Genomic DNA, 69765 nt, shown 5'->3' on the forward strand with positions numbered 1-69765 from the left:
TAAGCTCACTCGGGAAGTACAAGTGCCAGAGTTCCTTTCGGGGGCACCATCAAATGATCAAATTCGTAGCATGCGGGTACTGCTTTCCTCCTAAGCTGTGCATTCGCAGCCAGCTTGAAGGTGTTCATTTTTTGGATGGAGTCTCGTGGGGATGCCGGCAAAGTTAACTTGGGAAGTACAAGTGCCAGAGTTCCTTTCCGGGGCACCATCAAGGGATCAAATTCGTACCATGCGGGTAAAGCTTTCCTCCTATGCTGTGCATTCGCAGGCAGCTTCAAGTTGTTGTTTTGTGGTTACACTCTCGTGGAGAGGCCGGCTAAGCTCACTTGAGAAGTACAAGTGCCAGAGTTCCTTTCCGGGGCACCATCAAGAGATCAAATTCGTAGCATGCGGGTACTGCTTTCCTCCTAAGCTGTGCCTTTGCAGCCAGCTTGAAGGTGTTTATTTTTTGGATAGAGTCTCGTGGGGATGCCGGCTAAGTTAACTTGGGAAGTTCAAGTGCCAGAGTTCCTTTCCGGGGCACCATCAAGAGATCAAATTCGTAGCATGCGGGTAAAGCTTTCCTCCTAAGCTGTGCATTCGCAGGTAGCTTCAAGGTGTTGTTTTGTGGTTACACTCTCGTGGAGAGTCCGGCGAAGCTCACTTGAGAAGTTCAAGTGCCAGAGATCATTTCCGGGGCACCTTCAAGACATCAAATTCGTAGCATGCGGGTAAAGCTTTCCTCCTACACTGTGCATTCGCAGGCAGGTTGAAGGTGATCATTTTGTGGATAGAGTCTCGTGGGAATGCCGGCTAAGCTCACTTGGGAAGAACAAGTGCCACAGTTCCTTTCCGGGGCACCACCAAGAGATCAAATTCGTAGCATGCGGGTAAAGCTTTCCTCCTAACCTGTGCATTCGCAGGCAGCTTCAAGGTGTTGTTTTGTGGTTACACTCCCGTGGAGAGGCCCGCTAAGCTCACTTGAGAAGTACAAGTGCCAGAGTTACTTTCCGGGGCACCTTGAAGACATCAAATTCGTAGCAGGCGTGTAAGGTTTCCTCCTAAACTGTGCATTCACAGGCAGGTTCAAGGTGTTCCTTTTGTGGTTAGACTCTCGTGGAAATGCCAGCTAAGCTCACTTGAGAAGTACAAGTGCCAGAGTTCCTTTCCGGGGCACCATCAAGAGATCAAATTCGTAGCATGCGGGTACTGCTTTCCTCCTAAGCTGTGCATTCGCAGCCAGCTTGAAGGTGTTCATTTTTTGGATGGATTCTCGTGGGGATGCCGGCTAAGTTAACTTGGGAACTACAAGTGCCAGAGTTCCTTTCCGGGGCACCATCAAGAGATCAAATTCGTACCATGCGGGTAAAGCTTTCCTCCTAAGCTGTGCATTCGCAGGCAGCTTCAAGGTGTTGTTTTGTGGTTACACTCTCGTGGAGAGGCCGGCAAAGCTCACTTGAGAAGTACAAGTGCCAGAGTTCCTTTCCGGGGCACCATCAGGAGATCAAATTCGTAGCATGCGGGTACTGCTTTCCTCCTAAGCTGTGCCTTTGCAGCCAGCTTGAAGGTGTTTATTTTTTGGATAGAGTCTCGTGGGGATCCCGGCTAAGTTAACGTGGGAAGTTCAAGTGCCAGAGTTCCTTTCAGGGGCAGCATAAAGAGATCAAATTTGTAGCATGCGGGTACTGCTTTCCTCCTAAGCTTTGCATTCACAAGCAGCTTGAATGTGTTCATTTTGTGGATAGAGACTCGTGGGGATGCCGGCTAAGCTCACTCGGGAAGTACAAGTGCCAGAGTTCCTTTCCGGGGCACCATCAAGAGATCAAATTCGTAGCATGCGGGTAAAGCTTTCCTCCTAAGCTGTGCATTCGCAGGGAGCTTCAAGTTGTTGTTTTGTGGTTACACACTCGTGCAGAGGCCGGCTAAGCTCACTTGAGAAGTTCAAGTGCCAGAGTTCCTTTCCGGGGCACCATCAAGACATCAAATTCGTAGCAGGCGGGTAAGGTTTCCTCCTAAACTGTGCATTCGCAGGCAGGTTCAAGGTGTTCCTTTTGTGGTTAGACTCTCGTGGAAATGCCAGGTAAGCTCACTTGAGAAGTACAAGTGCCAGAGTTCCTTTCCAGGACACCATAAAGAGATCAAATTCGTAGCATGCGGGTACTGCTTTCCTCCTAAGCTGTGCATTCACAGGCAGCTTGAAGGTGTTCATTTTGTGCATAGAGTCTCGTGGGGATGCCGGCTAAGCTCACTCGGGAAGTACAAGTGCCAGAGTTCCTTTCGGGGGCACTATCAAATGATCAAATTCGTAGCATGCGGGTACTGCTTTCCTCCTAAGCTGTGCATTCGCAGCCAGCTTGAAGGTGTTCATTTTTTGGATGGAGTCTCTTGGGGATGCCGGCAAAGTTAACTTGGGAAGTACAAGTGCCTGAGTTCCTTTCCGGGGCACCATCAAGAGATCAAATTCGTACCATGCGGGTAAAGCTTTCCTCCTATGCTGTGCATTCGCAGGCAGCTTCAAGTTGTTGTTTTGTGGTTACACTCTCGTGGAGAGGCCGGCTAAGCTCACTTGAGAAGTACAAGTGCCAGAGTTCCTTTCCGGGGCACCATCAAGAGATCAAATTCGTAGCATGCGGGTACTGCTTTCCTCCTAAGCTGTGCCTTTGCAGCCAGCTTGAAGGTGTTTATTTTTTGGATAGAGTCTCGTGGGGATGCCGGCTAAGTTAACTTGGGAAGTTCAAGTGCCAGAGTTCCTTTCCGGGGCACCATCAAGAGATCAAATTCGTAGCATGCGGGTAAAGCTTTCCTCCTAAGCTGTGCATTCGCAGGTAGCTTCAAGGTGTTGTTTTGTGGTTACACTCTCGTGGAGAGTCCGGCGAAGCTCACTTGAGAAGTTCAAGTGCCAGAGATCATTTCCGGGACACCTTCAAGACATCAAATTCGTAGCATGCGGGTAAAGCTTTCCTCCTACACTGTGCATTCGCAGGCAGGTTGAAGGTGATCATTTTGTGGATAGAGTCTCGTGGGAATGCCGGCTAAGATCACTTGGGAAGAACAAGTGCCACAGTTCCTTTCCGGGGCACCACCAAGAGATCAAATTCGTAGCATGCGGGTAAAGCTTTCCTCCTAACCTGTGCATTCGCAGGCAGCTTCAAGGTGTTGTTTTGTGGTTACACTCCCGTGGAGAGGCCCGCTAAGCTCACTTGAGAAGTACAAGTGCCAGAGTTACTTTCCGGGGCACCTTCAAGACATCAAATTCGTAGCAGGCGGGTAAGGTTTCCTCCTAAACTGTGCATTCGCAGGCAGGTTCAAGGTGTTCCTTTTGTGGTTAGACTCTCGTGGAAATGCCAGCTAAGCTCACTTGAGAAGTACAAGTGCCAGAGTTCCTTTCCGGGGCACCATCAAGAGATCAAATTCGTAGCATGCGGGTACTGCTTTCCTCCTAAGCTGTGCATTCACAAGCAGCTTGAATGTGTTCATTTTGTGGATAGAGACTCGTGGGGATGCCGGCTAAGCTCACTCGGGAAGTACAAGTGCCAGAGTTCCTTTCCGGGGCACCATTAAGGGATCAAATTCGTACCATGCGGGTAAAGCTTTCCTCCGAAGCTGTGCATTCGCAGGCAGCTTCAAGTTGTTGTTTTGTGGTTACACTCTCGTGGAGAGGCCCGCTAAGCTCACTTGAGAAGTACAAGTGCCAGAGTTACTTTCCGGGGCACCTTCAAGACATCAAATTCGTAGCAGGCGGGTAAGGTTTCCTTCTAAACTGTGCATTCGCATGCAGGTTCAAGGTGTTCCTTTTGTGGTTAGACTCTCGTGGAAATGCCAGCTAAGCTCACTTGAGAAGTACAAGTGCCAGAGTTCCTTTCCAGGACACCATCAAGAGATCAAATTCGTAGCATGCGGGTACTGCTTTCCTCCTAAGCTGTGCATTCACAGGCAGCTTGAAGGTGATCATTTTGTGCATAGAGTCTCGTGGGGATGCCGGCTAAGCTCACTCGGGAAGTACAAGTGCCAGAGTTCCTTTCGGGGGCACCATCAAATGATCAAATTCGTAGCATGAGGGTACTGCTTTCCTCCTAAGCTGTGCATTCGCAGCCAGCTTGAAGGTGTTCATTTTTTGGATGGAGTCTCGTGGGGATGCCGGCTAAGTTAACTTGGGAAGTACAAGTGCCAGATTTTCTTTCCGGGGCACCATCAAGAGATCAAATTCGTACCATGCGGGTAAAGCTTTCCTCCTATGCTGTGCATTCGCAGGAAGCTTCAAGTTGTTGTTTTGTGGTTACACTCTCGTGGAGAGGCCGGCTAAGCTCACTTGAGAAGTACAAGTGCCAGAGTTACTTTCCGGGGCACCTTCAAGAGATCAAATTCCTAGCATGCGGGTACTGCTTTCCTCCTAAGCTGTGCCTTTGCAGCCAGCTTGAAGGTGTTTATTTTGTGGATAGAGTCTCGTGGGGATGCTGGATAAGTTAACTTGGGAAGTTCAAGTGCCAGAGTTCCTTTCCGGGGCACCATCAAGAGATCAAATTCGTAGCATGCGGGTAAAGCTTTCCTCCTAAGCTGTGCATTCGCAGGTAGCTTCAAGGTGTTGTTTTGTGGTTACACTCTCGTGGAGAGTCCGGCGAAGCTCACTTGAGAAGTTCAAGTGCCAGAGATCATTTCCGGGGCACCTTCAAGACATCAAATTCGTAGCATGCGGGTAAAGCTTTCCTCCTACACTGTGCATTCGCAGGCAGGTTGAAGGTGATCATTTTGTGGATAGAGTCTCGTGGGAATGCCGGCTAAGCTCACTTGGGAAGAACAAGTGCCACAGTTCCTTTCCGGGGCACCACCAAGAGATCAAATTCGTAGCATGCGGGTAAAGCTTTCCTCCTAACCTGTGCATTCGCAGGAAGCTTCAAGGTGTTGTTTTGTGGTTACACTCCCGTGGAGAGGCCCGCTAAGCTCACTTGAGAAGTACAAGTGCCAGAGTTACTTTCCGGGGCACCTTGAAGACATCAAATTCGTAGCAGGCGGGTAAGGTTTCCTCCTAAACTGTGCATTCACAGGCAGGTTCAAGGTGTTCCTTTTGTGGTTAGACTCTCGTGGAAATGCCAGCTAAGCTCACTTGAGAAGTACAAGTGCCAGAGTTCCTTTCCGGGGCACCATCAAGAGATCAAATTCGTAGCATGCGGGTACTGCTTTCCTCCTAAGCTGTGCATTCGCAGCCAGCTTGAAGGTGTTCATTTTTTGGATGGATTCTCGTGGGGATGCCGGCTAAGTTAACTTGGGAACTACAAGTGCCAGAGTTCCTTTCCGGGGCACCATCAAGAGATCAAATTCGTACCATGCGGGTAAAGCTTTCCTCCTAAGCTGTGCATTCGCAGGCAGCTTCAAGGTGTTGTTTTGTGGTTACACTCTCGTGGAGAGGCCGGCAAAGCTCACTTGAGAAGTACAAGTGCCAGAGTTCCTTTCCGGGGCACCATCAGGAGATCAAATTCGTAGCATGCGGGTACTGCTTTCCTCCTAAGCTGTGCCTTTGCAGCCAGCTTGAAGGTGTTTATTTTTTGCATAGAGTCTCGTGGGGATGCCGGCTAAGTTAACGTGGGAAGTTCAAGTGCCAGAGTTCCTTTCCGGGGCAGCATAAAGAGATCAAATTTGTAGCATGCGGGTACTGCTTTCCTCCTAAGCTTTGCATTCACAAGCAGCTTGAATGTGTTCATTTTGTGGATAGAGACTCGTCGGGATGCCGGCTAAGCTCACTCGGGAAGTACAAGTGCCAGAGTTCCTTTCCGGGGCACCATCAAGAGATCAAATTCGTAGCATGCGGGTAAAGCTTTCCTCCTAAGCTGTGCATTCGCAGGGAGCTTCAAGTTGTTGTTTTGTGGTTACACTCTCGTGGAGAGGCCGGCTAAGCTCACTTGAGAAGTTCAAGTGCCAGAGTTCCTTTCCGGGGCACCATCAAGACATCAATTTCGTAGCAGGCGGGTAAGGTTTCCTCCTAAACTGTGCATTCGCAGGCAGGTTCAAGGTGTTCCTTTTGTGGTTAGACTCTCGTGGAAATGCCAGGTAAGCTCACTTGAGAAGTACAAGTGCCAGAGTTCCTTTCCAGGACACCATAAAGAGATCAAATTCGTAGCATGCGGGTACTGCTTTCCTCCTAAGCTGTGCATTCACAGGAAGCTTGAAGGTGTTCATTTTGTGCATAGAGTCTCGTGGGGATGCCGGCTAAGCTCACTCGGGAAGTACAAGTGCCAGAGTTCCTTTCGGGGGCACCATCAAATGATCAAATTCGTAGCATGCGGGTACTGCTTTCCTCCTAAGCTGTGCATTCGCAGCCAGCTTGAAGGTGTTCATTTTTTGGATGGAGTCTCTTGGGGATGCCGGCAAAGTTAACTTGGGAAGTACAAGTGCCAGAGTTCCTTTCCGGGGCACCATCAAGAGATCAAATTCGTACCATGCGGGTAAAGCTTTCCTCCTATGCTGTGCATTCGCAGGCAGCTTCAAGTTGTTGTTTTGTGGTTACACTCTCGTGGAGAGGCCGGCTAAGCTCACTTGAGAAGTACAAGTGCCAGAGTTCCTTTCCGGGGCACCATCAAGAGATCAAATTCGTAGCATGCGGGTACTGCTTTCCTCCTAAGCTGTGCCTTTGCAGCCAGCTTGAAGGTGTTTATTTTTTGGATAGAATCTCGTGGGGATGCCGGCTAAGTTAACTTGTGAAGTTCAAGTGCCAGAGTTCCTTTCCGGGGCACCATCAAGAGATCAAATTCGTAGCATGCGGGTAAAGCTTTCCTCCTAAGCTGTGCATTCGCAGGTAGCTTCAAGGTGTTGTTTTGTGGTTACACTCTCGTGGAGAGTCCGGCGAAGCTCACTTGAGAAGTTCAAGTGCCAGAGATCATTTCCGGGACACCTTCAAGACATCAAATTCGTAGCATGCGGGTAAAGCTTTCCTCCTACACTGTGCATTCGCAGGCAGGTTGAAGGTGATCATTTTGTGGATAGAGTCTCGTGGGAATGCCGGCTAAGATCACTTGGGAAGAACAAGTGCCACAGTTCCTTTCCGGGGCACCACCAAGAGATCAAATTCGTAGCATGGGGGTAAAGCTTTCCTCCTAACCTGTGCATTCGCAGGCAGCTTCAAGGTGTTGTTTTGTGGTTACACTCCCGTGGAGAGGCCCGCTAAGCTCACTTGAGAAGTACAAGTGCCAGAGTTACTTTCCGGGGCACCTTCAAGACATCAAATTCGTAGCAGGCGGGTAAGGTTTCCTCCTAAACTGTGCATTCGCAGGCAGGTTCAAGGTGTTCCTTTTGTGGTTAGACTCTCGTGGAAATGCCAGCTAAGCTCACTTGAGAAGTACAAGTGCCAGAGTTCCTTTCCGGGGCACCATCAAGAGATCAAATTCGTAGCATGCGGGTACTGCTTTCCTCCTAAGCTGTGCATTCACAAGCAGCTTGAATGTGTTCATTTTGTGGATAGAGACTCGTGGGGATGCCGGCTAAGCTCACTCGGGAAGTACAAGTGCCAGAGTTCCTTTCCGGGGCACCATTAAGGGATCAAATTCGTACCATGCGGGTAAAGCTTTCCTCCGAAGCTGTGCATTCGCAGGCAGCTTCAAGTTGTTGTTTTGTGGTTACACTCTCGTGGAGAGGCCCGCTAAGCTCACTTGAGAAGTACAAGTGCCAGAGTTACTTTCCGGGGCACCTTCAAGACATCAAATTCGTAGCAGGCGGGTAAGGTTTCCTTCTAAACTGTGCATTCGCATGCAGGTTCAAGGTGTTCCTTTTGTGGTTAGACTCTCGTGGAAATGCCAGCTAAGCTCACTTGAGAAGTACAAGTGCCAGAGTTCCTTTCCAGGACACCATCAAGAGATCAAATTCGTAGCATGCGGGTACTGCTTTCCTCCTAAGCTGTGCATTCACAGGCAGCTTGAAGGTGATCATTTTGTGCATAGAGTCTCGTGGGGATGCCGGCTAAGCTCACTCGGGAAGTACAAGTGCCAGAGTTCCTTTCGGGGGCACCATCAAATGATCAAATTCGTAGCATGAGGGTACTGCTTTCCTCCTAAGCTGTGCATTCGCAGCCAGCTTGAAGGTGTTCATTTTTTGGATGGAGTCTCGTGGGGATGCCGGCTAAGTTAACTTGGGAAGTACAAGTGCCAGATTTTCTTTCCGGGGCACCATCAAGAGATCAAATTCGTACCATGCGGGTAAAGCTTTCCTCCTATGCTGTGCATTCGCAGGAAGCTTCAAGTTGTTGTTTTGTGGTTACACTCTCGTGGAGAGGCCGGCTAAGCTCACTTGAGAAGTACAAGTGCCAGAGTTACTTTCCGGGGCACCTTCAAGAGATCAAATTCGTAGCATGCAGGTACTGCTTTCCTCCTAAGCTGTGCCTTTGCAGCCAGCTTGAAGGTGTTTATTTTTTGGATAGAGTCTCGTGGGGATGCTGGATAAGTTAACTTGGGATGTTCAAGTGCCAGAGTTCCTTTCCGGGGCACCATCAAGAGATCAAATTCGTAGCATGCGGGTAATGCTTTCCTCCTATGCTGTGCATTCGCAGGTAGCTTCAAGGTGTTGTTTTGTGGTTACACTCTCGTGGAGAGTCCGGCGAAGCTCACTTGAGAAGTTCAAGTGCCAGAGATCATTTCCGGGGCACCTTCAAGACATCAAATTCGTAGCATGCGGGTAAAGCTTTCCTCCTAACTTGTGCATTCGCAGGAAGCTTCAAGGTGTTGTTTTGTGGTTACACTCCCGTGGAGAGGCCCGCTAAGCTCACTTGAGAAGTACAAGTGCCAGAGTTACTTTCCGGGGCACCTTCAAGACATCAAATTCGTAGCATGCGGGTAAAGCTTGCCTCCTAACCTGTGCATTCGCAGGCAGCTTCAAGGTGTTGTTTTGTGGTTACACTCCCGTGGAGAGGCCCGCTAATCTCACTTGAGAAGTACAAGTGCCAGAGTTACTTTCCGGGGCACCTTCAAGACATCAAATTCGTAGAAGGCGGGTAAGGTTTCCTCCTAAACTGTGCATTCGCAGGCAGGTTCAAGGTGTTCCTTTTGTGGTTAGACTCTCGTGGAAATGCCAGCTAAGCTCACTTGAGAAGTACAAGTGCCAGAGTTCCTTTCCGGGGCACCATCAAGAGATCAAATTCGTAGCATGCGGGTACTGCTTTCCTCCTAAGCTGTGCATTCGCAGCCAGCTTGAAGGTGTTCATTTTTTGGATGGATTCTCGTGGGGATGCCGGCTAAGTTAACTTGGGAACTACAAGTGCCAGAGTTTCTTTCCGGGGCACCATCAAGAGATCAAATTCGTACCATGCGGGTAAAGCTTTCCTCCTAAGCTGTGCATTCGCAGGCAGCTTCAAAGTGTTGTTTTGTGGTTACACTCTCGTGGAGAGGCCGGCAAAGCTCACTTGAGAAGTACAAGTGCCAGAGTTCCTTTCCGGGGCACCATCAGGAGATCAAATTCGTAGCATGCGGGTACTGCTTTCCTCCTAAGCTGTGCCTTTGCAGCCACCCTGAAGGTGTTTATTTTTTGGATAGTCTCGTGGGCATGCCGGCTAAGTTAACGTGGGAAGTTCAAGTGCCAGAGTTCCTTTCCGGGGCAGCATAAAGAGATCAAATTCGTAGCATGCGGGTACTGCTTTCCTCCTAAGCTTTGCATTCACAAGCAGCTTGAATGTGTTCATTTTGTGGATAGAGACTCGTGGGGATGCCGGCTAAGCTCACTCGGGAAGTACAAGTGCCAGAGTTCCTTTCCGGGGCACCATCAAGAGATCAAATTCGTAGCATGCGGGTAAAGCTTTCCTCCTAAGCTGTGCATTCGCAGGGAGCTTCAAGTTGTTGTTTTGTGGTTACACTCTCGTGGAGAGGCCGGCTAAGCTCACTTGAGAAGTTCAAGTGCCAGAGTTCCTTTCCGGGGCACCATCAAGACATCAAATTCGTAGCAGGCGGGTAAGGTTTCCTCCTAAACTGTGCATTCGCAGGCAGGTTCAAGGTGTTCCTTTTGTGGTTAGACTCTCGTGGAAATGCCAGCTAAGCTCACTTGAGAAGTACAAGTGCCAGAGTTCCTTTCCAGGACACCATAAAGAGATCAAATTCGTAGCATGCGGGTACTGCTTTCCTCCTAAGCTGTGCATTCACAGGCAGCTTGAAGGTGTTCATTTTGTGCATAGAGTCTCGTGGGGATGCCGGCTAAGCTCACTCGGGAAGTACAAGTGCCAGAGTTCCTTTCGGGGGCACCATCAAATGATCAAATTCGTAGCATGCGGGTACAGCTTTCCTCCTATGCTGTGCATTCGCAGGCAGCTTCAAGTTGTTGTTTTGTGGTTACACTCTCGTGGAGAGGCCGGCTAAGCTCACTTGAGAAGTACAAGTGCCAGAGTTCCTTTCCGGGGCACCATGAAGAGATCAAATTCGTAGCATGCGGGTACTGCTTTCCTCCTAAGCTGTGCCTTTGCAGCCAGCTTGAAGGTGTTTATTTTTTGGATAGAGTCTCGTGGGGATGCCGGCTAAGTTAACTTGGGAAGTTCAAGTGCCAGAGTTCCTTTCCGGGGCACCATCAAGAGATCAAATTCGTAGCATGCGGGTAAAGCTTTCCTCCTAAGCTGTGCATTCGCAGGTAGCTTCAAGGTGTTGTTTTGTGGTTACACTCTCGTGGAGAGTCCGGCGAAGCTCACTTGAGAAGTTCAAGTGCCAGAGATCATTTCCGGGGCACCTTCAAGACATCAAATTCGTAGCATGCGGATAAAGCTTTCCTCCTAACCTGTGCATTCGCAGGCAGCTTCAAGGTGTTGTTTTGTGGTTACACTCCCGTGGAGAGGCCCGCTAAGCTCACTTGAGAAGTACAAGTGCCAGAGTTACTTTCCGGGGCACCTTCAAGACATCAAATTCGTAGCATGCGGGTAAAGATTTCCTCCTAACCTGTGCATTCGCAGGCAGCTTCAAGGTGTTGTTTTGTGGTTACACTCCCGTGGAGAGGCCCGCTAAGCTCACTTGAGACATACAAGTGCCAGAGTTACTTTCCGGGGCACCTTCAACACATCAAATTCGTAGCAGGCGGGTAAGGTTTCCTCCTAAACTGTGCATTCGCAGGCAGTTTCAAGGTGTTCCTTTTGTGGTTAGACTCTCGTGGAAATGCCAGCTAAGCTCACTTGAGAAGTACAAGTGCCAGAGTTCCTTTCCAGGACACCATAAAGAGATCAAATTCGTAGCATGCGGGTACTGCTTTCCTCCTAAGTTGTGCATTCACAGGCAGCTTGAAGGTGTTCATTTTGTGCATAGAGTCTCGTGGGGATGCCGGCTAAGCTCACTCGGGAAGTACAAGTGCCAGAGTTCCTTTCAGAGGCACCATCAATTGATCAAATTCGTAGCATGCGGGTACTGCTTTCCTCCTAAGCTGTGCATTCGCAGCCAGCTTGAAGGTGTTCATTTTTTCGATGGAGTCTCGTGGGGATGCCGGCTAAGTTAACTTGGGAAGTACAAGTGCCAGAGTTCCTTTCCAGGGCACCATCAAGAGATCAAATTCGTAGCATGCGGGTAAAGCTTTCCTCCTAACCTGTGCATTCGCAGGCAGCTTCAAGGTGTTGTTTTGTGGTTACACTCCCGTGGAGAGGCCCGCTAAGCTCACTTGAGAAGTACAAGTGCCAGAGTTACTTTCCGGGGCACCTTCAAGACATCAAATTCGTAGCAGGCGGGTAAGGTTTCCTCCTAAACTGTGCATTCGCAGGCAAGTTCAAGGTGTTCCTTTTGTGGTTAGATTCTCGTGGACATGCCAGCTAAGCTCACTTGAGAAGTACAAGTGCCAGATTTCCTTTCCGGGGCACCATCAAATGATCAAATTCGTAGCATGCGGGTACTGCTTTCCTCCTAAGCTGTGCATTCACAGGCAGCTTGAATGTGTTCATTTTGTGGATAGAGACTCGTGGGGATGCCGGCTAAACTCACTCAGGAAGTACAAGTGCCAGAGTTCCTTTCCGGGGCACCATCAAGAGATCAAATTCGTAGCATGCGGGTAAAGATTTCCTCCTAAGCTGTGCATTCGCAGGGAGCTTCAAGTTGTTGTTTTGTGGTTACACTCTCGTGGAGAGGCTGGCTAAGCTCACTTGAGAAGTACAAGTGCCAGAGTTCCTTTCCGGGGCACCATCAAGACATCAAATTCGTTGCAGGCGGGTAAGGTTTCCTCCTAAGCTGTGCATTCACAGGCAGCTTTAAGGTGTTCATTTTGTGGATAGCGTCTCGTGGGGATGCCGGCTAAGCTCACTCGGGAAGTACAAGTGCCAGAGTTCCTTTCGGGGGCACCATCAAGTGATCAAATTCGTAGCATGCGGGTACTGCTTTCCTCATAAGCTGTGCATTCGCAGCCAGCTTGAAGGTGTTCATTTTTTGTATAGAGTCTCGTGGGGATGCCGGCTAAGTTAACTTGGTAAGTACAAGTGCCAGAGTTCCTTTCCGGGGCACCATCAAGAGATCAAATTCGTACCATGCGGGTAAAGCTTTCCTCCTAAGCTGTGCATTCGCAGGCAGCTTCAAGGTGTTGTTTTGTGGTTACACTCTCGTGGAGAGGCCGGCTAAGCTCACTTGAGAAGTACAAGTGCCAGAGTTCCTTTCCGGGGCACCATCAAGAGATAAAATTCGTAGCATGCGGGTACTGCTTTCCTCCTAAGCTGTGCATTCGCAGCCAGCTTGAAGGTGTTCATTTTTTGTATAGAGTCTCGTGGGGATGCCGGCTAAGTTAACTTGGTAAGTACAAGTGCCAGAGTTCCTTTCCGGGGCACCATCAAGAGATCAAATTCGTACCATGCGGGTAAAGCTTTCCTCCTAAGCTGTGCATTCGCAGGCAGCTTCAAGTTGTTATTTTGTGGTTACACTCTTGTGGAGAGGCCGGCTAAGCTCACTTCAGAAGTACAAGTGCCAGAGTTCCTTTCCGGGGCACCATCAAGAGATAAAATTCGTAGCATGCGGGTACTGCTTTCCTCCTAAGCTGTGCATTTGCAGCCAGCTTGAAGGTGTTTATTTTTTGGAGAGAGTCTCGTGGGGATGCCGGCTAAGTTAACTTGGTAAGTACAAGTGCCAGAGTTCCTTTCCGGGGCACCATCAAGAGATCAAATTCGTACCATGCGGGTAAAGCTTTCCTCCTAAGCTGTGCATTCGCAGGTAGCTTCAAGGTGTTGTTTTGTGGTTACACTCTCGTTGAGAGTCCGGCGAAGCTCACTTGAGAAGTTCAACTGCCAGAGATCATTTCCGGGGCACCTTCAAGACATCAAATTCGTAGCATGCGGGTAAAGCTTTCCTCCTACACTGTGCATTCGCAGGCATGTTGAAGGTGATCATTTTGTGGATAGAGTCTCGTGGGGATGCCGGCTAAGCTCACTTGGGAAGTACAAGTGCCAGAGTTCCTTTCCAGGGCACCACCAAGAGATCAAATTCGTAGCATGCGGGTAAAGATTTCCTTCTAACCTGTGCATTCGCAGGCAGCTTCAAGGTGTTGTTTTGTGGTTACACACTCGTGGAGAGGCCAGCTAAGCTCACTTGAGAAGTACAAGTGCCAGAGTTACTTTCCGGGGCACCTTCAAGACATTAAATTCGTAGCAGGCGGGTAAGGTTTCCTCCTAAACTGTGCATTCGCAGGCAGGTTCAAGGTGTTCCTTTTGTGGTTAGACTCTCGTGGAAATGCCAGCTAAGCTCACTTGAGAAGTACAAGTGCCAGAGTTCCTTTTCGGGGCAGCATAAAGAGATCAAATTGGTAGCATCCAGGTACTGCTTTCCTCCTAAGCTGTGCATTCACAGGCAGCTTGAATGTGTTCATTTTGTGGATACAGACTCGTGGGGATGCCGGCTAAGCTCACTCGGGAAGTACAAGTGCAAGAGTTCCTTTCCAGGGCACCATCAAGATATCAAATTCGTAGCATGCGGGTAAAGCTTTCCTCCTAACCTGTACATTCGCATGGAGCTTCAAGCTGTTGTTTTGTGGTTACACTCTCGTGGAGAGGCCGGCTAAGCTCACTTGAGTAGTACAAGTGCTAGAGTTCCTTTCTGGGGCACCATGAAGACATGAAATTCGTTGCAGGCGGGTAAGGTTTCCTCCTAAACTGTGCATTCGCAGGCAGGTTCAAGGTGTTCCTTTTGTGGATAGACTCTCATGGAAATGCCAGCTAAGCTCACTTGAGAAGTACAAGTGCCAGAGTTCCTTTCCGGGGCACCATCAAGAGATCAAATTCGTACCATGCGGGTAAAGCTTTCCTCCTATGCTGTGCATTCGCAGGCAGCTTCAAGGTGTTGTTTTGTGGTTACACTCTCGTGGAGAGGCCGGCTAAGCTCACTTGAGAAGTACAAATACCAGAGTTCCTTTCCGGGGCACCATCAAGAGATCAAATTCGTACCATGCGGGTAAAGCTTTCCTCCTATGCTGTGCATTCGCAGGTAGCTTCAAGGTGTTGTTTTGTGGTTACACTCTCGTGGAGAGTCCGGAGAAGCTCACTTGAGAAGTTCAAGTTCCAGAGATCATTTCCGGGGCACCTTCAAGACATCAAATTCGTAGCATGCGGGTAAAGCTTTGCTACTAACCTGTGCATTCGCAGGCAGCTTCAAGGTGTTGTTTTGTGGTTACACTCCCGTGGAGAGGCCCGCTAAGCTCACTTGAGACATACAAGTGCCAGAGTTACTTTCCGGGGCACCTTCAACACATCAAATTCGTAGCAGGCGGGTAAGGTTTCCTCCTAAACTGTGCATTCGCAGGCAGGTTCAAGGTGTTCCTTTTGTGGTTAGACTCTCGTGGAAATGCCAGCTAAGCTCACTTGAGAAGTACAAGTGCCAGAGTTCCTTTCCAGGGCAGCATAAAGAGACCAAATTCGTAGCATGCGGGTACTGCTTTCCTCCTAAGCTGTGCATTCACAGGCAGCTTGAATGTGTTCATTTTGTGGATACAGACTCGTGGGGATGCCGGCTAAGCTCACTCGGGAAGTACAAGTGCCAGAGTTCCTTTCCGGGGCACCATCAAGAGATCAAATTCGTAGCATGCGGGTAAAGCTTTCCTCCTAACCTGTGCATTCGCAGGGAGCTTCAAGTTGTTGTTTTGTGGTTACACTCTCGTGGAGAGGCCGGCTAAGCTCACTTGAGTAGTACAAGTGCTGGAGTTCCTTTCTGGGGCACCATCAAGACATCAAATTCTTTGCAGGAGGGTAAGGTTTCCTCCTAAACTGTGCATTCGCAGGCAGGTTCAAGGTGTTCCTTTTGTGGATAGACTCTCGTGGAAATGCCAGCTAAGCTCACTTGAGAAGTACAAGTGCCACAGTTCCTTTCCAGGACACCATAAAGAGATCAAATTCGTAGCATGCGGGTACTGCTTTCCTCCTAAGCTGTGCATTCACAGGCAGTTTGAAGGTGTTCATTTTGTGGATAGAGTCTCGTGGGGATGCCGGCTAAGCTCACTCGGGAAGTACAAGTGCCAGAGTTCCTTTCGGGGGCACCATCAAGTGATCAAATTCGTAGCATGCGGGTACTGCTTTCCTCCTAAGCTGTGCATTCGCAGCCAGGTTGAAGGTGTTCATTTTTTGGATGGAATCTCGTGGGGATGCCGGCTAAGTTAACTTGGGAAGTACAAGTGCCAGAGTTCCTTTCCGGGGCACCATCAAGAGATCAAATTCGTAGCATGCGGGTAAAGCTTTCCTCCTAAGCTGTGCATTCGCAGGCAGCTTCAAGTTGTTGTTTTGTGGTTACACTCTCTTGGAGAGGCCGGCTAAGCTCACTTGAGAAGTACAAGTGCCAGAGTTCCTTTCCGGGGCACCATCAGGTGATCAAATTCGTAGCATGCGGGTACTGCTTTCCTCCTAAGCTGTGCATTCGCAGGTAGCTTCAAGGTGTTGTTTTGTCGTTACACTCTCGTGGAGAGTCCGGCGAAGCTCACTTGAGTAGTTCAAGTGCCAGAGATCATTTCCGGGGCACCTTCAAGACATCAAATTCGTAGCATGCGGGTAAAGGTTTCCTCCTACACTGTGCATTCGCAGGCAGGTTGAAGGTGATCATTTTGTGGATAGAGTCTCGTGGGGATGCCGGCTAAGCTCACTTGGGAAGAACAAGTGCCAGAGTTCCTTTCCGGGGCACCACCAAGAGATCAAATTCGTAGCATGCGGGTAAAGCTTTCCTCCTAACCTGTGCATTCGCAGGCAGCTTCAAGGTGTTGTTTTGTGGTTACACTCTCGTGGAGAGGCCCGCTAAGCTCACTTGAGAAGTACAAGTGCCAGAGTTACTTTCCGGGGCACCTTCAAGACCTCAAATTCGTAGCAGGCGGGTAAGGTTTCCTCCTAAACTGTGCATTCACAGGCAGGTTCAAGGTGTTCCTTTTGTGGTTAGACTCTCGTGGAAATGCCAGCTAAGCTCACTTGAGAAGTACAAGTGCCAGAGTTCCTTTCCGGGGCACCATCAAGAGATCAAATTCGTAGCATGCGGGTACTGCTTTCCTCCTAAGCTGTGCATTCGCAGCCAGCTTGAAGGTGTTCATTTTTTGGATGGATTCTCGTGGGGATGCCAGCTAAGTTAACTTGGGAAGTACAAGTGCCAGAGTTCCTTTCCGGGGCACCATCAAGAGATCAAATTCGTACCATGCGGGTAAAGCTTTCCTCCTAAGCTGTGCATTCGCAGGCAGCTTCAAGGTGTTGTTTTGTGGTTACACTCTCGGGGAGAGGCCGGCTGAGCTCACTTGAGAAGTACAAGTGCCAGAGTTCCTTTCCGGGGCACCATCAGGAGATCAAATTCGTAGCATGCGGGTACTGCTTTCCTCCTAAGCTGTGCCTTTGCAGCCAGCTTGAAGGTGTTTATTTTTTGGATAGAGTCTCGTGGGGATGCCAGCTAAGTTAACTTGGGAAGTTCAAGTGCCAGAGTTCCTTTCCGGGGCACCATCAAGAGATCAAATTCGTAGCATGCGGGTAAAGTTTTCCTCCTATGCTGTGCATTTGCAGGTAGCTTCAAGGTGTTGTTTTGTGGTTACACTCTCGTGGAGAGTCCGGCGAAGCTCACTTGAGAAGTTCAAGTGCCAGAGATCATTTCCGGGGCACCTTCAAGACATCAAATTCGTAGCATGCGGGTAAAGCTTTCCTCCTAACCTGTGCATTCGCAGGCAGCTTCAAGGTGTTGTTTTGTGGTTACACTCCCGTGGAGAGGCCCGCTAAGCTCACTTGAGAAGTACAAGTGCCAGAGTTACTTTCCGGGGCACCTTCAACACATCAAATTCGTAGCAGGCGGGTAAGGTTTCCTCCTAAACTGTGCATTCGCAGGCAGGTTCAAGGTGTTCCTTTTGTGGATAGACTCTCGTGGAAATGCCAGCTAAGCTCACTTGAGAAGTAGAAGTGCCAGAGTTCCTTTCCAGGACACCATAAAGAGATCAAATTCGTAGCATCCGGGTACTGCTTTCCTCCTAAGCTGTGCATTCACAGGCAGCTTGAAGCTGTTCATTTTGTGGATAGAGTCTCGTGGGGATGCCGGCTAAGCTCACTCGGGAAGTACAAGTGCCAGAGTTCCTTTCGGGGGCACCATCAAGTGATCAAATTCGTAGCATGCGGGTACTGCTTTCCTCCTAAGCTGTGCATTCGCAGCCAGCTTGAAGGTGTTCATTTTTTGGACGGATTCTCGTGGGGATGCCGGCTAAGTTAACTTCGGAAGTACAAGTGCCATAGTTCCTTTCCGGGGCACCATCAAGAGATCAAATTCGTACCATGCGGGTAAAGCTTTCCTCCTAAGCTGTGCATTCGCAGGCAGTTTCAAGTTGTTGTTTTTTGGTTAAGATCTCGGGGAGAGGCCGGCTAAGCTCAATTGAGAAGTACAAGTGCCAGAGTTCCTTTCCGGGGCACCATCAGGAGATCAAATTCGTAGCATGCGGGTACTGCTTTCCTCCTAAGCTGTGCCTTTGCAGGCAGCTTGAAGGTGTTTATTTTTTGGATAGAGTCTCGTGGGGATGCCGGCTAAGTTAACTTGGGAAGTTCAAGTGCCAGAGTTCCTTTGCGGGGCAGCATAAAGAGATCAAATTCGTAGCATGCGGGTACTGCTTTCCTCCTAAGCTGTGCATTCACAAGCAGCTTGAATGTGTTCATTTTGTGGATAGAGACTCGTGGGGATGCCGGCTAAGCTCACTCGGGAAGTACAAGTGCCAGAGTTCCTTTCCGGGGCACCATCAAGAGATCAAATTCGTAGCATGCGGGTAAAGCTTTCCTCCTAAGCTGTGCATTCGCAGGCAGCTTCAAGTTGTTGTTTTGTGGTTACACTCTCGTGGAGAGGCCGGCTAAGCTCACTTGAGAAGTACAAGTGCCAGAGTTCCTTTCCGGGGCACCATCAAGGCATCAAATTCGTAGCAGGCGGGTAAGGTTTCCTCCTAAACTGTGCATTCGCAGGCAGGTTCAAGGTGTTCCTTTTGTGGTTAGACTCTCGTGGAAATGCCAGCTAAGCTCACTTGAGAAGTACAAGTGCCAGAGTTCCTTTCCAGGACACCATAAAGAGATCAAATTCGTAGCATGCGGGTACTGCTTTCCTCCTAAGCTGTGCATTCACAGGCAGCTTGAAGGTGTTCATTTTGTGCATAGAGTCTCGTGGGGATGCCGGCTAAGCTCACTCGGGACGTACAAGTGCCAGAGTTCCTTTCGGGGGCACCATCAAATGATCAAATTCGTAGCATGCGGGTACTGCTTTCCTCCTAAGCTGTGCATTCGCAGCCAGCTTGAAGGTGTTCATTTTTTGGATGGAGTCTCGTCGGATGCCGGCTAAGTTAACTTGGGAAGTTCAAGTGCCAGAGTTCCTTTCCGGGGCACCACCAAGAGATCAAATTCGTAGCATGCGGGTAAAGTTTTCCTCCTAAGCTGTGCATTCGCAGGTAGCTTCAAGGTGTTGTTTTGTGGTTACACTCTCGTGGAGAGTCCGGCGAAGCTCACTTGAGAAGTTCAAGTGCCAGAGATCATTTCCGGGGCACCTTCAAGACATCAAATTCGTAGCATGCGGGTAAAGCTTTCCTCCTAACCTGTGCATTCGCAGGCAGCTTCAAGGTGTTGTTTTGTGGTTACACTCCCGTGGAGAGGCCCGCTAAGCTCACTTGAGAAGTACAAGTGCCAGAGTTACTTTCCGGGGCACCTTCACAAACATCAAATTCGTAGCAGGCGGGTAAGGTTTCCTCCTAAACTGTGCATTCGCAGGCAGGTTCAAGGTGTTCCTTTTGTGGTTAGACTCTCGTGGAAATGCCAGCTAAGCTCACTTGAGAAGTACAAGTGCCAGAGTTCCTTTCCAGGGCAGCATAAAGAGATCAAATTCGTAGCATGCGCGTATTGCTTTCCTCCTAAGCTGTGCATTCACAGGCAGCTTGAATGTGTTCATTTTGTGGATACAGACTCGTGGGAATGCCGGATAAGCTCACTCGGGAAGTACAAGTGCCAGAGTTCCTTTCCGGGGCACCATCAAGAGATCAAATTCGTAGCCTGCGGGTAAAGCTTTCCTCATAAGCTGTGCACTCGCAGGGAGCTTCAAGTTGTTGGTTTGTGGTTCCACTCTCGTGGAGAGCCCGGCTAAGCTCACTTGAGAAGTACAAGTGCCAGAGTTCCTTTCCGGGGCACCTTCAAGACATCAAATTCGTAGCATGTGGGTACTGATTTCCTCCTAAGCTGTGCCTTTGCAGCCAGCTTGAAGGTGTTTATTTTTTGGATAGAGTCTCGTGGGAATGCCGGATAAGTTAACTTGGGAAGTTCAAGTGCCAGAGTTCCTTTCCGGGGCACCATCAAGAGATCAAATTCGTACCATGCGGGTAAAGCTTTCCTCCTATGCTGTGCATTCGCAGGCAGCTTCAAGTTGTTGTTTTGTGGTTACACTCTCGTGGAGAGGCCGGCTAAGCTCACTTGAGAAGTACAAGTGCCAGAGTTCCTTTCCGGGGCACCATCAAGAGATCAAATTCGTAGCATGCGGGTACTGCTTTCCTCCTAAGCTGTGCCTTTGCAGCCAGCTTGAAGGTGTTTATTTTTTGGATAGAGTCTCGTGGGGATGCCGGATAATTTAACTTGGGAAGTTCAAGTGCCAGAGTTCCTTTCCGGGGCACCATCAAAAAATCAAATTCGTAGCATGCGGGTAAAGCTTTCCTCCTATGCTGTGCATTCGCAGGTAGCTTCAAGGTGTTGTTTTGTGGTTACACTCTCGTGGAGAGTCCGGCGAAGCTAACTTGAGAAGTTCAAGTGCCAGAGATCATTTCCGGGGCACCTTCAAGACATCAAATTCGTAGCATGCGGATAAAGATTTCCTCCTACACTGTGCATTCGCAGGCAGGTTGAAGGTGATCATTTTGTGGATAGAGTCTCGTGGGGATGCCGGCTAAGCTCACTTGGGAAGAACAAGTGCCAGAGTTCCTTTCCGGGGCACCATCAATAGATCAAATTCGTACCATGCGGGTAAAGCTTTCCTCCTAAGCTGTGCATTCGCAGGCAGCTTCAAGTTGTTGTTTTGTGGTTACACTCTCGTGGAGAGGCCGGCTAAGCTCACTTGAGAAGTACAAGTGCCAGAGTTCCTTTCCGGGGCACCATCAGGAGATCAAATTCGTAGCATGCGGGTACTGCTTTCCTCCTAAGCTGTGCATTCACAAGCAGCTTGAATGTGTTCATTTTGTGGATAGAGACTCGTGGGGATGCCGGCTAAGCTCACTCGGGAAGTACAAGTGCCAGAGTTCCTTTCCGGGGCACCATCAAGAGATCAAATTCGTAGCATGCGGGTAAAGCTTTCCTCCTAACCTGTGCATTCGCAGGCAGCTTCAAGGTGTTGTTTTGTGGTTACACTCCCGTGGAGAGCCCCGCTAAGCTCACTTGAGAAGTACAAGTGCCAGAGTTACTTTCCGGGGCACCTTCAAGACATCAAATTCGTAGCAGGCGGGTAAGGTTTCCTCCTAAACTGTGCATTCGCAGGCAGGTTCAAGGTGTTCCTTTTGTGGTTAGACTCTCGTGGAAATGCCAGCTAAGCTCACTTGAGAAGTACAAGTGCCAGAGTTCCTTTCCGGGGCACCATCAAGAGATCAAATTCGTAGCATGCGGGTACTGCTTTCCTCCTAAGCTGTGCATTCACAAGCAGCTTGAATGTGTTCATTTTGTGGATAGAGACTCGTGGGGATGCCGGCTAAGCTCACTCGGGAAGTACAAGTGCCAGAGTTCCTTTCCGGGGCACCATTAAGGGATCAAATTCGTACCATGCGGGTAAAGCTTTCCTCCGAAGCTGTGCATTCGCAGGCAGCTTCAAGTTGTTGTTTTGTGGTTACACTCTCGTGGAGAGGCCCGCTAAGCTCACTTGAGAAGTACAAGTGCCAGAGTTACTTTCCGGGGCACCTTCAAGACATCAAATTCGTAGCAGGCGGGTAAGGTTTCCTTCTAAACTGTGCATTCGCATGCAGGTTCAAGGTGTTCCTTTTGTGGTTAGACTCTCGTGGAAATGCCAGCTAAGCTCACTTGAGAAGTACAAGTGCCAGAGTTCCTTTCCAGGACACCATCAAGAGATCAAATTCGTAGCATGCGGGTACTGCTTTCCTCCTAAGCTGTGCATTCACAGGCAGCTTGAAGGTGATCATTTTGTGCATAGAGTCTCGTGGGGATGCCGGCTAAGCTCACTCGGGAAGTACAAGTGCCAGAGTTCCTTTCGGGGGCACCATCAAATGATCAAATTCGTAGCATGAGGGTACTGCTTTCCTCCTAAGCTGTGCATTCGCAGCCAGCTTGAAGGTGTTCATTTTTTGGATGGAGTCTCGTGGGGATGCCGGCTAAGTTAACTTGGGAAGTACAAGTGCCAGATTTTCTTTCCGGGGCACCATCAAGAGATCAAATTCGTACCATGCGGGTAAAGCTTTCCTCCTATGCTGTGCATTCGCAGGAAGCTTCAAGTTGTTGTTTTGTGGTTACACTCTCGTGGAGAGGCCGGCTAAGCTCACTTGAGAAGTACAAGTGCCAGAGTTACTTTCCGGGGCACCTTCAAGAGATCAAATTCGTAGCATGCAGGTACTGCTTTCCTCCTAAGCTGTGCCTTTGCAGCCAGCTTGAAGGTGTTTATTTTTTGGATAGAGTCTCGTGGGGATGCTGGATAAGTTAACTTGGGATGTTCAAGTGCCAGAGTTCCTTTCCGGGGCACCATCAAGAGATCAAATTCGTAGCATGCGGGTAATGCTTTCCTCCTATGCTGTGCATTCGCAGGTAGCTTCAAGGTGTTGTTTTGTGGTTACACTCTCGTGGAGAGTCCGGCGAAGCTCACTTGAGAAGTTCAAGTGCCAGAGATCATTTCCGGGGCACCTTCAAGACATCAAATTCGTAGCATGCGGGTAAAGCTTTCCTCCTAACTTGTGCATTCGCAGGAAGCTTCAAGGTGTTGTTTTGTGGTTACACTCCCGTGGAGAGGCCCGCTAAGCTCACTTGAGAAGTACAAGTGCCAGAGTTACTTTCCGGGGCACCTTCAAGACATCAAATTCGTAGCATGCGGGTAAAGCTTGCCTCCTAACCTGTGCATTCGCAGGCAGCTTCAAGGTGTTGTTTTGTGGTTACACTCCCGTGGAGAGGCCCGCTAATCTCACTTGAGAAGTACAAGTGCCAGAGTTACTTTCCGGGGCACCTTCAAGACATCAAATTCGTAGAAGGCGGGTAAGGTTTCCTCCTAAACTGTGCATTCGCAGGCAGGTTCAAGGTGTTCCTTTTGTGGTTAGACTCTCGTGGAAATGCCAGCTAAGCTCACTTGAGAAGTACAAGTGCCAGAGTTCCTTTCCGGGGCACCATCAAGAGATCAAATTCGTAGCATGCGGGTACTGCTTTCCTCCTAAGCTGTGCATTCGCAGCCAGCTTGAAGGTGTTCATTTTTTGGATGGATTCTCGTGGGGATGCCGGCTAAGTTAACTTGGGAACTACAAGTGCCAGAGTTTCTTTCCGGGGCACCATCAAGAGATCAAATTCGTACCATGCGGGTAAAGCTTTCCTCCTAAGCTGTGCATTCGCAGGCAGCTTCAAAGTGTTGTTTTGTGGTTACACTCTCGTGGAGAGGCCGGCAAAGCTCACTTGAGAAGTACAAGTGCCAGAGTTCCTTTCCGGGGCACCATCAGGAGATCAAATTCGTAGCATGCGGGTACTGCTTTCCTCCTAAGCTGTGCCTTTGCAGCCACCCTGAAGGTGTTTATTTTTTGGATAGTCTCGTGGGCATGCCGGCTAAGTTAACGTGGGAAGTTCAAGTGCCAGAGTTCCTTTCCGGGGCAGCATAAAGAGATCAAATTCGTAGCATGCGGGTACTGCTTTCCTCCTAAGCTTTGCATTCACAAGCAGCTTGAATGTGTTCATTTTGTGGATAGAGACTCGTGGGGATGCCGGCTAAGCTCACTCGGGAAGTACAAGTGCCAGAGTTCCTTTCCGGGGCACCATCAAGAGATCAAATTCGTAGCATGCGGGTAAAGCTTTCCTCCTAAGCTGTGCATTCGCAGGGAGCTTCAAGTTGTTGTTTTGTGGTTACACTCTCGTGGAGAGGCCGGCTAAGCTCACTTGAGAAGTTCAAGTGCCAGAGTTCCTTTCCGGGGCACCATCAAGACATCAAATTCGTAGCAGGCGGGTAAGGTTTCCTCCTAAACTGTGCATTCGCAGGCAGGTTCAAGGTGTTCCTTTTGTGGTTAGACTCTCGTGGAAATGCCAGCTAAGCTCACTTGAGAAGTACAAGTGCCAGAGTTCCTTTCCAGGACACCATAAAGAGATCAAATTCGTAGCATGCGGGTACTGCTTTCCTCCTAAGCTGTGCATTCACAGGCAGCTTGAAGGTGTTCATTTTGTGCATAGAGTCTCGTGGGGATGCCGGCTAAGCTCACTCGGGAAGTACAAGTGCCAGAGTTCCTTTCGGGGGCACCATCAAATGATCAAATTCGTAGCATGCGGGTACAGCTTTCCTCCTATGCTGTGCATTCGCAGGCAGCTTCAAGTTGTTGTTTTGTGGTTACACTCTCGTGGAGAGGCCGGCTAAGCTCACTTGAGAAGTACAAGTGCCAGAGTTCCTTTCCGGGGCACCATGAAGAGATCAAATTCGTAGCATGCGGGTACTGCTTTCCTCCTAAGCTGTGCCTTTGCAGCCAGCTTGAAGGTGTTTATTTTTTGGATAGAGTCTCGTGGGGATGCCGGCTAAGTTAACTTGGGAAGTTCAAGTGCCAGAGTTCCTTTCCGGGGCACCATCAAGAGATCAAATTCGTAGCATGCGGGTAAAGCTTTCCTCCTAAGCTGTGCATTCGCAGGTAGCTTCAAGGTGTTGTTTTGTGGTTACACTCTCGTGGAGAGTCCGGCGAAGCTCACTTGAGAAGTTCAAGTGCCAGAGATCATTTCCGGGGCACCTTCAAGACATCAAATTCGTAGCATGCGGATAAAGCTTTCCTCCTAACCTGTGCATTCGCAGGCAGCTTCAAGGTGTTGTTTTGTGGTTACACTCCCGTGGAGAGGCCCGCTAAGCTCACTTGAGAAGTACAAGTGCCAGAGTTACTTTCCGGGGCACCTTCAAGACATCAAATTCGTAGCATGCGGGTAAAGATTTCCTCCTAACCTGTGCATTCGCAGGCAGCTTCAAGGTGTTGTTTTGTGGTTACACTCCCGTGGAGAGGCCCGCTAAGCTCACTTGAGACATACAAGTGCCAGAGTTACTTTCCGGGGCACCTTCAACACATCAAATTCGTAGCAGGCGGGTAAGGTTTCCTCCTAAACTGTGCATTCGCAGGCAGTTTCAAGGTGTTCCTTTTGTGGTTAGACTCTCGTGGAAATGCCAGCTAAGCTCACTTGAGAAGTACAAGTGCCAGAGTTCCTTTCCAGGACACCATAAAGAGATCAAATTCGTAGCATGCGGGTACTGCTTTCCTCCTAAGTTGTGCATTCACAGGCAGCTTGAAGGTGTTCATTTTGTGCATAGAGTCTCGTGGGGATGCCGGCTAAGCTCACTCGGGAAGTACAAGTGCCAGAGTTCCTTTCAGAGGCACCATCAATTGATCAAATTCGTAGCATGCGGGTACTGCTTTCCTCCTAAGCTGTGCATTCGCAGCCAGCTTGAAGGTGTTCATTTTTTCGATGGAGTCTCGTGGGGATGCCGGCTAAGTTAACTTGGGAAGTACAAGTGCCAGAGTTCCTTTCCAGGGCACCATCAAGAGATCAAATTCGTAGCATGCGGGTAAAGCTTTCCTCCTAACCTGTGCATTCGCAGGCAGCTTCAAGGTGTTGTTTTGTGGTTACACTCCCGTGGAGAGGCCCGCTAAGCTCACTTGAGAAGTACAAGTGCCAGAGTTACTTTCCGGGGCACCTTCAAGACATCAAATTCGTAGCAGGCGGGTAAGGTTTCCTCCTAAACTGTGCATTCGCAGGCAAGTTCAAGGTGTTCCTTTTGTGGTTAGATTCTCGTGGACATGCCAGCTAAGCTCACTTGAGAAGTACAAGTGCCAGATTTCCTTTCCGGGGCACCATCAAATGATCAAATTCGTAGCATGCGGGTACTGCTTTCCTCCTAAGCTGTGCATTCACAGGCAGCTTGAATGTGTTCATTTTGTGGATAGAGACTCGTGGGGATGCCGGCTAAACTCACTCAGGAAGTACAAGTGCCAGAGTTCCTTTCCGGGGCACCATCAAGAGATCAAATTCGTAGCATGCGGGTAAAGATTTCCTCCTAAGCTGTGCATTCGCAGGGAGCTTCAAGTTGTTGTTTTGTGGTTACACTCTCGTGGAGAGGCTGGCTAAGCTCACTTGAGAAGTACAAGTGCCAGAGTTCCTTTCCGGGGCACCATCAAGACATCAAATTCGTTGCAGGCGGGTAAGGTTTCCTCCTAAGCTGTGCATTCACAGGCAGCTTTAAGGTGTTCATTTTGTGGATAGCGTCTCGTGGGGATGCCGGCTAAGCTCACTCGGGAAGTACAAGTGCCAGAGTTCCTTTCGGGGGCACCATCAAGTGATCAAATTCGTAGCATGCGGGTACTGCTTTCCTCATAAGCTGTGCATTCGCAGCCAGCTTGAAGGTGTTCATTTTTTGTATAGAGTCTCGTGGGGATGCCGGCTAAGTTAACTTGGTAAGTACAAGTGCCAGAGTTCCTTTCCGGGGCACCATCAAGAGATCAAATTCGTACCATGCGGGTAAAGCTTTCCTCCTAAGCTGTGCATTCGCAGGCAGCTTCAAGGTGTTGTTTTGTGGTTACACTCTCGTGGAGAGGCCGGCTAAGCTCACTTGAGAAGTACAAGTGCCAGAGTTCCTTTCCGGGGCACCATCAAGAGATAAAATTCGTAGCATGCGGGTACTGCTTTCCTCCTAAGCTGTGCATTCGCAGCCAGCTTGAAGGTGTTCATTTTTTGTATAGAGTCTCGTGGGGATGCCGGCTAAGTTAACTTGGTAAGTACAAGTGCCAGAGTTCCTTTCCGGGGCACCATCAAGAGATCAAATTCGTACCATGCGGGTAAAGCTTTCCTCCTAAGCTGTGCATTCGCAGGCAGCTTCAAGTTGTTATTTTGTGGTTACACTCTTGTGGAGAGGCCGGCTAAGCTCACTTCAGAAGTACAAGTGCCAGAGTTCCTTTCCGGGGCACCATCAAGAGATAAAATTCGTAGCATGCGGGTACTGCTTTCCTCCTAAGCTGTGCATTTGCAGCCAGCTTGAAGGTGTTTATTTTTTGGAGAGAGTCTCGTGGGGATGCCGGCTAAGTTAACTTGGTAAGTACAAGTGCCAGAGTTCCTTTCCGGGGCACCATCAAGAGATCAAATTCGTACCATGCGGGTAAAGCTTTCCTCCTAAGCTGTGCATTCGCAGGTAGCTTCAAGGTGTTGTTTTGTGGTTACACTCTCGTTGAGAGTCCGGCGAAGCTCACTTGAGAAGTTCAACTGCCAGAGATCATTTCCGGGGCACCTTCAAGACATCAAATTCGTAGCATGCGGGTAAAGCTTTCCTCCTACACTGTGCATTCGCAGGCATGTTGAAGGTGATCATTTTGTGGATAGAGTCTCGTGGGGATGCCGGCTAAGCTCACTTGGGAAGTACAAGTGCCAGAGTTCCTTTCCAGGGCACCACCAAGAGATCAAATTCGTAGCATGCGGGTAAAGATTTCCTTCTAACCTGTGCATTCGCAGGCAGCTTCAAGGTGTTGTTTTGTGGTTACACACTCGTGGAGAGGCCAGCTAAGCTCACTTGAGAAGTACAAGTGCCAGAGTTACTTTCCGGGGCACCTTCAAGACATTAAATTCGTAGCAGGCGGGTAAGGTTTCCTCCTAAACTGTGCATTCGCAGGCAGGTTCAAGGTGTTCCTTTTGTGGTTAGACTCTCGTGGAAATGCCAGCTAAGCTCACTTGAGAAGTACAAGTGCCAGAGTTCCTTTTCGGGGCAGCATAAAGAGATCAAATTGGTAGCATCCAGGTACTGCTTTCCTCCTAAGCTGTGCATTCACAGGCAGCTTGAATGTGTTCATTTTGTGGATACAGACTCGTGGGGATGCCGGCTAAGCTCACTCGGGAAGTACAAGTGCAAGAGTTCCTTTCCAGGGCACCATCAAGATATCAAATTCGTAGCATGCGGGTAAAGCTTTCCTCCTAACCTGTACATTCGCATGGAGCTTCAAGCTGTTGTTTTGTGGTTACACTCTCGTGGAGAGGCCGGCTAAGCTCACTTGAGTAGTACAAGTGCTAGAGTTCCTTTCTGGGGCACCATGAAGACATGAAATTCGTTGCAGGCGGGTAAGGTTTCCTCCTAAACTGTGCATTCGCAGGCAGGTTCAAGGTGTTCCTTTTGTGGATAGACTCTCATGGAAATGCCAGCTAAGCTCACTTGAGAAGTACAAGTGCCAGAGTTCCTTTCCGGGGCACCATCAAGAGATCAAATTCGTACCATGCGGGTAAAGCTTTCCTCCTATGCTGTGCATTCGCAGGCAGCTTCAAGGTGTTGTTTTGTGGTTACACTCTCGTGGAGAGGCCGGCTAAGCTCACTTGAGAAGTACAAATACCAGAGTTCCTTTCCGGGGCACCATCAAGAGATCAAATTCGTACCATGCGGGTAAAGCTTTCCTCCTATGCTGTGCATTCGCAGGTAGCTTCAAGGTGTTGTTTTGTGGTTACACTCTCGTGGAGAGTCCGGAGAAGCTCACTTGAGAAGTTCAAGTTCCAGAGATCATTTCCGGGGCACCTTCAAGACATCAAATTCGTAGCATGCGGGTAAAGCTTTGCTACTAACCTGTGCATTCGCAGGCAGCTTCAAGGTGTTGTTTTGTGGTTACACTCCCGTGGAGAGGCCCGCTAAGCTCACTTGAGACATACAAGTGCCAGAGTTACTTTCCGGGGCACCTTCAACACATCAAATTCGTAGCAGGCGGGTAAGGTTTCCTCCTAAACTGTGCATTCGCAGGCAGGTTCAAGGTGTTCCTTTTGTGGTTAGACTCTCGTGGAAATGCCAGCTAAGCTCACTTGAGAAGTACAAGTGCCAGAGTTCCTTTCCAGGGCAGCATAAAGAGACCAAATTCGTAGCATGCGGGTACTGCTTTCCTCCTAAGCTGTGCATTCACAGGCAGCTTGAATGTGTTCATTTTGTGGATACAGACTCGTGGGGATGCCGGCTAAGCTCACTCGGGAAGTACAAGTGCCAGAGTTCCTTTCCGGGGCACCATCAAGAGATCAAATTCGTAGCATGCGGGTAAAGCTTTCCTCCTAACCTGTGCATTCGCAGGGAGCTTCAAGTTGTTGTTTTGTGGTTACACTCTCGTGGAGAGGCCGGCTAAGCTCACTTGAGTAGTACAAGTGCTGGAGTTCCTTTCTGGGGCACCATCAAGACATCAAATTCTTTGCAGGAGGGTAAGGTTTCCTCCTAAACTGTGCATTCGCAGGCAGGTTCAAGGTGTTCCTTTTGTGGATAGACTCTCGTGGAAATGCCAGCTAAGCTCACTTGAGAAGTACAAGTGCCACAGTTCCTTTCCAGGACACCATAAAGAGATCAAATTCGTAGCATGCGGGTACTGCTTTCCTCCTAAGCTGTGCATTCACAGGCAGTTTGAAGGTGTTCATTTTGTGGATAGAGTCTCGTGGGGATGCCGGCTAAGCTCACTCGGGAAGTACAAGTGCCAGAGTTCCTTTCGGGGGCACCATCAAGTGATCAAATTCGTAGCATGCGGGTACTGCTTTCCTCCTAAGCTGTGCATTCGCAGCCAGGTTGAAGGTGTTCATTTTTTGGATGGAATCTCGTGGGGATGCCGGCTAAGTTAACTTGGGAAGTACAAGTGCCAGAGTTCCTTTCCGGGGCACCATCAAGAGATCAAATTCGTAGCATGCGGGTAAAGCTTTCCTCCTAAGCTGTGCATTCGCAGGCAGCTTCAAGTTGTTGTTTTGTGGTTACACTCTCTTGGAGAGGCCGGCTAAGCTCACTTGAGAAGTACAAGTGCCAGAGTTCCTTTCCGGGGCACCATCAGGTGATCAAATTCGTAGCATGCGGGTACTGCTTTCCTCCTAAGCTGTGCATTCGCAGGTAGCTTCAAGGTGTTGTTTTGTCGTTACACTCTCGTGGAGAGTCCGGCGAAGCTCACTTGAGTAGTTCAAGTGCCAGAGATCATTTCCGGGGCACCTTCAAGACATCAAATTCGTAGCATGCGGGTAAAGGTTTCCTCCTACACTGTGCATTCGCAGGCAGGTTGAAGGTGATCATTTTGTGGATAGAGTCTCGTGGGGATGCCGGCTAAGCTCACTTGGGAAGAACAAGTGCCAGAGTTCCTTTCCGGGGCACCACCAAGAGATCAAATTCGTAGCATGCGGGTAAAGCTTTCCTCCTAACCTGTGCATTCGCAGGCAGCTTCAAGGTGTTGTTTTGTGGTTACACTCTCGTGGAGAGGCCCGCTAAGCTCACTTGAGAAGTACAAGTGCCAGAGTTACTTTCCGGGGCACCTTCAAGACCTCAAATTCGTAGCAGGCGGGTAAGGTTTCCTCCTAAACTGTGCATTCACAGGCAGGTTCAAGGTGTTCCTTTTGTGGTTAGACTCTCGTGGAAATGCCAGCTAAGCTCACTTGAGAAGTACAAGTGCCAGAGTTCCTTTCCGGGGCACCATCAAGAGATCAAATTCGTAGCATGCGGGTACTGCTTTCCTCCTAAGCTGTGCATTCGCAGCCAGCTTGAAGGTGTTCATTTTTTGGATGGATTCTCGTGGGGATGCCAGCTAAGTTAACTTGGGAAGTACAAGTGCCAGAGTTCCTTTCCGGGGCACCATCAAGAGATCAAATTCGTACCATGCGGGTAAAGCTTTCCTCCTAAGCTGTGCATTCGCAGGCAGCTTCAAGGTGTTGTTTTGTGGTTACACTCTCGGGGAGAGGCCGGCTGAGCTCACTTGAGAAGTACAAGTGCCAGAGTTCCTTTCCGGGGCACCATCAGGAGATCAAATTCGTAGCATGCGGGTACTGCTTTCCTCCTAAGCTGTGCCTTTGCAGCCAGCTTGAAGGTGTTTATTTTTTGGATAGAGTCTCGTGGGGATGCCAGCTAAGTTAACTTGGGAAGTTCAAGTGCCAGAGTTCCTTTCCGGGGCACCATCAAGAGATCAAATTCGTAGCATGCGGGTAAAGTTTTCCTCCTATGCTGTGCATTTGCAGGTAGCTTCAAGGTGTTGTTTTGTGGTTACACTCTCGTGGAGAGTCCGGCGAAGCTCACTTGAGAAGTTCAAGTGCCAGAGATCATTTCCGGGGCACCTTCAAGACATCAAATTCGTAGCATGCGGGTAAAGCTTTCCTCCTAACCTGTGCATTCGCAGGCAGCTTCAAGGTGTTGTTTTGTGGTTACACTCCCGTGGAGAGGCCCGCTAAGCTCACTTGAGAAGTACAAGTGCCAGAGTTACTTTCCGGGGCACCTTCAACACATCAAATTCGTAGCAGGCGGGTAAGGTTTCCTCCTAAACTGTGCATTCGCAGGCAGGTTCAAGGTGTTCCTTTTGTGGATAGACTCTCGTGGAAATGCCAGCTAAGCTCACTTGAGAAGTAGAAGTGCCAGAGTTCCTTTCCAGGACACCATAAAGAGATCAAATTCGTAGCATCCGGGTACTGCTTTCCTCCTAAGCTGTGCATTCACAGGCAGCTTGAAGCTGTTCATTTTGTGGATAGAGTCTCGTGGGGATGCCGGCTAAGCTCACTCGGGAAGTACAAGTGCCAGAGTTCCTTTCGGGGGCACCATCAAGTGATCAAATTCGTAGCATGCGGGTACTGCTTTCCTCCTAAGCTGTGCATTCGCAGCCAGCTTGAAGGTGTTCATTTTTTGGACGGATTCTCGTGGGGATGCCGGCTAAGTTAACTTCGGAAGTACAAGTGCCATAGTTCCTTTCCGGGGCACCATCAAGAGATCAAATTCGTACCATGCGGGTAAAGCTTTCCTCCTAAGCTGTGCATTCGCAGGCAGTTTCAAGTTGTTGTTTTTTGGTTAAGATCTCGGGGAGAGGCCGGCTAAGCTCAATTGAGAAGTACAAGTGCCAGAGTTCCTTTCCGGGGCACCATCAGGAGATCAAATTCGTAGCATGCGGGTACTGCTTTCCTCCTAAGCTGTGCCTTTGCAGGCAGCTTGAAGGTGTTTATTTTTTGGATAGAGTCTCGTGGGGATGCCGGCTAAGTTAACTTGGGAAGTTCAAGTGCCAGAGTTCCTTTGCGGGGCAGCATAAAGAGATCAAATTCGTAGCATGCGGGTACTGCTTTCCTCCTAAGCTGTGCATTCACAAGCAGCTTGAATGTGTTCATTTTGTGGATAGAGACTCGTGGGGATGCCGGCTAAGCTCACTCGGGAAGTACAAGTGCCAGAGTTCCTTTCCGGGGCACCATCAAGAGATCAAATTCGTAGCATGCGGGTAAAGCTTTCCTCCTAAGCTGTGCATTCGCAGGCAGCTTCAAGTTGTTGTTTTGTGGTTACACTCTCGTGGAGAGGCCGGCTAAGCTCACTTGAGAAGTACAAGTGCCAGAGTTCCTTTCCGGGGCACCATCAAGGCATCAAATTCGTAGCAGGCGGGTAAGGTTTCCTCCTAAACTGTGCATTCGCAGGCAGGTTCAAGGTGTTCCTTTTGTGGTTAGACTCTCGTGGAAATGCCAGCTAAGCTCACTTGAGAAGTACAAGTGCCAGAGTTCCTTTCCAGGACACCATAAAGAGATCAAATTCGTAGCATGCGGGTACTGCTTTCCTCCTAAGCTGTGCATTCACAGGCAGCTTGAAGGTGTTCATTTTGTGCATAGAGTCTCGTGGGGATGCCGGCTAAGCTCACTCGGGACGTACAAGTGCCAGAGTTCCTTTCGGGGGCACCATCAAATGATCAAATTCGTAGCATGCGGGTACTGCTTTCCTCCTAAGCTGTGCATTCGCAGCCAGCTTGAAGGTGTTCATTTTTTGGATGGAGTCTCGTCGGATGCCGGCTAAGTTAACTTGGGAAGTTCAAGTGCCAGAGTTCCTTTCCGGGGCACCACCAAGAGATCAAATTCGTAGCATGCGGGTAAAGTTTTCCTCCTAAGCTGTGCATTCGCAGGTAGCTTCAAGGTGTTGTTTTGTGGTTACACTCTCGTGGAGAGTCCGGCGAAGCTCACTTGAGAAGTTCAAGTGCCAGAGATCATTTCCGGGGCACCTTCAAGACATCAAATTCGTAGCATGCGGGTAAAGCTTTCCTCCTAACCTGTGCATTCGCAGGCAGCTTCAAGGTGTTGTTTTGTGGTTACACTCCCGTGGAGAGGCCCGCTAAGCTCACTTGAGAAGTACAAGTGCCAGAGTTACTTTCCGGGGCACCTTCACAAACATCAAATTCGTAGCAGGCGGGTAAGGTTTCCTCCTAAACTGTGCATTCGCAGGCAGGTTCAAGGTGTTCCTTTTGTGGTTAGACTCTCGTGGAAATGCCAGCTAAGCTCACTTGAGAAGTACAAGTGCCAGAGTTCCTTTCCAGGGCAGCATAAAGAGATCAAATTCGTAGCATGCGCGTATTGCTTTCCTCCTAAGCTGTGCATTCACAGGCAGCTTGAATGTGTTCATTTTGTGGATACAGACTCGTGGGAATGCCGGATAAGCTCACTCGGGAAGTACAAGTGCCAGAGTTCCTTTCCGGGGCACCATCAAGAGATCAAATTCGTAGCCTGCGGGTAAAGCTTTCCTCATAAGCTGTGCACTCGCAGGGAGCTTCAAGTTGTTGGTTTGTGGTTCCACTCTCGTGGAGAGCCCGGCTAAGCTCACTTGAGAAGTACAAGTGCCAGAGTTCCTTTCCGGGGCACCTTCAAGACATCAAATTCGTAGCATGTGGGTACTGATTTCCTCCTAAGCTGTGCCTTTGCAGCCAGCTTGAAGGTGTTTATTTTTTGGATAGAGTCTCGTGGGAATGCCGGATAAGTTAACTTGGGAAGTTCAAGTGCCAGAGTTCCTTTCCGGGGCACCATCAAGAGATCAAATTCGTACCATGCGGGTAAAGCTTTCCTCCTATGCTGTGCATTCGCAGGCAGCTTCAAGTTGTTGTTTTGTGGTTACACTCTCGTGGAGAGGCCGGCTAAGCTCACTTGAGAAGTACAAGTGCCAGAGTTCCTTTCCGGGGCACCATCAAGAGATCAAATTCGTAGCATGCGGGTACTGCTTTCCTCCTAAGCTGTGCCTTTGCAGCCAGCTTGAAGGTGTTTATTTTTTGGATAGAGTCTCGTGGGGATGCCGGATAATTTAACTTGGGAAGTTCAAGTGCCAGAGTTCCTTTCCGGGGCACCATCAAAAAATCAAATTCGTAGCATGCGGGTAAAGCTTTCCTCCTATGCTGTGCATTCGCAGGTAGCTTCAAGGTGTTGTTTTGTGGTTACACTCTCGTGGAGAGTCCGGCGAAGCTAACTTGAGAAGTTCAAGTGCCAGAGATCATTTCCGGGGCACCTTCAAGACATCAAATTCGTAGCATGCGGATAAAGATTTCCTCCTACACTGTGCATTCGCAGGCAGGTTGAAGGTGATCATTTTGTGGATAGAGTCTCGTGGGGATGCCGGCTAAGCTCACTTGGGAAGAACAAGTGCCAGAGTTCCTTTCCGGGGCACCATCAATAGATCAAATTCGTACCATGCGGGTAAAGCTTTCCTCCTAAGCTGTGCATTCGCAGGCAGCTTCAAGTTGTTGTTTTGTGGTTACACTCTCGTGGAGAGGCCGGCTAAGCTCACTTGAGAAGTACAAGTGCCAGAGTTCCTTTCCGGGGCACCATCAGGAGATCAAATTCGTAGCATGCGGGTACTGCTTTCCTCCTAAGCTGTGCATTCACAAGCAGCTTGAATGTGTTCATTTTGTGGATAGAGACTCGTGGGGATGCCGGCTAAGCTCACTCGGGAAGTACAAGTGCCAGAGTTCCTTTCCGGGGCACCATCAAGAGATCAAATTCGTAGCATGCGGGTAAAGCTTTCCTCCTAACCTGTGCATTCGCAGGCAGCTTCAAGGTGTTGTTTTGTGGTTACACTCCCGTGGAGAGCCCCGCTAAGCTCACTTGAGAAGTACAAGTGCCAGAGTTACTTTCCGGGGCACCTTCAAGACATCAAATTCGTAGCAGGCGGGTAAGGTTTCCTCCTAAACTGTGCATTCGCAGGCAGGTTCAAGGTGTTCCTTTTGTGGTTAGACTCTCGTGGAAATGCCAGCTAAGCTCACTTGAGAAGTACAAGTGGCAGAGTTCCTTTCCAGGACACCATAAAGAGATCAAATTCGTAGCATGCGGGTACTGCTTTCCTCCTAAGCTGTGCATTCACAGGCAGCTTGAAGGTGTTCATTTTGTGCATAGAGTCTCGTGGGGATGCCAGCTAAGCTCACTCGGGAAGTACAAGTGCCACAGTTCCTTTCGGGGGCACCATGAAATGATCAAATTCGTAGCATGCGGGTACTGCTTTCCTCCTAAGCTGTGCATTCGCAGCCAGCTTGAAGGTGTTCATTTTTTGGATGGAGTCTCGTGGGGATGCCGGCTAAGTTAACTTGGGAAGTACAAGTGCCAGAGTTCCTTTCCGGGGCACCATCAAGAGATCAAATTCGTACCATGCGGGTAAAGCTTTCCTCCTATGCTGTGCATTCGCAGGCAGCTTCAAGTTGTTGTTTTGTGGTTACACTCTCGTGGAGAGGCCGGCTAAGCTCACTTGAGAAGTACAAGTGCCAGAGTTCCTTTCCGGGGCACCATGAAGAGATCAAATTCGTAGCATGCGGGTACTGTTTTCCTCCTAAGCTGTGCCTTTGCAGCCAGCTTGAAGGTGTTTATTTTTTGGATAGAGTCTCGTGGGAATGCCGGATAAGTTAACTTGGGAAGTTCAAGTGCCAGAGTTCCTTTCCGGGGCACCATCAAGAAATCAAATTCGTAGCATGCGGGTAAAGCTTTCCTCCTATGCTGTGCATTCGCAGGTAGCTTCAAGGTGTTGTTTTGTGCTTACACTCTCGTGGAGAGTCTGGCGAAGCTCACTAGAGAAGTTCAAGTGCCAGAGATCATTTCCGGGGCACCTTCAAGACATCAAATTCGTAGCATGCGGGTAAAGCTATCCTCCTAACCTGTGCATTCGCAGGCAGCTTCAAGTTGTTGTTTTGTGGTTACACTCCCGTGGAGAGGCCCGCTAAGCTCACTTGAGAAGTACAAGTGCCAGAGTTACTTTCCGGGGCACCTTCAAGACATCAAATTCGTAGCAGGCGGGTAAGGTTTCCTCCTAAACTGTGCATTCGCAGGCAGGTTCAAGGTGTTCCTTTTGTGGTTAGACTCTCGTGGAAATGCCAGCTAAGCTCACTTGAGAAGTACAAGTGCCAGAGTTCCTTTCCAGGGCAGCATAAGGAGATCAAATTCGTAGCATGCGGGTACTGCTTTCCTCCTAAGCTGTGCCTTTGCAGCCAGCTTGAAGGTGTTTATTTTTTGGATAGAGTCTCGTGGGGATGCCGGCTAAGTTAACTTGAGAAGTTCAAGTGCCAGAGTTCCTTTCCGGGGCACCATCAAGAGATCAAATTCGTAGCATGCGGGTAAAGCTTTCCTCCTAAGCTGTGCATTCGCAGGTAGCTTCAAGGTGTTGTTTTGTGGTTACACTCTCGTGGAGAGTCCGGCGAAGCTCACTTGAGAAGTTCAAGTGCCAGAGATCATTTCCGGGGCACCTTCAAGACATCAAATTCGTAGCATGCGGGTAAAGCTTTCCTCCTACACTGTGCATTCGCAGGCAGGTTGAAGGTGATCATTTTGTGGATAGAGTCTCGTGGGGATGCCGGCTAAGCTCACTTGGGAAGAACAAGTGCCAGAGTTCCTTTCCGGGGCACCATCAAGAGATCAAATTCGTAGCATGCGGGTAAAGCTTTCCTCCTAAGCTGTGCATTCGCAGGCAGCTTCAAGTTGTTTTTTTGTGGTTACACTCTCGTGGAGAGGCCGGCTAAGCTCACTTGAGAAGTACAAGTGCCAGAGTTCCTTTCCGGGGCACCATCAGGAGATCAAATTCGTAGCATGCGGGTACTGCTTTCCTCCTAAGCTGTGCCTTTGCAGCCAGCTTGAAGGTGTTTATTTTTTGTATAGAGTCTCGTGGGGATGCCGGCTACGTTAACTTGGGAAGTTCAAGTGCCAGAGTTCCTTTCCGGGGCAGCATAAAGAGATGAAATTCGTAGCATGCGGGTACTGCTTTCCTCCTAAGCTGTGCATTCACAAGCAGCTTGAATGTGTTCATTTTGTGGATAGAGACTCGTGGGGATGCCGGCTAAGCTCACTCGGGAAGTACAAGTGCCAGAGTTCCTTTCCGGGGCACCATCAAGTGATCAAATTCGTAGCATGCGGGTAAAGCTTTCCTCCTAAGCTGTGCGTTCGCAGGGAGCTTCAAGTTGTTGTTTTGTGGTTACACTCTCGTGGAGAGGCCGGCTAAGCTCACTTGAGAAGTACAAGTGCCAGAGTTCCTTTCCGGGGCAACATCAAGACATCAAATTCGTAGCAGGCGGGTAAGGTTTCCTCCTAAACTGTGCATTCGCAGGCAGGTTCAAGGTGTTCCTTTTGTGGTTAGACTCTCGTGGAAATGCCAGCTAAGCTCACTTGAGAAGTACAAGTGCCAGAGTTCCTTTCCGGGGCACCACCAAGAGATCAAATTCGTAGCATGCGGGTACTGCTTTCCTCCTAAGCTGTGCCTTGGCAGCCAGCTTGAAGGTGTTTATTTTTTGGATAGAGTCTCGTGGGGATGCCAGCTAAGCTCACTCGGGAAGTACAAGTGCCAGAATTCCTTTCGGGGGCACCATCAAATGATCAAATTCGTAGCATGCGGGTAAAGATTTCCTCCTATGCTGTGCATTCGCAGGCAGCTTCAAGTTGTTGTTTTGTGGTTACACTCTCGTGGAGAGGCCGGCTAAGCTCACTTGAGAAGTACAAATGCCAGAGTTCCTTTCCGGGGCACCATAAAGAGATCAAATTCGTAGCATGCGGGTACTGCTTTCCTCCTAAGCTGTGCCTTTGCAGCCAGCTTGAAGGTGTTTATTTTTTGGATAGAGTCTCGTGGGGATGCCGAATAAGTTAACTTGGGAAGTTCAAGTGCCAGAGTTCCTTTCCGGGGCACCATCAAGAGATCAAATTCGTAGCATGCGTGTAAAGCTTTCCTCCTAAGCTGTGCATTCGCAGGTAGCTTCAAGGTGTTGTTTTGTGGTTACACTCTCGTGGAGAGTCCGGCGAAGCTCACTAGAGAAGTTCAAGTGCCAGAGATCATTTCCGGGGCACCTTCAAGACATCAAATTCGTAGCATGCGGGTAAAGCTTTCCTCCTAACCTGTGCATTCGCAGGCAGCTTCAAGGTGTTGTTTTGTGGTTACACTCCCGTGGAGAGACCCGCTAAGCTCACTTGAGAAGTACAAGTGCCAGAGTTACTTTCCGGGGCACCTTCAAGACATCAAATTCGTAGCAGGCGGGTAAAGCTTTCCTCCTAACCTGTGCATTCGCAGGCAGCTTCAAGGTGTTGTTTTGTGGTTACACTCCCGTGGAGAGGCCCGCTAAGCTCACTTGAGAAGTACAAGTGCCAGAGTTACTTTCCGGGGCACCTTCAAGACATCAAATTCGTAGCAGGCGGGTAAGGTTTCCTCCTAAACTGTGCATTCGCAGGCAGGTTCAAGGTGTTCCTTTTGTGGTTAGACTCTCGTGGAAATGCCAGCTAAGCTCACTTGAGAAGTACAAGTGCCAGAGTTCCTTTCCAGGGCAGCATAAAGAGATCAAATTCGTAGCATGCGGGTACTGCTTTCCTCCTAAGCTGTGCCTTTGCAGCCAGCTTGAAGGTGTTTATTTTTTGGATAGAGTCTCGTGGGGATGCCGGCTAAGTTAACTTGAGAAGTTCAAGTGCCAGAGTTCCTTTCCGGGGCACCATCAAGAGATCAAATTCGTAGCATGCGGGTAAAGCTTTCCTCCTAAGCTGTGCATTCGCAGGTAGCTTCAAGGTGTTGTTTTGTGGTTACACTCTCGTGGAGAGTCCGGCGAAGCTCACTTGAGAAGTTCAAGTGCCAGAGATCATTTCCGGGGCACCTTCAAGACATCAAATTCGTAGCATGCGGGTAAAGCTTTCCTCCTACACTGTGCATTCGCAGGCAGGTTGAAGGTGATCATTTTGTGGATAGAGTCTCGTGGGGATGCCGGCTAAGCTCACTTGGGAAGAACAAGTGCCAGAGTTCCTTTCCGGGGCACCATCAAGAGATCAAATTCGTAGCATGCGGGTAAAGCTTTCCTCCTAAGCTGTGCATTCGCAGGCAGCTTCAAGTTGTTTTTTTGTGGTTACACTCTCGTGGAGAGGCCGGCTAAGCTCACTTGAGAAGTACAAGTGCCAGAGTTCCTTTCCGGGGCACCATCAGGAGATCAAATTCGTAGCATGCGGGTACTGCTTTCCTCCTAAGCTGTGCCTTTGCAGCCAGCTTGAAGGTGTTTATTTTTTGGATAGAGTCTCGTGGGGATGCCGAATAAGTTAACTTGGGAAGTTCAAGTGCCAGAGTTCCTTTCCGGGGCACCATCAAGAGATCAAATTCGTAGCATGCGTGTAAAGCTTTCCTCCTAAGCTGTGCATTCGCAGGTAGCTTCAAGGTGTTGTTTTGTGGTTACACTCTCGTGGAGAGTCCGGCGAAGCTCACTAGAGAAGTTCAAGTGCCAGAGATCATTTCCGGGGCACCTTCAAGACATCAAATTCGTAGCATGCGGGTAAAGCTTTCCTCCTAACCTGTGCATTCGCAGGCAGCTTCAAGGTGTTGTTTTGTGGTTACACTCCCGTGGAGAGACCCGCTAAGCTCACTTGAGAAGTACAAGTGCCAGAGTTACTTTCCGGGGCACCTTCAAGACATCAAATTCGTAGCAGGCGGGTAAAGCTTTCCTCCTAACCTGTGCATTCGCAGGCAGCTTCAAGGTGTTGTTTTGTGGTTACACTCCCGTGGAGAGGCCCGCTAAGCTCACTTGAGAAGTACAAGTGCCAGAGTTACTTTCCGGGGCACCTTCAACACATCAAATTCGTAGCAGGCGGGTAAGGTTTCCTCCTAAACTGTGCATTCGCAGGCAGTTTCAAGGTGTTCCTTTTGTGGTTAGACTCTCGAGGAAATGCCAGCTAAGCTCACTTGAGAAGTACAAGTGCCAGAGTTCCTTTCCAGGGCAGCATAAAGAGATCAAATTCGTAGCATGCGGGTACTGCTTTCCTCCTAAGCTGTGCATTCACAGGCAGCTTGAATGTGTTCATTTTGTGGATACAGACTCGTGGGGATGCCGGCTAAGCTCACTCAGGAAGTACAAGTGCCAGAGTTCCTTTCCGGGGCACCATCAAGAGATCAAATTCGTAGCCTGCGGGTAAAGCTTTCCTCCTAAGCTGTGCACTCGCAGGGAACTTCAAGTTGTTGTTTTGTGGTTACACTCTCGTGGAGAGGCCGGCTAAGCTCACTTGAGAAGTACAAGTGCCAGAGTTCCTTTCCGGGGCACCATCAAGAGATCAAATTCGTAGCATGCGGGTACTGCTTTCCTCCTAAGCTGTGCCTTTGCAGCCAGCTTGAAGGTGTTTATTTTTTGGATAGAGTCTCGTGGGGATGCCGGATAAGTTAACTTGGGAAGTTCAAGTGCCAGAGTTCCTTTCCGGGGCACCATCAAGAAATCAAATTCGTAGCATGCGGGTAAAGCTTTCCTCCTATGCTGTGCATTCGCAGGTAGCTTCAAGGTGTTGTTTTGTGGTTACACTCTCGTTGAGAGTCCCGCGAAGCTCACTTGAGAAGTTCAAGTGCCAGAGATCATTTCCGGGGCACCTTCAAGACATCAAATTCGTAGCATGCGGGTAAAGCTTTCCTACTAACCTGTGCATTCGCAGGCAGCTTCAAGGTGTTGTTTTGTGGTTACACTCCCGTGGAGAGGCACGCTAAGCTCACTTGAGAAGTACAAGTGCCAGAGTTACTTTCCGGGGCACCTTCAAGACATCAAATTCGTAGCAGGCGGGTAAGGTTTCCTCCTAAACTGTGCATTCGCAGGCAGGTTCAAGGTGTTCCTTTTGTGGTTAGACTCTCGTGGAAATGCCAGCTAAGCTCACTTGAGAAGTACAAGTGCCAGAGTTCCTTTCCAGGGCAGCATAAAGAGATCAAATTCGTAGCATGCGGGTACTGCTTTCCTCCTAAGCTGTGAATTCACAGGCAGCTTGAATGTGTTCATTATGTGGATACAGACTCGTGGGGATGCCGGCTAAGCTCACTCGGGAAGTACAAGTGCCAGAGTTCCTTTCCGGGGCACCATCAAGAGATCAAATTCGTAGCCTGCGGGTAAAGCTTTCCTCATAAGCTGTGCACTCGCAGGGAGCTTAAAGTTGTTGTTTTGTGGTTACACTCTCGTGGAGAAGCCGGCTAAGCTCAATTGAGAAGTACAAGTGCCAGAGTTCCTTTCCTGGGCACCATCAAGACATCAAATTCGTAGCAGGCGGGTAAGGTTTCCTCCTAAACTGTGCATTCGCAGGCAGGTTCAAAGTGTTCCTTTTGTGGTTAGACTCTCGTGGAAATGCCAGCTAAGCTCACTTGAGAAGTACAAGTGCCAGAGTTCCTTTCCAGGACACCATAAAGAGATCAAATTTGTTGCATGCGGGTACTGCTTTCCTCATAAGCTGTGCCTTTGCAGCCAGCTTGAAGGTGTTTATTTTTTGAATAGAGTCTCGTGGGGATGCCGGCTAAGTTAACTTGAGAAGTTCAAGTGCCAGAGTTCCTTTCCGGGGCACCATCAAGAGATCAAATTCGTAGCATGCGGGTACTGCTTTCCTCCTAAGCTGTGCATTCGCAGGTAGCTTCAAGGTGTTGTTTTGTGGTTACACTCTCGTGGAGAGTCCGGCGAAGCTCACTTGAGAAGTTCAAGTGCCAGAGATCATTTCCGGGGCACCTTCAAGTCATCAAATTCGTAGCATGCGGGTAAAGCTTTCCTCCTACACTGTGCATTCGCAGGCAGGTTGAAGGTGATCATTTTGTGGATACAGTCTCGTGGGGATGCCGGCTAAGCTCACTTGGGAAGAACAAGTGCCAGAGTTCCTTTCCGGGGCACCATCAAGAGATCAAATTCGTACCATGCGGGTAAAGCTTTCCTCCAAAGCTGTGCATTCGCAGGCAGCTTCAAGTTGTTGTTTTGTGGTTACACTCTCGTGGAGAGGCCGGCTAAGCTCACTTGAGAAGTACAAGTGCCAGAGTTCCTTTCCGGGGCACCATCAGGAGATCAAATTCGTAGCATGCGGGTACTGCTTTCCTCCTAAGCTGTGCCTTTGCAGCCAGCTTGAAGGTGTTTATTTTTTGGATAGAGTCTCGTGGGGATGCCGGCTAAGTTAACTTGGGAAGTTCAAGTGCCAGAGTTCCTTTCCGGGGCAGCATAAAGAGATCAAATTCGTAGCATGCGGGTACTGCTTTCCTCCTAAGCTGTACATTCACAAGCAGCTTGAATGTGTTCATTTTGTGGATAGAGACTCGTGGGGATGCCGGCTAAGCTCACTCGGGAAGTACAAGTGCCAGAGTTCCTTTCCGGGGCACCATCAAGAAATCAAATTCGTAGCATGCGGGTAAAGCTTTCCTCCTAAGCTGTGCATTCGCAGGGAGCTTCAAGTTGTTGTTTTGTGGTTACACTCTCGTGGAGAGGCCGGCTAAGCTCACTTGAGAAGTACAAGTGCCAGAGTTCCTTTCCGGTGCACCATCAAGACACCAAATTCGTAGCAGGCGGGTAAGGTTTCCTCCTAAACTGTGCATTCGCAGGCAGGTTCAAGGTGTTCCTTTTGTGGTTAGACTCTCGTGGAAATGCCAGCTAAGCTCACTTGAGAAGTACAAGTGCCAGAGTTCCTTTCCAGGACACCATAAAGAGATCAAATTCGTAGCATGCGGGTACTGCTTTCCTCCTAAGCTGTGCATTCACAGGCAGCTTGAAGATGTTCATTTTGTGCATAGAGTCTCGTGGGGATGCCAGCTAAGCTCACTCGGGAAGTACAAGTGCCAGAGTTCCCTTCGGGGGCACCATCAAATGATCAAATTCGTAGCATGCGGGTACTGCTTTCCTCCTAAGCTGTGCATTCGCAGCCAGCTTGAAGGTGTTCATTTTTTGGATGGAGTCTCGTGGGGATGCCGGCTAAGTTAACTTGGGAAGTACAAGTGCCAGAGTTCCTTTCCGGGGCACCATCAAGAGATCAAATTCGTACCATGCGGGTAAAGCTTTCCTCCTATGCTGTGCATTCGCAGGCAGCTTCAAGTTGTTGTTTTGTGGTTACACTCTCGTGGAGAGGCCGGCTAAGCTCACTTGAGAAGTACAAGTGCCAGAGTTCCTTTCCGGGGCACCATCAAGAGATCAAATTCGTAGCATGCAGGTACTGCTTTCCTCCTAAGCTGTGCCTTTGCAGCCAGGTTGAAGGTGTTTATTTTTTGGATAGAGTCTCGTGGGGATGCCGGATAAGTTAACTTGGGAAGTTCAAGTGCCAGAGTTCCTTTCCGGGGCACCATCAAGAAATCAAATTCGTAGCATGCGGGTAAAGCTTTCCTCCTATGCTGTGCATTCGCAGGTAGCTTCAAGGTGTTGTTTTGTGGTTACACTCTCGTGGAGAGTCCGGCGAAGCTCACTTGAGAAGTTCAAGTGCCAGAGATCATTTCCGGGGCACCTTCAAGACATCAAATTCGTAGCATGCGGGTAAAGCTTTCCTCCTAACCTGTGCATTCGCAGGCAGCTTCAAGGTGTTGTTTTGTGGTTACACTCCCGTGGAGAGGCCCGCTAAGCTCACTTGAGAAGTACAAGTGCCAGAGTTACTTTCCGGGGCACCTTCAAGACATCAAATTCGTAACAGGCGGGTAAGGTTTCCTCCTAAACTGTGCATTCGCAGGCAGGTTCAAGGTGTTCCTTTTGTGGTTAGACTCTCGTGGAAATGCCAGCTAAGCTCACTTGAGAAGTACAAGTGCCAGAGTTCCTTTCCAGGGCAGCATAAAGAGATCAAATTCGTAGCATGCGGGTACTGCTTTCCTCCTAAGCTGTGCATTCACAGGCAGCTTGAATGTGTTCATTTTGTGGATACAGACTCGTGGGGATGCCGGCTAAGCTCACTCGGGAAGTACAAGTGCCAGAGTTCCTTTCCGGGGCACCATCAAGAGATCAAATTCGTAGCCTGCGGGTAAAGCTTTCCTCCTAAGCTGTGCACTCGCAGGGAGCTTCAAGTTGTTGTTTTGTGGTTACACTCTCGTGGAGAAGCCGGCTAAGCTCACTTCAGAAGTACAAGTGCCAGAGTTCCTTTCCGGGGCACCATCAAGACATCAAATTCGTAGCAGGCGGGTAAGGTTTCCTCCTAAACCGTGCATTCGCAGGCAGGTTCAAGGTGTTCCTTTTGTGGTTAGACTCTCGTGGAAATGCCAGCTAAGCTCACTTGAGAAGTACAAGTGCCAGAGTTCCTTTCCAGGACACCATAAAGAGATCAAATTTGTTGCATGCGGGTACTGCTTTCCTCCTAAGCTGTGCCTTTGCAGCCAGCTTGAAGGTGTTTATTTTTTGGATAGAGTCTCGTGGGGATGCCGGCTAAGTTAACTTGAGAAGTTCAAGTGCCAGAGTTCCTTTCCGGGGCACCATCAAGAGATCAAATTCGTAGCATGCGGGTACTGCTTTCCTCCTAAGCTGTGCCTTTGCAGCCAGCTTGAAGGTGTTTATTTTTTGGATAGAGTCTCGTGGGGATGCCGGCTAAGTTAACTTGGGAAGTTCATGTGCCAGAGTTCCTTTCCGGGGCAGCATAAAGAGATCAAAATCGTAGCATGCGGGTACTGCTTTCCTCCTAAGCTGTGCATTCACAAGCAGCTTGAATGTGTTCATTTTGTGGATAGAGACTCGTGGGGATGCCGGCTAAGCTCACTCGGGAAGTACAAGTGCCAGAGTTCCTTTCCGGGGCACCATCAAGAGATCAAATTCGTAGCATGCGGGTAAAGCTTTCCTCCTAAGCTGTGCATTCGCAGGGAGCTTCAAGTTGTTGTTTTGTGGTTACACTCTCGTGGAGAGGCCGGCTAAGCTGACTTGAGAAGTACAAGTGCCAGAGTTACTTTCCGGGGCACAATCAAGACACCAAATTCGTAGCAGGCGTGTAAGGTTTCCTCCTAAACTGTGCATTCGCAGGCAGGTTCAAGGTGTTCCTTTTGTGGTTAGACTCTCGTGGAAATGCCAGCTAAGCTCACTTGAGAAGTACAAGTGCCAGAGTTCCTTTCCAGGACACCATAAAGAGATCAAATTCGTAGCATGCGGGTACTGCTTTCCTCCTAAGCTGTGCATTCACAGGCAGCTTGAAGATGTTCATTTTGTGCATAGAGTCTCGTGGGGATGCCAGCTAAGCTCACTCGGGAAGTACAAGTGCCAGAGTTCCCTTCGGGGGCACCATCAAATGATCAAATTCGTAGCATGCGGGTACTGCTTTCCTCCTAAGCTGTGCATTCGCAGCCAGCTTGAAGGTGTTCATTTTTTGGATGGAGTCTCGTGGGGATGCCGGCTAAGTTAACTTGGGAAGTACAAGTGCCAGAGTTCCTTTCCGGGGCACCATCAAGAGATCAAATTCGTACCATGCGGGTAAAGCTTTCCTCCTATGCTGTGCATTCGCAGGCAGCTTCAAGTTGTTGTTTTGTGGTTACACTCTCGTGGAGAGGCCGGCTAAGCTCACTTGAGAAGTACAAGTGCCAGAGTTCCTTTCCGGGGCACCATCAAGAGATCAAATTCGTAGCATGCGGGTACTGCTTTCCTCCTAAGCTGTGCCTTTGCAGCCAGCTTGAAGGTGTTTATTTTTTGGATAGAGTCTCGTGGGGATGCCGGATAAGTTAACTTGGGAAGTACAAGTGCCAGAGTTCCTTTCCGGGGCACCATCAAGAAATCAAATTCGTAGCATGCGGTTAAAGCTTTCCTCCTATGCTGTGCATTTGCAGGTAGCTTCAAGGTGTTGTTTTGTGGTTACACTCTCGTGGAGAGTCCGGCGATGCTCACTTGAGAAGTTCAAGTGCCAGAGATCAATTCCGGGGCACCTTCAAGACATCAAATTCGTAGCATGCGGGTAAAGCTTTCCTCCTAACCTGTGCATTCGCAGGCAGCTTCAAGGTGTTGTTTTGTGGTTACACTCCCGTGGAGAGGCCCGCTAAGCTCACTTGAGAAGTACAAGTGCCAGAGTTACTTTCCGGGGCACCTTCAAGACATCAAATTCGTAACAGGCGGGTAAGGTTTCCTCCTAAACTGTGCATTCGCAGGCAGGTTCAAGGTGTTCCTTTTGTGGTTAGACTCTCGTGGAAATGCCAGCTAAGCTCACTTGAGAAGTACAAGTGCCAGAGTTCCTTTCCAGGGCAGCATAAAGAGATCAAATTCGTAGCATGCGGGTACTGCTTTCCTCCTAAGCTGTGCAATCACAGGCAGCTTGAATGTGTTCATTTTGTGGATAGAGACTCGTGGGGATGCCGGCTAAGCTCACTGGGGAAGTACAAGTCCCAGAGTTCCTTTCCGGGGCACCATCAAGAGATCAAATTCGTAGCCTGCGGGTAAAGCTTTCCTCCTAAGCTGTGCACTAGCAGGGAGCTTCAAGTTGTTGTTTTGTGGTTACACTCTCCTGGAGAAGCCGGCTAAGCTCACTTGAGAAGTACAAGTGCCAGAGTTCCTTTCCGGGGCACCATCAAGACATCAAATTCGTAGCAGGCGGGTAAGGTTTCCTCCTAAACCGTGCATTCGCAGGCAGGTTCAAGGTGTTCCTTTTGTGGTTAGACTCTCGTGGAAATGCCAGCTAAGCTCACTTGAGAAGTACAAGTGCCAGAGTTCCTTTCCAGGACACCATAAAGAGATCAAATTTGTTGCATGCGGGTACTGCTTTCCTCCTAAGCTGTGCCTTTGCAGCCAGCTTGAAGGTGTTTATTTTTTGGATAGAGTCTCGTGGGGATGCCGGCTAAGTTAACTTGAGAAGTTCAAGTGCCAGAGTTCCTTTCCGGGGCACCATCAAGAGATCAAATTCGTAGCATGCGGGTAAAGCTTTCCTCCTAAGCTGTGCATTCGCAGGTAGCTTCAAGGTGTTGTTTTGTGGTTACACTCTCGTGGAGAGTCCAGCGAAGCTCACTTGAGAAGTTCAAGTGCCAGAGATCATTTCCGGGGCACCTTCAAGACATCAAATTCGTAGCATGCGGGTAAAGCTTTCCTCCTACACTGTGCATTCGCAGGCACGTTGAAGGTGATCATTTTGTGGATAGAGTCTCTTGGGGATGCCGGCTAAGCTCACTTGGGAAGAACAAGTGCCAGAGTTCCTTTCCGGGCCACCATCAAGAGATCAAATTCGTACCATGCGGGTAAAGCTTTCCTCCTAAGCTGTGCATTCGCAGGGAGCTTCAAGTTGTTGTTTTGTGGTTACACTCTCGTGGAGAGGCCGGCTAAGCTCACTTGAGAAGTACAAGTGCCAGAGTTCCTTTCCGGGGCACCATCAAGACATCAAATTCGTAGCAGGCGGGTAAGGTTTCCTCCTAAACTGTGCATTCGCAGGCAGGTTCAAGGTGTTCCTTTTGTGGTTAGACTCTCGTGGAAATGCCAGCTAAGCTCACTTGAGAAGTACAAGTGCCAGAGTTCCTTTCCAGGACACCATAAAGAGATCAAATTCGTAGCATGCGGGTACTGCTTTCCTCCTAAGCTGTGCATTCACAGGCAGCTTGAAGGTGTTCATTTTGTGCATAGAGTCTCGTGGGGATGCCGGCTAAGCTCACTCGGGAAGTACAAGTGCCAGAGTTCCTTTCCGGGGCACCATCAAGAGATCAAATTCGTAGCATGCCGGTATTGCTTTCCTCCTAAGCTGTGCATTCGCAGCCAGCTTGAAGGTGTTCATTTTTTGGATGGAGTCTCGTGGGGATGCCGGCTAAGTTAACTTGGGAAGTACAAGTGCCAGAGTTCCTTTCCAGGGCACCATCAAGAGATCAAATTCGTAGCATGCGGGTAAAGCTTTCCTCCAAAGCTGTGCATTCGCAGGCAGCTTCAAGTTGTTGTTTTGTGGTTACACTCTCGTGGAGAGGCCGGCTAAGCTCACTTGAGAAGTACAAGTGCCAGAGTTCCTTTCCGGGGCACCATCAAGAGATCAAATTCGTAGCATGCGGGTACTGCTTTCCTCCTAAGCTGTGCCTTTGCAGCCAGCTTGAAGGTGTTTATTTTTTGGATAGAGTCTCGTGGGGATGCCGGATAAGTTAACTTGGGAAGTTCAAGTGCCAGAGTTCCTTTCCGGGGCACCATCAAGAGATCAAATTCGTAGCATGCGGGTACTGCTTTCCTCCTAAGCTGTGCCTTTGCAGCCAGCTTGAAGGTGTTTATTTTTTGGATAGAGTCTCGTGGGGATGCCGGCTAAGTTAACTTGGGAAGTTCAAGTGCCAGAGTTCCTTTCCGGGGCACCATCAAGAGATCAAATTCGTAGCATGCGGGTAAAGCTTTCTTCCTAACCTGTGCATTTGCAGGTAGCTTCAAGGTGTTGTTTTGTGGTTACACTCTCGTGGAGAGTCCGGCGAAGCTCACTTGAGAAGTTCAAGTGCCACAGTTCCTTTCCGGGGCACCACCAAGAGATCAAATTCGTAGCATGCGGGTAAAGCTTTCCTTCTAACCTGTGCTTTCGCAGGCAGCTTCAAGGTGTTGTTTTGTGGTTACACTCCCGTGGAGAGGCCCGCTAAGCTCACTTGAGAAGTACAAGTGCCAGAGTTACTTTCCGGGGCACCTTTAACACATCAAATTCGTAGCAGGCGGGTAAGGTTTCCTCCTAAACTGTGCATTCGCAGGCAGGTTCAAGGTGTTCCTTTTGTCGTTAGACTCTCGTGGAAATGCCAGCTATGCTCACTTGAGAAGTACAAGTGCCAGAGTTCCTTTCCAGGGCAGCATAAAGAGATCAAATTCGTAGCATGCGGGTACTGCTTTCCTCCTAAGCTGTGCATTCACAGGCAGCTTGAATGTGTTCATTTTGTGGATAGAGACTCGTGGGGATGCCGGCTAAGCTCACTCGGGAAGTACAAGTGCCAGAGTTCCTTTCCGGGGCACCATCAAGAGATCAAATTCGTAGCCTGCGGGTAAAGCTTTCCTCCTAAGCTGTGCGTTCGCAGGGAGCTTCAAGTTGTTGTTTTGTGGTTACACTCTCGTGGAGAGGCCGGCTAAGCTCACTTGAGAAGTACAAGTGCCAGAGTTCCTTTCCGGGGCACCATCAAGACATCAAATTCGTAGCAGGCGGGTAAGGTTTCCTCCTAAACTGTGCATTCGCAGGCAGGTTCAAGGTGTTCCTTTTGTGGTTAGACTCTCGTGGAAATGCCAGCTAAGCTCACTTGAGAAGTACAAGTGCCAGAGTTCCTTTCCGGGGCACCACCAAGAGATCAAATTCGTAGCATGCGGGTACTGCTTTCCTCCTAAGGTGTGCCTTTGCAGCCAGCTTGAAGGTGTTTATTTTTTGGATAGAGTCTCGTGGGGATGCCAGCTAAGCTCACTCGGGAAGTACAAGTGCCAGAATTCCTTTCGGGGGCACCATCAAATGATCAAATTCGTAGCATGCGGGTAAAGATTTCCTCCTATGCTGTGCATTCGCAGGCAGCTTCAAGTTGTTGTTTTGTGGTTACACTCTCGTGGAGAGGCCGGCTAAGCTCACTTGAGAAGTACAAATGCCAGAGTTCCTTTCCGGGGCACCATAAAGAGATCAAATTCGTAGCATGCGGGTACTGCTTTCCTCCTAAGCTGTGCCTTTGCAGCCAGCTTGAAGGTGTTTATTTTTTGGATAGAGTCTCGTGGGGATGCCGAATAAGTTAACTTGGGAAGTTCAAGTGCCAGAGTTCCTTTCCGGGGCACCATCAAGAGATCAAATTCGTAGCATGCGTGTAAAGCTTTCCTCCTAACCTGTGCATTCGCAGGTAGCTTCAAGGTGTTGTTTTGTGGTTACACTCTCGTGGAGAGTCCGGCGAAGCTCACTTGAGAAGTTCAAGTGCCAGAGATCATTTCCGGGGCACCTTCAAGACATCAAATTCGTAGCATGCGGGTAAAGCTTTCCTCCTAACCTGTGCATTCGCAGGCAGCTTCAAGGTGTTGTTTTGTGGTTACACTCCCGTGGAGAGACCCGCTAAGCTCACTTGAGAAGTACAAGTGCCAGAGTTACTTTCCGGGGCACCTTCAAGACATCAAATTCGTAGCAGGCGGGTAAAGCTTTCCTCCTAACCTGTGCATTCGCAGGCAGCTTCAAGGTGTTGTTTTGTGGTTACACTCCCGTGGAGAGGCCCGCTAAGCTCACTTGAGAAGTACAAGTGCCAGAGTTACTTTCCGGGGCACCTTCAACACATCAAATTCGTAGCAGGCGGGTAAGGTTTCCTCCTAAACTGTGCATTCGCAGGCAGTTTCAAGGTGTTCCTTTTGTGGTTAGACTCTCGAGGAAATGCCAGCTAAGCTCACTTGAGAAGTACAAGTGCCAGAGTTCCTTTCCAGGGCAGCATAAAGAGATCAAATTCGTAGCATGCGGGTACTGCTTTCCTCCTAAGCTGTGCATTCACAGGCAGCTTGAATGTGTTCATTTTGTGGATACAGACTCGTGGGGATGCCGGCTAAGCTCACTCAGGAAGTACAAGTGCCAGAGTTCCTTTCCGGGGCACCATCAAGAGATCAAATTCGTAGCCTGCGGGTAAAGCTTTCCTCCTAAGCTGTGCACTCGCAGGGAACTTCAAGTTGTTGTTTTGTGGTTACACTCTCGTGGAGAGGCCGGCTAAGCTCACTTGAGAAGTACAAGTGCCAGAGTTCCTTTCCGGGGCACCATCAAGAGATCAAATTCGTAGCATGCGGGTACTGCTTTCCTCCTAAGCTGTGCCTTTGCAGCCAGCTTGAAGGTGTTTATTTTTTGGATAGAGTCTCGTGGGGATGCCGGATAAGTTAACTTGGGAAGTTCAAGTGCCAGAGTTCCTTTCCGGGGCACCATCAAGAGATCAAATTCGTAGCATGCGGGTACTGCTTTCCTCCTAAGCTGTGCCTTTGCAGCCAGCTTGAAGGTGTTTATTTTTTGGATAGAGTCTCGTGGGGATGCCGGCTAAGTTAACTTGGGAAGTTCATGTGCCAGAGTTCCTTTCCGGGGCAGCATAAAGAGATCAAATTCGTAGCATGCGGGTACTGCTTTCCTCCTAAGCTGTGCATTCACAAGCAGCTTGAATGTGTTCATTTTGTGGATAGAGACTCGTGTGGATGCCGGCTAAGCTCACTCGGGAAGTACAAGTGCCAGAGTTCCTTTCCGGGGCACCATCAAGAGATCAAATTCGTAGCATGCGGGTAAAGCTTTCCTCCTAAGCTGTGCATTCGCAGGGAGCTTCAAGTTGTTGTTTTGTGGTTACACTCTCGTGGAGAGGCCGGCTAAGCTCACTTGAGAAGTACAAGTGCCAGAGTTACTTTCCGGGGCACAATCAAGACACCAAATTCGTAGCAGGCGTGTAAGGTTTCCTCCTAAACTGTGCATTCGCAGGCAGGTTCAAGGTGTTCCTTTTGTGGTTAGACTCTCGTGGAAATGCCAGCTAAGCTCACTTGAGAAGTACAAGTGCCAGAGTTCCTTTCCAGGACACCATAAAGAGATCAAATTCGTAGCATGCGGGTACTGCTTTCCTCCTAAGCTGTGCATTCACAGGCAGCTTGAAGATGTTCATTTTGTGCATAGAGTCTCGTGGGGATGCCAGCTAAGCTCACTCGGGAAGTACAAGTGCCAGAGTTCCCTTCGGGGGCACCATCAAATGATCAAATTCGTAGCATGCGGGTACTGCTTTCCTCCTAAGCTGTGCATTCGCAGCCAGCTTGAAGGTGTTCATTTTTTGGATGGAGTCTCGTGGGGATGCCGGCTAAGTTAACTTGGGAAGTACAAGTGCCAGAGTTCCTTTCCGGGGCACCATCAAGAGATCAAATTCGTACCATGCGGGTAAAGCTTTCCTCCTATGCTGTGCATTCGCAGGCAGCTTCAAGTTGTTGTTTTGTGGTTACACTCTCGTGGAGAGGCCGGCTAAGCTCACTTGAGAAGTACAAGTGCCAGAGTTCCTTTCCGGGGCACCATCAAGAGATCAAATTCGTAGCATGCGGGTACTGCTTTCCTCCTAAGCTGTGCCTTTGCAGCCAGCTTGAAGGTGTTTATTTTTTGGATAGAGTCTCGTGGGGATGCCGGATAAGTTAACTTGGGAAGTACAAGTGCCAGAGTTCCTTTCCGGGGCACCATCAAGAAATCAAATTCGTAGCATGCGGTTAAAGCTTTCCTCCTATGCTGTGCATTCGCAGGTAGCTTCAAGGTGTTGTTTTGTGGTTACACTCTCGTGGAGAGTCCGGCGAAGCTCACTTGAGAAGTTCAAGTGCCAGAGATCAATTCCGGGGCACCTTCAAGACATCAAATTCGTAGCATGCGGGTAAAGCTTTCCTCCTAACCTGTGCATTCGCAGGCAGCTTCAAGGTGTTGTTTTGTGGTTACACTCCCGTGGAGAGGCCCGCTAAGCTCACTTGAGAAGTACAAGTGCCAGAGTTACTTTCCGGGGCACCTTCAAGACATCAAATTCGTAACAGGCGGGTAAGGTTTCCTCCTAAACTGTGCATTCGCAGGCAGGTTCAAGGTGTTCCTTTTGTGGTTAGACTCTCGTGGAAATGCCAGCTAAGCTCACTTGAGAAGTACAAGTGCCAGAGTTCCTTTCCAGGGCAGCATAAAGAGATCAAATTCGTAGCATGCGGGTACTGCTTTCCTCCTAAGCTGTGCATTCACAGGCAGCTTGAATGTGTTCATTTTGTGGATACAGACTCGTGGGGATGCCGGCTAAGCTCACTCGGGAAGTACAAGTGCCAGAGTTCCTTTCCGGGGCACCATCAAGAGATCAAATTCGTAGCCTGCGGGTAAAGCTTTCCTCCTAAGCTGTGCACTAGCAGGGAGCTTCAAGTTGTTGTTTTGTGGTTACACTCTCCTGGAGAAGCCGGCTAAGCTCACTTGAGAAGTACAAGTGCCAGAGTTCCTTTCCGGGGCACCATCAAGACATCAAATTCGTAGCAGGCGGGTAAGGTTTCCTCCTAAACCGTGCATTCGCAGGCAGGTTCAAGGTGTTCCTTTTGTGGTTAGACTCTCGTGGAAATGCCAGCTAAGCTCACTTGAGAAGTACAAGTGCCAGAGTTCCTTTCCAGGACACCATAAAGAGATCAAATTTGTTGCATGCGGGTACTGCTTTCCTCCTAAGCTGTGCCTTTGCAGCCAGCTTGAAGGTGTTTATTTTTTGGATAGAGTCTCGTGGGGATGCCGGCTAAGTTAACTTGAGAAGTTCAAGTGCCAGAGTTCCTTTCCGGGGCACCATCAAGAGATCAAATTCGTAGCATGCGGGTAAAGCTTTCCTCCTAAGCTGTGCATTCGCAGGTAGCTTCAAGGTGTTGTTTTGTGGTTACACTCTCGTGGAGAGTCCAGCGAAGCTCACTTGAGAAGTTCAAGTGCCAGAGATCATTTCCGGGGCACCTTCAAGACATCAAATTCGTAGCATGCGGGTAAAGCTTTCCTCCTACACTGTGCATTCGCAGGCACGTTGAAGGTGATCATTTTGTGGATAGAGTCTCTTGGGGATGCCGGCTAAGCTCACTTGGGAAGAACAAGTGCCAGAGTTCCTTTCCGGGCCACCATCAAGAGATCAAATTCGTACCATGCGGGTAAAGCTTTCCTCCTAAGCTGTGCATTCGCAGGGAGCTTCAAGTTGTTGTTTTGTGGTTACACTCTCGTGGAGAGGCCGGCTAAGCTCACTTGAGAAGTACAAGTGCCAGAGTTCCTTTCCGGGGCACCATCAAGACATCAAATTCGTAGCAGGCGGGTAAGGTTTCCTCCTAAACTGTGCATTCGCAGGCAGGTTCAAGGTGTTCCTTTTGTGGTTAGACTCTCGTGGAAATGCCAGCTAAGCTCACTTGAGAAGTACAAGTGCCAGAGTTCCTTTCCAGGACACCATAAAGAGATCAAATTCGTAGCATGCGGGTACTGCTTTCCTCCTAAGCTGTGCATTCACAGGCAGCTTGAAGGTGTTCATTTTGTGCATAGAGTCTCGTGGGGATGCCGGCTAAGCTCACTCGGGAAGTACAAGTGCCAGAGTTCCTTTCCGGGGCACCATCAAGAGATCAAATTCGTAGCATGCCGGTATTGCTTTCCTCCTAAGCTGTGCATTCGCAGCCAGCTTGAAGGTGTTCATTTTTTGGATGGAGTCTCGTGGGGATGCCGGCTAAGTTAACTTGGGAAGTACAAGTGCCAGAGTTCCTTTCCAGGGCACCATCAAGAGATCAAATTCGTAGCATGCGGGTAAAGCTTTCCTCCAAAGCTGTGCATTCGCAGGCAGCTTCAAGTTGTTGTTTTGTGGTTACACTCTCGTGGAGAGGCCGGCTAAGCTCACTTGAGAAGTACAAGTGCCAGAGTTCCTTTCCGGGGCACCATCAAGAGATCAAATTCGTAGCATGCGGGTACTGCTTTCCTCCTAAGCTGTGCCTTTGCAGCCAGCTTGAAGGTGTTTATTTTTTGGATAGAGTCTCGTGGGGATGCCGGATAAGTTAACTTGGGAAGTTCAAGTGCCAGAGTTCCTTTCCGGGGCACCATCAAGAGATCAAATTCGTAGCATGCGGGTACTGCTTTCCTCCTAAGCTGTGCCTTTGCAGCCAGCTTGAAGGTGTTTATTTTTTGGATAGAGTCTCGTGGGGATGCCGGCTAAGTTAACTTGGGAAGTTCAAGTGCCAGAGTTCCTTTCCGGGGCACCATCAAGAGATCAAATTCGTAGCATGCGGGTAAAGCTTTCTTCCTAACCTGTGCATTTGCAGGTAGCTTCAAGGTGTTGTTTTGTGGTTACACTCTCGTGGAGAGTCCGGCGAAGCTCACTTGAGAAGTTCAAGTGCCACAGTTCCTTTCCGGGGCACCACCAAGAGATCAAATTCGTAGCATGCGGGTAAAGCTTTCCTTCTAACCTGTGCTTTCGCAGGCAGCTTCAAGGTGTTGTTTTGTGGTTACACTCCCGTGGAGAGGCCCGCTAAGCTCACTTGAGAAGTACAAGTGCCAGAGTTACTTTCCGGGGCACCTTTAACACATCAAATTCGTAGCAGGCGGGTAAGGTTTCCTCCTAAACTGTGCATTCGCAGGCAGGTTCAAGGTGTTCCTTTTGTCGTTAGACTCTCGTGGAAATGCCAGCTATGCTCACTTGAGAAGTACAAGTGCCAGAGTTCCTTTCCAGGGCAGCATAAAGAGATCAAATTCGTAGCATGCGGGTACTGCTTTCCTCCTAAGCTGTGCATTCACAGGCAGCTTGAATGTGTTCATTTTGTGGATAGAGACTCGTGGGGATGCCGGCTAAGCTCACTCGGGAAGTACAAGTGCCAGAGTTCCTTTCCGGGGCACCATCAAGAGATCAAATTCGTAGCCTGCGGGTAAAGCTTTCCTCCTAAGCTGTGCACTCGCAGGGAACTTCAAGTTGTTGTTTTGTGGTTACACTCTCGTGGAGAGGCCGGCTAAGCTCACTTGAGAAGTACAAGTGCCAGAGTTCCTTTCCGGGGCACCATCAAGAGATCAAATTCGTAGCATGCGGGTACTGCTTTCCTCCTAAGCTGTGCCTTTGCAGCCAGCTTGAAGGTGTTTATTTTTTGGATAGAGTCTCGTGGGGATGCCGGCTAAGTTAACTTGGGAAGTTCAAGTGCCAGAGTTCCTTTCCGGGGCACCATCAAGAGATCAAATTCGTAGCATGCGGGTAAAGCTTTCCTCCTAACCTGTGCATTCGCAGGTAGTTTCAAGGTGTTGTTTTGTGGTTACACTCTCGTGGAGAGTCCGGCGAAGCTCACTTGAGAAGTTCAAGTGCCACAGTTCCTTTCCGGGGCACCACCAAGAGATCAAATTCGTAGCATGCGGGTAAAGCTTTCCTTCTAACCTGTGCATTCGCAGGCAGCTTCAAGGTGTTGTTTTGTGGTTACACTCTCGTGGAGAGGCCAGCTAAGCTCACTTGAGAAGTACAAGTGCCAGAGTTACTTTCCGGGGCACCTTCAAGACATCAAATTCGTAGCAGGCGGGTAAGGTTTCCTCCTAAACTGTGCATTCGCAGGCAGGTTCAAGGTGTTCCTTTTGTGGTTAGACTCTCGTGGAAATGCCAGCTAAGCTCACTTGAGAAGTACAAGTGCCAGAGTTCCTTTCCGGGGCACCACCAAGAGATCAAATTCGTAGCATGCGGGTACTGATTTCCTCCTAAGCTGTGCATTCACAGCCAGCTTGAAGCTGTTCATTTTTTGGATAGAGTCTCATGGGGATGCCGGCTAAGTTAACTTGGGAAATACAAGTGCCAGAGTTCCTTTCCGGGGCACCATCAAGAGATCAAATTCGTAGCATGCGGGTAAAGCTTTCCTCCTAAGCTGTGCATTCGCAGGTAGCTTCAAGGTGTTGTTCTGTGGTTACACTCTCGTGGAGAGGCCGGCGCAGCTCACTTGAGAAGTTCAAGTGCCAGAGTTTCTTTCCGGGACACCTTCAAAACATCAAATTCGTACCATGCGAGTAAAGTTTTCCTCCTACACTGTGCATTCGCAGGCAGGTTGAAGGTGATCATTTTGTGGATAGAGTCTCTTGGGGATGCCGGCTAAGCTCACTTGGGAAGAACAAGTGCCAGAGTTCCTTTCCGGGGCACCATCAAGAGATCAAATTCGTAGCATGCGGGTACTGCTTTCCTCCTAAGCTGTGCCTTTGCAGCCAGCTTGAAGGTGTTTATTTTTTGGATAGAGTCTCGTGGGGATGCCGGCTAAGTTAACTTGGGAAGTTCAAGTGCCAGAGTTCCTTTCCGGGGCACCATCAAGAGATCAAATTCGTAGCATGCGGGTAAAGCTTTCCTCCTAAGCGGTGCATTCGCAGGTAGCTTCAAGGTGTTGTTTTGTGGTTACACTCTCGTGGAGAGTCCGGCGAAGCTCACTTGAGAAGTTCAAGTGCCAGAGATCATTTCCGGGGCACCTTCAAGACATCAAATTCGTAGCATGCGGGTAAAGCTTTCCTCCTAACCTGTGCATTCGCAGGCAGCTTCAAGGTGTTGTTTTGTGGTTACACTCCCGTGGAGAGACCCGCTAAGCTCACGTGAGAAGTACAAGTGCCAGAGTTACTTTCCGGGGCACCTTCAAGACATCAAATTCGTAGCAGGCGGGTAAAGCTTTCCTCCTAACCTGTGCATTCGCAGGCAGCTTCAAGGTGTTGTTTTGTGGTTACACTCCCGTGGAGAGGCCCGCTAAGCTCACTTGAGAAGTACAAGTGCCAGAGTTACTTTCCGGGGCACCTTCAACACATCAAATTCGTAGCAGGCGGGTAAGGTTTCCTCCTAAACTGTGCATTCGCAGGCAGGATCAAGGTGTTCCTTTTGTGGATAGACTCTCGTGGAAATGCCAGCTAAGCTCACTTGAGAAGTACAAGTGCCAGAGTTCCTTTCCAGGGCAGCATAAAGAGATCAAATTCGTAGCATGAGGGTACTGCTTTCCTCCTAAGCTGTGCATTCACAGGCAGCTTGAATGTGTTCATTTTGTGGATACAGACTCGTGGGGATGCCGGCTAAGCTCACTCGGGAAGTACAAGTGCCAGAGTTCCTTTCCGGGGCACCATCAAGAGATCAAATTCGTAGCCTGCGGGTAAAGCTTTCCTCCTAATCTGTGCACTCGCAGGGAGCTTCAAGTTGTTGTTTTGTGGTTACACTCTCGTGGAGAGGCCGGCTAAGCTCACTTGAGAAGTACAAGTGCCAGAGTTCCTTTCCGGGGCACCATCAAGAGATCAAATTCGTAGCATGCGGGTACTGCTTTCCTCCTAAGCTGTGCCTTTGCAGCCAGCTTGAAGGTGTTTATTTTTTGGATAGAGTCTCGTGGGGATGCCGGCTAAGTTAACTTGGGAATTTCAAGTGCCAGAGTTCCTTTCCGGGGCACCATCAAGAGATCAAATTCGTAGCATGCGGGTAAAGCTTTCCTCCTAAGCTGTGCATTCGCAGGTAGCTTCAAGGTGTTGTTTTGTGGTTACACTCTCGTGGAGAGTCCGGCGAAGCTCACTTGAGAAGTACAAGTGCCACAGTTCCTTTCCGGGGCACCACCAAGAGATCAAATTCGTAGCATGCGGGTAAAGCTTTCCTTCTAACCTGTGCATTCGCAGGCAGCTTCAAGGTGTTGTTTTGTGGTTACACTCTCGTGGAGAGGCCAGCTAAGCTCACTTGAGAAGTACAAGTGCCAGAGTTACTTTCCGGGGCACCTTCAAGACATCAAATTCGTAGCAGGCGGGTAAGGTTTCCTCCTAAACTGTGCATTCGCAGGCAGGTTCAAGGTGTTCCTTTTGTGGTTAGACTCTCGTGGAAATGCCAGCTAAGCTCACTTGAGAAGTACAAGTGCCAGAGTTCCTTTCCGGGACACCACCAAGAGATCAAATTCGTAGCATGCGGGTACTGCTTTCCTCCTAAGCTGTGCATTCACAGCCAGCTTGAAGCTGTTCATTTTTTGGATAGAGTCTCATGGGGATGCCGGCTAAGTTAACTTGGGAAATACAAGTGCCAGAGTTCCTTTCCGGGGCACCATCAAGAGATCAAATTCGTAGCATGCGGGTAAAGCTTTCCTCCTAAGCTGTGAATTCGCAGGTAGCTTCAAGGTGTTGTTCTGTTGTTACACTCTCGTGGAGAGGCCGGCGCAGCTCACTTGAGAAGTTCAAGTGCCAGAGTTTCTTTCCGGGACACCTTCAAAACATCAAATTCGTACCATGCGAGTAAAGTTTTCCTCCTACACTGTGCATTCGCAGGCAGGTTGAAGGTGATCATTTTCTGGATAGAGTCTCTTGGGGATGCCGGCTAAGCTCACTTGGGAAGAACAAGTGCCAGAGTTCCTTTCTGGGGCACCATCAAGAGATCAAATTCGTACCATGCGGGTAAAGCTTTCCTCCTAAGCTGTGCATTCGCAGGCAGCTTCAAGTTGTTGTTTTGTGGTTACACTCTCGTGGAGAGGCCAGCTAAGCTCACTTGAGAAGTACAAGTGCCAGAGTTCCTTTCCGGGGCACCATCAGGAGATCAAATTCGTAGCATGCGGGTACTGCTTTCCTCCTAAGCTGTGCCTTTGCAGCCAGCTTGAAGGTGTTTATTTTTTGGATAGAGTCTCGTGTGGATGCCGGCTATGTTAACTTGGGAAGTTCAAGTGCCAGAGTTCCTTTCCGGGGCAGCATAAAGAGATGAAATTCGTAGCATGCTGGTACTGCTTTCCTCCTAAGTTGTGCATTCACAAGCAGCTTGAATGTGTTCATTTTGTGGATAGAGACTCGTGGGGATGCCGGCTAAGCTCACTGGGGAAGTACAAGTGCCAGAGTTCCTTTCCGGGGCACCATCAAGAGATCAAATTCGTAGCATGCGGGTAAAGCTTTCCTCCTAAGCTGTGCATTCGGAGGGAGCTTCAAGTTGTTGTTTTGTGGTTACACTCTCGTGGAGAGGCCGGCTAAGCTCACTTGAGAAGTACAAGTGCCAGAGTTCCTTTCCAGGACACCATAAAGAGATCAAATTCGTAGCATGCGGGTACTGCTTTCCTCCTAAGCTGTGCATTCACAGGCAGCTTGAAGGTGTTCATTTTGTGCATAGAGTCTCGTGGGGATGCCGGCTAAGCTCACTCGGGAAGTACAAGTGCCAGAGTTCCTTTCGGGGGCACCATCAAATGATCAAATTCGTAGCATGCGTGTACTGCTTTCCTCCTAAGCTGTGCATTCGCAGCCAGCTTGAAGGTGTTCATTTTTTGGATGGAGTCTCGTGGGGATGCCGGCTAAGTTAACTTGGGAAGTACAAGTGCCAGAGTTCCTTTCCGGGGCACCATCAAGAGATCAAATTCGTAGCATGCGGGTAAAGCTTTCCTCCTATGCTGTGCATTCGCAGGCAGCTTCAAGTTGTTGTTTTGTGGTTACACTCTCGTGGAGAGGCCGGCTAAGCTCACTTGAGAAGTACAAGTGGCAGAATTCCTTTCCGGGGCACCATCAAGAGATCAAATCCGTAGCATGCGGGTAAAGCTTTCCTCCTAAGCTGTGCATTCGCAGGTAGCTTCAAGATGTTGTTTTGTGGTTACACTCTCGTGGAGAGTCCGGCGAAGCTCACTTGAGAAGTTCAAGTGCCAGAGATCATTTCCGGGGCACCTTCAAGACATCAAATTCGTAGCATGCGGGTAAAGCTTTCCTCCTAACCTGTGCATTCGCAGGCAGCTTCAAGGTGTTGTTTTGTGGTTACACTCCCGTGGAGAGACCCGCTAAGCTCACTTGAGAAGTACAAGTGCCAGAGTTACTTTCCGGGGCACCTTCAACACATCAAATTCGTAGCAGGCGGGTAAAGCTTTCCTCCTAACCTGTGCATTCGCAGGCAGCTTCAAGGTGTTGTTTTGTGGTTACACTCCAGTGGAGAGGCCCGCTAAGCTCACTTGAGAAGTACAAGTGCCAGAGTTACTTTCCGGGGCACCTTCAACACATCAAATTCGTAGCAGGCGGGTAAGGTTTCCTCCTAAACTGTGCATTCGCAGGCAGGTTCAAGGTGTTCCTTTTGTGGTTAGACTCTCGTGGAAATGCCAGCTAAGCTCACTTGAGAAGTACAAGTGCCAGAGTTCCTTTCCAGGGCAGCATAAAGAGATCAAATTCGTAGCATGAGGGTACTGCTTTCCTCCTAAGCTGTGCATTCACAGGCAGCTTGAATGTGTTCATTTTGTGGATACAGACTCGTGGGGATGCCGGCTAAGCTCACTCGGGAAGTACAAGTGCCAGAGTTCCTTTCCGGGGCACCATCAAGAGATCAAATTCGTAGCCTGCGGGTAAAGCTTTCTTCCTAAGCTGTGCACTCGCAGGGAGCTTCAAGTTGTTGTTTTGTGGTTACACTCTCGTGGAGAGGCCGGCTAAGCTCACTTGAGAAGTACAAGTGCCAGAGTTCCTTTCCGGGGCACCATCAAGAGATCAAATTCGTAGCATGCGGGTACTGCTTTCCTCCTAAGCTGTGCCTTTGCAGCCAGCTTGAAGGTGTTTATTTTTTGGATAGAGTCTCGTGGGGATGCCGGCTAAGTTAACTTGGGAAGTTCAAGTGCCAGAGTTCCTTTCCGGGGCACCATCAAGAGATCAAATTCGTAGCATGCGGGTAAAGCTTTCCTCCTAACCTGTGCATTCGCAGGTAGCTTCAAGGTGTTGTTTTGTGGTTACACTCTCGTGGAGAGTCCGGCGAAGCTCACTTGAGAAGTTCAAGTGCCACAGTTCCTTTCCGGGGCACCACCAAGAGATCAAATTCGTAGCATGCGGGTAAAGCTTTCCTTCTAACCTGTGCATTCGCAGGCAGCTTCAAGGTGTTGTTTTGTGGTTACACTCTCGTGGAGAGGCCAGCTAAGCTCACTTGAGAAGTACAAGTGCCAGAGTTACTTTCCGGGGCACCTTCAAGACATCAAATTCGTAGCAGGCGGGTAAGGTTTCCTCCTAAACTGTGCATTCGCAGGCAGGTTCAAGGTGTTCCTTTTGTGGTTAGACTCTCGTGGAAATGCCAGCTAAGCTCACTTGAGAAGTACAAGTGCCAGAGTTCCTTTCCGGGGCACCACCAAGAGATCAAATTCGTAGCATGCGGGTACTGCTTTCCTCCTAAGCTGTGCATTCACAGCCAGCTTGAAGCTGTTCATTTTTTGGATAGAGTCTCATGGGGATGCCGGCTAAGTTAACTTGGGAAATACAAGTGCCAGAGTTCCTTTCCGGGGCACCATCAAGAGATCAAATTCGTAGCATGCGGGTAAAGCTTTCCTCCTAAGCTGTGCATTCGCAGGTAGCTTCAAGGTGTTGTTTTGTGGTTACACTCTCGTGGAGAGTCCGGCGAAGCTCACTTGAGAAGTTCAAGTGCCAGAGATCATTTCCGGGGCACCTTCAAGACATCAAATTCGTAGCATGCGGGTAAAGCTTTCCTCCTAACCTGTGCATTCGCAGGCAGCTTCAAGGTGTTGTTTTGTGGTTACACTCCCGTGGAGAGACCCGCTAAGCTCACTTGAGAAGTACAAGTGCCAGAGTTACTTTCCGGGGCACCTTCAACACATCAAATTCGTAGCAGGCGGGTAAAGCTTTCCTCCTAACCTGTGCATTCGCAGGCAGCTTCAAGGTGTTGTTTTGTGGTTACACTCCCGTGGAGAGGCCCGCTAAGCTCACTTGAGAAGTACAAGTGCCAGAGTTACTTTCCGGGGCACCTTCAACACATCAAATTCGTAGCAGGCGGGTAAGGTTTCCTCCTAAACTGTGCATTCGCAGGCAGGTTCAAGGTGTTCCTTTTGTGGTTAGACTCTCGTGGAAATGCCAGCTAAGCTCACTTGAGAAGTACAAGTGCCAGAGTTCCTTTCCAGGGCAGCATAAAGAGATCAAATTCGTAGCATGAGGGTACTGCTTTCCTCCTAAGCTGTGCATTCACAGGCAGCTTGAATGTGTTCATTTTGTGGATACAGACTCGTGGGGATGCCGGCTAAGCTCACTCGGGAAGTACAAGTGCCAGAGTTCCTTTCCGGGGCACCATCAAGAGATCAAATTCGTAGCCTGCGGGTAAAGCTTTCTTCCTAAGCTGTGCACTCGCAGGGAGCTTCAAGTTGTTGTTTTGTGGTTACACTCTCGTGGAGAGGCCGGCTAAGCTCACTTGAGAAGTACAAGTGCCAGAGTTCCTTTCCGGGGCACCATCAAGAGATCAAATTCGTAGCATGCGGGTACTGCTTTCCTCCTAAGCTGTGCCTTTGCAGCCAGCTTGAAGGTGTTTATTTTTTGGATAGAGTCTCGTGGGGATGCCGGCTAAGTTAACTTGGGAAGTTCAAGTGCCAGAGTTCCTTTCCGGGGCACCATCAAGAGATCAAATTCGTAGCATGCGGGTAAAGCTTTCCTCCTAACCTGTGCATTCGCAGGTAGCTTCAAGGTGTTGTTTTGTGGTTACACTCTCGTGGAGAGTCCGGCGAAGCTCACTTGAGAAGTTCAAGTGCCACAGTTCCTTTCCGGGGCACCACCAAGAGATCAAATTCGTAGCATGCGGGTAAAGCTTTCCTTCTAACCTGTGCATTCGCAGGCAGCTTCAAGGTGTTGTTTTGTGGTTACACTCTCGTGGAGAGGCCAGCTAAGCTCACTTGAGAAGTACAAGTGCCAGAGTTACTTTCCGGGGCACCTTCAAGACATCAAATTCGTAGCAGGCGGGTAAGGTTTCCTCCTAAACTGTGCATTCGCAGGCAGGTTCAAGGTGTTCCTTTTGTGGTTAGACTCTCGTGGAAATGCCAGCTAAGCTCACTTGAGAAGTACAAGTGCCAGAGTTCCTTTCCGGGGCACCACCAAGAGATCAAATTCGTAGCATGCGGGTACTGCTTTCCTCCTAAGCTGTGCATTCACAGCCAGCTTGAAGCTGTTCATTTTTTGGATAGAGTCTCATGGGGATGCCGGCTAAGTTAACTTGGGAAATACAAGTGCCAGAGTTCCTTTCCGGGGCACCATCAAGAGATCAAATTCGTAGCATGCGGGTAAAGCTTTCCTCCTAAGCTGTGCATTCGCAGGTAGCTTCAAGGTGTTGTTCTGTGGTTACACTCTCGTGGAGAGGCCGGCGCAGCTCACTTGAGAAGTTCAAGTGCCAGAGTTTCTTTCCGGGACACCTTCAAAACATCAAATTCGTACCATGCGAGTAAAGTTTTCCTCCTACACTGTGCATTCGCAGGCAGGTTGAAGGTGATCATTTTGTGGATAGAGTCTCGTGGGGATGCCGGCTAAGTTAACTTGGGAACTACAAGTGCCAGAGTTCCTTTCCGGGGCACCATCAAGAGATCAAATTCGTACCATGCGGGTAAAGCTTTCCTCCTATGCTGTGCATTCGCAGGCAGCTTCAAGTTGTTGTTTTGTGGTTACACTCTCGTGGAGAGGCCGGCTAAGCTCACTTGAGAAGTACAAGTGCCAGAGTTCCTTTCCGGGGCACCATCAAGAGATCAAATTCGTAGCATGCGGGTACTGCTTTCCTCCTAAGCTGTGCCTTTGCAGCCAGCTTGAAGGTGTTTATTTTTTGGATAGAGTCTCGTGGGGATGCCGGATAAGTTAACTTGGGAAGTTCAAGTGCCAGAGTTCCTTTCCGGGGCACCATCAAGAGATCAAATTCGTAGCATGCGGGTAAAGTTTTCCTCCTAAGCTGTGCATTCGCAGGTAGCTTCAAGGTGTTGTTTTGTGGTTACACTCTCGTGGAGAGTCCGGCGAAGCTCACTTGAGAAGTTCAAGTGCCAGAGATCATTTCCGGGGCACATTCAAGACATCAAATTCGTAGCATGCGGGTAAAGCTTTCCTCCTAACCTGTGCATTCGCAGGCAGCTTCAAGGTGTTGTTTTGTGGTTACACTCCCGTGGAGAGACCCGCTAAGCTCACTTGAGAAGTACAAGTGCCAGAGTTACTTTCCGGGGCACCTTCAAGACATCAAATTCGTAGCAGGCGGGTAAAGCTTTCCTCCTAACCTGTGCATTCGCAGGCAGCTTCAAGGTGTTGTTTTGTGGTTACACTCCCGTGGAGAGGCCCGCTAAGCTCACTTGAGAAGTACAAGTGCCAGAGTTACTTTCCGGGGCACCTTCAACACATCAAATTCGTAGCAGGCGGGTAAGGTTTCCTCCTAAACTGTGCATTCGCAGGCAGGTTCAAGGTGTTCCTTTTGTGGTTAGACTCTCGTGGAAATGCCAGCTAAGCTCACTTGAGAAGTACAAGTGCCAGAGTTCCTTTCCAGGGCAGCATAAAGAGATCAAATTCGTAGCATGAGGGTACTGCTTTCCTCCTAAGCTGTGCATTCACAGGCAGCTTGAATGTGTTCATTTTGTGGATACAGACTCGTGGGGATGCCGGCTAAGCTCACTCGGGAAGTACAAGTGCCAGAGTTCCTTTCCGGGGCACCATCAAGAGATCAAATTCGTAGCCTGCGGGTAAAGCTTTCCTCCTAAGCTGTGCACTCGCAGGGAGATTCAAGTTGTTGTTTTGTGGTTACACTCTCGTGGAGAGGCCGGCTAAGCTCACTTTAGAAGTACAAGTGCCAGAGTTCCTTTCCGGGGCACCATCAAGAGATCAAATTCGTAGCATGCGGGTACTGCTTTCCTCCTAAGCTGTGCCTTTGCAGCCAGCTTGAAGGTGTTTATTTTTTGGATAGAGTCTCGTGGGGATGCCGGCTAAGTTAACTTGGGAAGTTCAAGTGCCAGAGTTCCTTTCCGGGGCAGCATAAAGAGATGAAATTCGTAGCATGGGGGTACTGCTTTCCTCCTAAGCTGTGCATTCACAAGCAGCTTGAATGTGTTCATTTTGTGGATAGAGACTCGTGGGGATGCCGGCTAAGCTCACTGGGGAAGTACAAGTGCCAGAGTTCCTTTCCGGGGCACCATCAAGGGATCAAATTCGTAGCATGCGGGTAAAGCTTTCCTCCTATGCTGTGCATTCGCAGGCAGTTTCAAGTTGTTGTTTTGTGGTTACACTCTCGTGGAGAGGCCGGCTAAGCTCACTTGAGAAGTACAAGTGCCAGAGTTCCTTTCCGGGGCACCATCAAGAGATCAAATTCGTAGCATGCGGGTACTGCTTTCCTCCTAAGCTGTGCCTTTGCAGCCAGCTTGAAGGTGTTTATTTTTTGGATAGAGTCTCGTGGGGATGCCGGATAAGTTAACTTGGGAAGTTCAAGTGCCAGAGTTCCTTTCCGGGGCACCATCAAGAGATCAAATTCGTAGCATGCGGGTAAAGCTTTCCTCCTAAGCTGTGCATTCGCAGGTAGCTTCAAGGTGTTGTTTTGTGGTTACACTCTCGTGGAGAGTCCGGCGAAGCTCACTTGAGAAGTTCAAGTGCCAGAGATCTTTTCCGGGGCACGTTCAAGACATCAAATTCGTAGCATGCGGGTAAAGCTTTCCTCCTAACCTGTGCATTCGCAGGCAGCTTCAAGGTGTTGTTTTGTGGTTGCACTCCCGTGCAGAGACCCGCTAAGCTCACTTGAGAAGTACAAGTGCCAGAGTTACTTTCCGGGGCACCTTCAAGACATCAAATTCGTAGCAGGCGGTAAAGCTTTCCTCCTAACCTGTGCATTCGCAGGCAGGTTCAAGGTGTTCCTTTTGTGGTTAGACTCTCGTGGAAATGCCAGCTAAGCTCACTTGAGAAGTACAAGTGCCAGAGTTCCTTTCCGGGGCACCACCAAGAGATCAAATTCGTAGCATGCGGGTACTGCTTTCCTCCTAAGCTGTGCATTCACAGCCAGCTTGAAGCTGTTCATTTTTTGGATAGAGTCTCATGGGGATGCCGGCTAAGTTAACTTGGGAAATACAAGTGCCAGAGTTCCTTTCCGGGGCACCATCAAGAGATCAAATTCGTAGCATGCGGGTAAAGCTTTCCTCCTAAGCTGTGCATTCGCAGGTAGCTTCAAGGTGTTGTTCTGTGGTTACACTCTCGTGGAGAGGCCGGCGCAGCTCACTTGAGAAGTTCAAGTGCCAGAGTTTCTTTCCGGGACACCTTCAAAACATCAAATTCGTACCATGCGAGTAAAGTTTTCCTCCTACACTGTGCATTCGCAGGCAGGTTGAAGGTGATCATTTTGTGGATAGAGTCTCGTGGGGATGCCGGCTAAGTTAACTTGGGAACTACAAGTGCCAGAGTTCCTTTCCGGGGCACCATCAAGAGATCAAATTCGTACCATGCGGGTAAAGCTTTCCTCCTATGCTGTGCATTCGCAGGCAGCTTCAAGTTGTTGTTTTGTGGTTACACTCTCGTGGAGAGGCCGGCTAAGCTCACTTGAGAAGTACAAGTGCCAGAGTTCCTTTCCGGGGCACCATCAAGAGATCAAATTCGTAGCATGCGGGTACTGCTTTCCTCCTAAGCTGTGCCTTTGCAGCCAGCTTGAAGGTGTTTATTTTTTGGATAGAGTCTCGTGGGGATGCCGGATAAGTTAACTTGGGAAGTTCAAGTGCCAGAGTTCCTTTCCGGGGCACCATCAAGAGATCAAATTCGTAGCATGCGGGTAAAGTTTTCCTCCTAAGCTGTGCATTCGCAGGTAGCTTCAAGGTGTTGTTTTGTGGTTACACTCTCGTGGAGAGTCCGGCGAAGCTCACTTGAGAAGTTCAAGTGCCAGAGATCATTTCCGGGGCACATTCAAGACATCAAATTCGTAGCATGCGGGTAAAGCTTTCCTCCTAACCTGTGCATTCGCAGGCAGCTTCAAGGTGTTGTTTTGTGGTTACACTCCCGTGGAGAGACCCGCTAAGCTCACTTGAGAAGTACAAGTGCCAGAGTTACTTTCCGGGGCACCTTCAAGACATCAAATTCGTAGCAGGCGGGTAAAGCTTTCCTCCTAACCTGTGCATTCGCAGGCAGCTTCAAGGTGTTGTTTTGTGGTTACACTCCCGTGGAGAGGCCCGCTAAGCTCACTTGAGAAGTACAAGTGCCAGAGTTACTTTCCGGGGCACCTTCAACACATCAAATTCGTAGCAGGCGGGTAAGGTTTCCTCCTAAACTGTGCATTCGCAGGCAGGTTCAAGGTGTTCCTTTTGTGGTTAGACTCTCGTGGAAATGCCAGCTAAGCTCACTTGAGAAGTACAAGTGCCAGAGTTCCTTTCCAGGGCAGCATAAAGAGATCAAATTCGTAGCATGAGGGTACTGCTTTCCTCCTAAGCTGTGCATTCACAGGCAGCTTGAATGTGTTCATTTTGTGGATACAGACTCGTGGGGATGCCGGCTAAGCTCACTCGGGAAGTACAAGTGCCAGAGTTCCTTTCCGGGGCACCATCAAGAGATCAAATTCGTAGCCTGCGGGTAAAGCTTTCCTCCTAAGCTGTGCACTCGCAGGGAGATTCAAGTTGTTGTTTTGTGGTTACACTCTCGTGGAGAGGCCGGCTAAGCTCACTTTAGAAGTACAAGTGCCAGAGTTCCTTTCCGGGGCACCATCAAGAGATCAAATTCGTAGCATGCGGGTACTGCTTTCCTCCTAAGCTGTGCCTTTGCAGCCAGCTTGAAGGTGTTTATTTTTTGGATAGAGTCTCGTGGGGATGCCGGCTAAGTTAACTTGGGAAGTTCAAGTGCCAGAGTTCCTTTCCGGGGCAGCATAAAGAGATGAAATTCGTAGCATGGGGGTACTGCTTTCCTCCTAAGCTGTGCATTCACAAGCAGCTTGAATGTGTTCATTTTGTGGATAGAGACTCGTGGGGATGCCGGCTAAGCTCACTGGGGAAGTACAAGTGCCAGAGTTCCTTTCCGGGGCACCATCAAGGGATCAAATTCGTAGCATGCGGGTAAAGCTTTCCTCCTATGCTGTGCATTCGCAGGCAGTTTCAAGTTGTTGTTTTGTGGTTACACTCTCGTGGAGAGGCCGGCTAAGCTCACTTGAGAAGTACAAGTGCCAGAGTTCCTTTCCGGGGCACCATCAAGAGATCAAATTCGTAGCATGCGGGTACTGCTTTCCTCCTAAGCTGTGCCTTTGCAGCCAGCTTGAAGGTGTTTATTTTTTGGATAGAGTCTCGTGGGGATGCCGGATAAGTTAACTTGGGAAGTTCAAGTGCCAGAGTTCCTTTCCGGGGCACCATCAAGAGATCAAATTCGTAGCATGCGGGTAAAGCTTTCCTCCTAAGCTGTGCATTCGCAGGTAGCTTCAAGGTGTTGTTTTGTGGTTACACTCTCGTGGAGAGTCCGGCGAAGCTCACTTGAGAAGTTCAAGTGCCAGAGATCTTTTCCGGGGCACGTTCAAGACATCAAATTCGTAGCATGCGGGTAAAGCTTTCCTCCTAACCTGTGCATTCGCAGGCAGCTTCAAGGTGTTGTTTTGTGGTTGCACTCCCGTGCAGAGACCCGCTAAGCTCACTTGAGAAGTACAAGTGCCAGAGTTACTTTCCGGGGCACCTTCAAGACATCAAATTCGTAGCAGGCGGTAAAGCTTTCCTCCTAACCTGTGCATTCGCAGGCAGGTTCAAGGTGTTCCTTTTGTGGTTAGACTCTCGTGGAAATGCCAGCTAAGCTCACTTGAGAAGTACAAGTGCCAGAGTTCCTTTCCGGGGCACCATCAAGAGATCAAATTCGTAGCATGCGGGTACTGCTTTCCTCCTAAGCTGTGCATTCGCAGCCAGCTTGAAGCTGTTCATTTTTTGGATAGAGTCTCATGGGGATGCCGGCTAAGTTAACTTGGGAAATACAAGTGCCAGAGTTCCTTTCCGGGGCACCATCAAGAGATCAAATTCGTAGCATGCGGGTAAAGCTTTCCTCCTAAGCTGTGCATTCGCAGGTAGCTTCAAGGTGTTGTTCTGTGGTTACACTCTCGTGGAGAGCCCGGCGCAGCTCACTTGAGAAGTTCAAGTGCCAGAGTTTCTTTCCGGGGCACCTTCAAAACATCAAATTCGTACCATGCGAGTAAAGTTTTCCTCCTACACTGTGCATTCGCAGGAGGGTTGAAGGTGATCATTTTGTGGATAGAGTCTCGTGGGGATGCCGGCTAAGCTCACTTGGGAAGAACAAGTGCCAGAGTTCCTTTCCGGGGCACCATCAAGAGATCAAATTCGTAGCATGCGGGTAAAGCTTTCCTCCTAACCTGTGCATTCGCAGGCAGCTTCAAGGCGTTGTTTTGTGGTTACACTCCCGTGGAGAGGCCCGCTAAGCTCACTTGAGAAGTACAAGTGCCAGAGTTACTTTCCGGGGCACCTTCAAGACATCAAATTCGTAGCAGGCGGGTAAGGTTTCCTCCTAAACTGTGCATTCGCAGGCAGGTTCAAGGTGTTCCTTTTGTGGTTAGACTCTCGTGGAAATGCCAGCTAAGCTCACTTGAGAAGCACAAGTGCCAGAGTTCCTTTCCGGGGCACCATCAAGAGATTAAATTCGTAGCATGCGGGTACTGCTTTCCTCCTAAGCTGTGCATTCACAGGCAGCTTGAATGTGTTCATTTTGTGGATAGAGATTCGTGGGGATGCCGGCTAAGCTCACTCGGGAAGTACAAGTGCCAGAGTTCCTTTCCAGGACACCATAAAGAGATCAAATTCGTAGCATGCGGGTACTGCTTTCCTCCTAAGCTGTGCATTCGCAGCCAGCTTGAAGGTGTTCATTTTTTGAATAGAGTCTCATGGGGATGCCCGCTAAGTTAACTTTGGAAGTACAAGAGCCAGAGTTCCTTTCCGGGGCACCATGAAGAGATCAAATTCGTACCATGCGGGTAAAGCTTTCCTCGTAAGCTGTGCATTCGTAGGGAGTTTCAAGTTGTTGTTTTGTGGTTACACTCTCGTGGAGAGGCCGGCTAAGCTCACTTGAGAAGTACAAGTGCCAGAGTTCCTTTCCGGGGCACCATCAAGAGATCAAATTCGTAGCATGCGGGTACTGCTTTCCTCCTAAGCTGTGCCTTTGCAGCCAGCTTGAAGGTGTTTATTTTTTGGATAGAGTCTCGTGGGGATGCCGGCTAAGTTAACTTGGGAAGTTCAAGTGCCAGAGTTCCTTTCTGGGGCACCATCAAGAGATCAAATTCATAG

Source organism: Kogia breviceps, chromosome 5 (assembly GCF_026419965.1).
Source record: "Kogia breviceps isolate mKogBre1 chromosome 5, mKogBre1 haplotype 1, whole genome shotgun sequence".
Taxonomy (NCBI): domain Eukaryota; kingdom Metazoa; phylum Chordata; class Mammalia; order Artiodactyla; family Physeteridae; genus Kogia; species Kogia breviceps.